Source organism: Alnus glutinosa, chromosome 12 (genome assembly GCF_958979055.1).
Source record: "Alnus glutinosa chromosome 12, dhAlnGlut1.1, whole genome shotgun sequence".
Lineage (NCBI taxonomy): Eukaryota > Viridiplantae > Streptophyta > Magnoliopsida > Fagales > Betulaceae > Alnus > Alnus glutinosa.
In genome coordinates, this window is record NC_084897.1 from 16690716 (window position 1) to 16752127 (window position 61412).

Genomic DNA, 61412 nt, shown 5'->3' on the forward strand with positions numbered 1-61412 from the left:
TGCATACGTGATAGTCCAAAAATTCAAAGGGTAGTTGAGATTGACATGTCCGCACTGTAGAATAGTTGTCGGATAAAAAAGTGATTTCTAATATTATTTATTCACCAATATTTGCAAGTGTACATCAACCCTCAAGCTTTAATTATTTCTCAATGTTTCATCACTTTTGCAATCGTACTCTTAAACTTTAAAAAGTTGTAATGTCATGTCTCAATGTTTGAAAATTTTGCAATGTCTCCTCTATGTTAGAATTTTTTTTCAAATCTTAAAATAGGACGCCAAAATATCAAAAATACCCCTATTTTTTAATGTCACGGTTGTCACCCATGACCAAGCTTAGGTGTGGGTGCAAGCTTTTTTTTAAAATTATTTAATTAGAACAATTTTGTAATTTTATAAAATTTACGAAGGACACTTCACTTGTAAATTGTTTGATTTAATTCTAAATCTTAATGGTTGGGGTTACATTTCAAAGTTTTCAAACACGATGACTCGACATTGCAACATTTTAAAGTTTGAGATTAAGATTGCAAAAATGATGGAATATCAGGAGGCAAGTGAAGTTTTCTAAAACATAATTGTTTTTTTTAAGTCATTCCAAAACTAATTGTTATTTTATTTAAAATTATATATATATATATATATAAAACCCCTACTCTTGCATCCTTGCAACTTGCAAGGGGGGAGGCCGTGGTGGCCCGCGTGGGGTGAGGGTTGGCTCACCCTTCCTTTTTCTTTTTATATATATTATTTTAGATTTTGATTTTTTTTTAATAAAATCAAAATTATTTTGCAAAAATGTTGACGTGATATTAACGAGCATTAATGCCATGTTATTAGCAGTTTGAGTTGATTTTTATGGAATGATTGAAATAAAAAATTGGGCTAAAAAGGGAATTGCCCACTGTGGTTTAACTCTTTTATTTTTTGTTTCCAGTGGTTTATTTTGTATTGCAAATGGTAGCTTAGCTTTAGCTAAAAACGGAGCTCGTACTTTCGTCCAAAAACTAACGGTTATTTACATCAGCGCTACTAAATACTCTTAAAAACTTTATACCTATTTCAGATATCGCGTAAGTCGTCACATAGCTACCCCCTTAGCCGTTCTGGGGGTGGCTAATTTGGCTTGGAGCCAACCTAGATCGGCCGGTCTGAGGGTGGCCGAACCACCCCTATGGTCATTGGGGTGGTTCGGCCCCCCCTAAAGGCCAAACTCCTTAAATTTTTATTTATTTATTTTTTCTCTTTGGCCCTTGAGGGTGGCCAAACCACCCCAAGGGCCAAACCCCCTATTTCTTCTTCTTTTTTTTTTTTTCTTTTTTTTTTTGCCCTTGGGGGTGGTCTGGCCACCCTCAGGACCGGCCAATGGGTTGGCTCAACCACCCCTTCAGGCCCTTCTTGTGTTCTTTTTTTCTTTTCTGTTCTTTTCTCTTTTTTTAAAAAAAAATAAAAATAAAAACAATGATATGGCGACTTACGTGGCATCTGAGATAGATGTCGAGTTTTTAAGAGTGTTTAGCAGCGTTGACGCGGACAACTTTTAGTTTTTGGACGGAGATACCATCTCCATCTTTAGTCAAAGCCAAGGTACCATCTACAATACAAAATGAACTACAATTGGCAAAAAATAAAAAAAAATTAAACCACATGGGCAAAAATGTGTTTATCCCTACAAAATTTGAAAAACTTAAAAGAGTTAAAAGTTGGATTGAGAAAATCCAAACAGTAAATTGAAATATCGTCATTACTGAAAGAGTACAATATATTTTCCTTATTTTTAAGATTTTGTTTTTAATTAAGTAAACATGAGTAGTTTTTTGTTAGTTACAGGACATAGATCGTCTCTATTTAAAAGGAAATGGTGAATATCAATTTTATAATTATGATTTAAAGTTAATGCTTTAACGGTTTACATGATTTTATATAATTTAAATTTGATAAAAAAAATATATATTAACATTGATTTTGTATATACAGTTAGATGCACTAATTTTAAATTCTAATCGTGAAACAGAATTTGCAGTTTCATTTTAGTTAGGCCCGTTTGTGTTTGCGATTTTAAAAAGTGAAATTTAGAAATAACGATTTTAAAATGTGCGAATTGAAAAAATTGATTTTTAAAATGTAGTTAAGTGCTTGTCAAAATCACAGTTTGTCCTTTAAAATTGCAGATTAGCCTTTAGAATTCTGTGTTTTAAAAAAAAATCAACTTGCATGCGATATAAAAAATCAGATTTCTGCATTTTCAAATCGTAATTTTTTAAAAACACAATTTCCAAACAATTTTGTTTTCTACGATTTGATTTATAATCACACTTTTTGTTTACAGAATCGCAATTCCAAACACACCTTTAGTTACATGGCTTATATAAAAAATTATTGAGACACATTAATAACTTTTTTTTTTTTTTTTTTTTTTTGAAATAATAGATCTGATTTCATTCATAAAACCAATAGATCAAAAATGCTTTACATAAAACAGAGTCTTAGACTCTGAGGATACAATTTCCTGGAAAACACGTCAGGAAACAAAACTAGCCATTTCTCTATGCTGGAAGTTTACAATAACTGCTTTATCCCTAAAACTCGGGAAGAAATTGCTCATGTATTACCACGTTTTCTGCAATTATGCCCGATCTTCCCAAGAAAGTTAGAGCAGTTTCCTTTGCCACATAACTGGTGCTGCCTCCTTTGCCTGCTGTCACGGGCTTGACCAGCCGGCCGTTGTCACTTCATGCCGCCATAGTAGGAATACCTCTCGGAGAAACCCTGGGATTACACCACATTGGAACAAAATCGATTTCACCTAGGATCATGAAAGCATTCTTCCCATATTGGTTTCCATTTTTGGATCAGGGTGGACTTTATGACAATCTTACCCACAATACGAACTGAAAACGTAAAAATAAATTCCAAAGGAGAAAAACCATAACAAAGACATAGATCTATTTCTCAATTTTAGAACATGACGAGAAAAAACCACAATAAAGATATAAATCTACTTCTCAATCCCAGAACAGGACGAGAAAAACTACAATAAAGATAGACATCTACTTTTCAATCCCATAACAGGACTAGAAAAAACTACCTTATATTCTAAGATGACGACGTCGCCTTAAGAGAGAAAAACTCCTACTAGAATCTAAAAGCAAGTACCAAAAACACCATGCGAGGAAGGAAGCATTGTGCTTCCCTCCTCCTCTAACCCGAGGCAGTTTTTTTTTTTGTTGTTTTAATTTTGTTGTTGTAAGGATGACTTGTGTAACTTTCTCAATATCAAAGACTAGACTAGACGTTGAATTTTTCAAAATTTTAAAAAAACATTTTGAGTGAAAATTTGGGCTTGTTTGAGTATTCAATTTTTTATTTATTATATTATACTATATTCAAAAGTGTGAATACCGAATAAATTTGTTTTAAAAAATTATATTTGGATGGTTTAGATAATTTGAGGCAAAATTGAAAAAATATGTTTGGGAGTGTAAATTGAATTGAATATAATTATAAAAATATTTATAAAAATGAATGTTTGGGTGTTGTTTTATATTTGAAAAATTTGTTTGGGTGGTTTCTTAAGGTAAAAATGTACCCGAATTTTACTCGACCCGCTTTAACTCAACTCAAAAATAATAATAATAAAAAATAAATAAAAAAAGAGGAGTGGCTCCAAAATTAATGGCTACCCCCAAAAGAGCGGTTGAAGGTGGCCGATTCACCTCTTAGGATGTGGCTCGGCCACCCTCAAGTGGTTAAGGAGTGGCTCAAAAATCATCCCAATTTTTTTTTTTTTTTTTTTTTTAAATTAGTTTTTTTGTTTTATAATAACAATAATAATATTAATAATAATAAATTGGTGATGTTTGGGTTTTCGATTTTTTGTTTTATTTTGTATTGTTTTTAATTTTTTTTTCAAAATTTCGAATACCCAAAAAAGAAAAGAGTAGAAAATATGTGTTGGTGGTTTAAAGAATAAATATACCTAAACATGAATTTACAAAAAAAAAAAATAAAAAAATAAAAAACAATTGAAAAGAGAAGGACACCAAAACCTCTTGAGAAAGAGTAACCAACGATCGCCCAAAGTATCATCCGCGCAATCCTTAGCAAACACAGTGTGCTTGAAACCCCTAATCCAAGCTCTTGTAACGCTAGCGGTCGGAGAAAGCTAGAAGATGAATGTGGTGGCGCTGGTAAGCGGCGGCAAGGACAGCTGTTACGCCATGATGAAGTGCATGCAATACGGCCACCAGGTTTATCCTCTTTCTTTCCTTTCCCCTCTATTTGGTTCCCGAGAAAACCCTGGAAAAGAAAAGAAAAGAAAAGAAGGGAAAAGAAAATAAACGGAATATTTGGTCGAATGGATGTAGCCCCGTCTTTTGTTTTTTTGGATTGTTTGTTCACAAGTTGGTGAGTTTTTTTTTTTTTTTTTTTGAAATCACAAGTTGATGAGTTAGATATGCCCATGTGGTTCTTTTGGTTGATGACAAGAAGGAATCCATAGAATGAAGTGCTTCTTTTGGTTGATGACAAGAAGGAATCCATAGAATGAAGTGCTTCTTTTGGTTGATGACAAGAAGTTCGGAAGTCTGACTCTTGGAGTTTATGCTATTCTATTTTGAACCCAAGATGGGTTTTTTGTCAAACTCAGGTCCCATTTATTTCGGTGTAAAATATTTTCTGCTGGGAAATGAAATTATTTTCTGGAAAATTGGCTATTTTTTGCTATTTGTTTGCAACCCTGAAAATGGTCTGAAAAATATTTCCGGCATTTGCTTGATAGGGAAAATCACCAAATATTTTTTTTTATATTTTCATATGATCATATTAACCTATAAATAACGACTTTTTTCATTCACAACATGAAATATTAATATAAAATAGGTAAAAAAAAAATCAACTTACAAATTATTTTTAATTAAAAAATGCATATATTAACTAATGATGATCAATAAAAGAAATCATAAATGTATAAACCTATAAATGGTATACTTTCAAGTTGTGGGAGCCATAAATAACATCCAATAACACATTCAAAGTACCATAAAAAATTCAACCACAACTATTGTCATTCAGGTCAACCATAAATATTACAATCACGTTTTGTCAAAATAGCCATTTGTTCTACCATACATATTACAATCCAAGTTCCACAAAAATACTACCATCCAGGGCACTGATCAAAATGAAAATGACATAATCAAAAAATTGACTAATCAAAACAAAATGTTGCCCACAACACACTAATTCTCATGGAGAATGGATGGGACAGCAGTATATTCCTGTTTCCAAACTCAGCCTTGCCATTAAAGTCACTCCTTAACACAGTTGTGTCTGAATGAATAACATAACAAGGAATAATGGAGGAAAACTCTTCCAACTTTACATAGTTGGAATTCCTTCTGTTAGACAGAGAGTTAGAACACATCCACAGGGTAACCTCTACAGCTGTCCCTAAGACAGCCTTGTATACAGGCTGTGCAACTGGACCAGTCTTTTGATGAAGTCTTGATATGATTTCGCCGACCTCTCAGGATGCATAACGCATTACAAAGGCATACATAACCTGAAATGAGTTTATCAATCAATAAGATATGAGGAAGATATAAAAGTAACTTATTAATAGATATTTTGACAGAACACTGGTAAGCATAGAGTTAAGAAATTCCAATCAAATCCTGATCAGGTGTTACCTTGTTTAAAGGACCACAATTTCAATATGTTTACGTAGGTAAATGAGTCAATGATAGTGCAGTGCAAATATTCATGTCCATCGACTTAAAAGTCAGTAAATATTACAAAACAAGCCAATTGAACTTGCCAATGAGCCGTAACTCAAAGGGCACCTCCTCTTCCACAAATAGGGTGGAGGATGATGTAATGGGTTCAAAACCCACAAGATGTGTACGTAGCTACCTTATCAATCAAGAAGGTACTTGCTGGTGTGCATCACAAATAGGGGAAGAGACATTCATTTCACCTAACATATTCTATACCAAGCAAAACAACATTCAAGGAATCACATACCTTATATTTTAGTATTTTCCAAGGAACATACGTGCACACATAGAGAGAGCAAAGCGACAATGAAAAAGGGGTTTTGCTACTTTATCTTCTTTTGCATGTCATAGTAACAAAGATTATCATATCCATGATTAGCTGATTCCATTTTCAGCTAACTCCCAATATTTTACCTCATGAGTATTATGATACAAGAAGCATTGGTACTTGGACACCACAATGCCTTTGTAATGGCTGCATAACAAAAGGACACATTATGCATACTAGACCAAATTATGGCACAAGTGTAGACAAGCACAAAAGGAGGAGAATATTAAAAAAAAAACAAATAAAATAGAAATATCACCAAATTGAGAGCAGAAAATTTACAACTCCCAAAGCACCTCCTAACATCACAAAATAGAAATACCCATATCTTAAATTTCACAAAAAGTGATATATAAAAGCTTTTTATGGTTCTTAGGGGCGCCTTATGCTTTCAATAAAATTTTATTTACTTATAAAAAGAAAAGCTTTTTATGGCATACTCAGATGATTATTCACTCTAATTCCTATAAATGAGCATCGAAATCAAACGCCATATAAGACCGAATCAAAGCAAGCGAATATCATATTGTTGTATAGAAGGAAAGATTGAATGAGAGAGAAGGGGAAGAATCGTACCTGCTGGAGAAGATTGGTGTGGAGCTGAAACAATCGCTCGTTTGCTTTCCTTTCATGGCTTCCTCTACCATGTTTTCTCTTCTTTATTATGTCTTTGGAAAACTTCTGTGCCCTATGTTTTTGCTATGTACACTACAATTGACTGACCGTTGGCGGTGTCAGTGCAGTTCAAAGGCCGAGCACAGAGCGGTTGGTCGCCAATAGCTATGAAAGAGAGGGGCAGGGAAGGAGAGATGTGAGAGTGAGAAAAAAACGAAAACAATTTTTTTTTTTTATAAGTAAATTTAGTCTTATTGAAACAAAACACGAAGACAAAAAGAGTTAGAGAGCATAGACATGGAAGCTGGAGGATGGTAGTTGCTGATAGCCATCTCTAAAGGCGGTGATCTATTGGCCAAACTTGGGAGCAAGCGGGAGTGCAAGAGTGAGAAAGTGTGGGTGAGGGAGTGGGCGGAAAATGGTTTATGAAAAAATAAGTGTAAACAGTTTTATGCCCGGTTAGCCTTATTTTTCTTGATCAACCGAAAATGTTTTCGGGTTTGACTAAAATTTTCAGTCTCCCCAGACACTGAAAAGTAGGGAAAAGATTTTATGGAAAAGATTTTACGCTGAAACAAACGAGGCCTTAAGTGTTGTGATAAATTAACACGTTTTGGTTGGATGCTGAGAGTGTATAGGATAGTAGAAGAAATGAGAACTAAGAGAAGTCTAAAGAAGTCATCAATTTTCTCTGCAACCAGACTACATTGGTTACTATGAAATCATGGAAATGAAGAAAAAGAAGTTTTGAACATCAGGGTTTGAAGCTAAGAGAAGCAGAAGCCTGATGAGCTGAACATGACTGTATGTTCCAAATGACATTTGAATGTCCCAAATTTAGAAATTAAACATTAAGAGAAAGTATGATACCTATGGTTTTTTTCCCTCTCCATGTCCATGCCCATTTCGTTTTTAGTTTCATTTTCAGAAACCTATTGTATTGTCTTATGTTTTTTATTGGTTCAGTTTGAAGATTGATCTTGGTTTGGTATGAGTAGATTGTTACTTATCCAAAAATGAAAAAAATAATAATAACAAAGATTGGTGTTTGATTGGTTTTTGTAGGTTGTTGCGTTGGCAAATTTGATGCCGGCTGATGATTCAGTGGATGAGCTTGATAGCTACATGTACCAAACTGTTAGTCTCTCTCAGTCTCTAGTTTAAGATTTTTTGACTCATTGAAGAAGAATAAAAAGGGAGACAATAATAATTTTATGATTGCATTAACCAATGGGAAGTATTATTGATTTACCTTATGCTGCTCTGAAGCTCGATGTTTTGTTTTATTCTTTTCTGCATGAATAGTTAAAAGATGTATTATTTTATGCTGTTCTGATGATGGCTTTGTTTCCCTAATTGCATCAGGCTCCTTGAACAAAGCAGGTCGATGCTATAATTTTCTTGATTCTTTTCTGATCCTATCTCTTCTTTTTATTTGTTCATACTATGTCTCTTATCATTTTTTATTTTTTTTTGAAAAGTAATTGAAATATCATTAAAAAGCGAAAGCGCAACCTAGGTACATATGAAAAAAATACAAGAGAAACATCTAACTAGAAGGAGAAAAAAGAACAAGAAAATCATGAAAATTAAGCACATTAGGAAAGCCATGCAGCTGTCCAAAGATAAAGAGTATTGAAGAACAAAGACTTAAGCTCCACCATTGTCCTTTCGCGATCCTCAAAGCTTCTATCATTTCTTTCGCTCCCAAGGCACCACAAAAGGCAAGGAGACAAAAAAACGAAGGTTAATACTGTCTGTTAGATACAGCATAAATAGCATATATAGAACGACTAAATTAGTGGGTTAAAAGACTCAAAAATCTAGTCTAGAGGAGTTGAAGGGTGTTAATAGCCAAGATTTAGAATATGATTCCCCTTTTCATTTCTTTGGTCTTTTCATATTCTATTTCTTCATTTCCTTCTATATGACTTTATAGAACCCATTTAAATGATGTGCGCGTTGCGTAGTTCATGATGCAGAACTCTTTAATTCATCTTATTGTATTGGTTTAGTTTATCTGAACTAAATATTCTCAAATTTTGAGAATCACAATAGATCTCTTATCTGAATGAATTGCATTATTATTTTTTTTAATTATATTGTTTTTTAATTTATATTAATATAAATTAGTAAATATATTTTTACTCTGTTTATTTTGTTTACCATTTATATTAATTTTAATCCTGTTGAAATTTAATTTATAGTTACGTATAATATAGGACAAGTGAGACTTCCATTACCCTCTTTGATATCTTGTGTTTCTTATTATTTAATTAGCATCATGTATTTCATAAAAGTTCGGGCAATATAATCCTTATGTAAAGGCCATCCTATCCAACTTTCCGGCATTAAGATACGTTTTAGATGTGGATGATTTCCAACATATCATAAGGTTCCATTTCTTGAAAATCTGCACTTTTCTAAACCCAGAAAACAAACGGAATTCTATGATTACTTCTTGGGGCAAATACTTTTATGTATATAGGGAGCTGCTCTATGAATTTACTTTGTAGTAAAAGAGCATGAAGAGGTCGGGTGATGCACGAAAGTCTATCTCTCTCTCTCTCTCTCTCTCTCTCTCTCTCTCTCTCACACACACACACACAAAAGAAAAAGAAAGAAAGAGTTGATTGCGGGCGAAATCTTGATAATCTTGTTCTTTGCGTGTGTCTATGTGTTTGTGTGTGGAAAGAGTTCCCATTTTTCATGTGGATATGGCGTATTGCCTATGTGCGGGTAACCGCTATATCTTAAGTGGATGTGTAGTAATTGCTTTTACATAGCTTTATATTTTTTTTATACCAGTATCTAAATTTTTACTATATCCAGATGTTTTAATTTTTTTGCTGGAGATATAGAGAGTCAGAATTTGTCAAGGAAAACAATTTGAGTTCTGTGCTTAGACTTTTCTATTTAATTTGAGTCAATCAATGACATCCATTTTTCCATTTATGGCTATAATCCATTTTTCTTGTAAACAGGAAATTAAAAATGTATAAAATTACTATGAGAGAGGAGGAAAGATTGAGAATGTGTTGCTTGGACTTGAGCAGTGTGGCACAATGGTGCTTAATAGCTCAGTTATATAATATATGCAAGTATTTCTCAATGATTGTATTTGAAATTTGCTTTTGTATCTTATGGTTTCATTGAGCTTCTGCAGTTTTCAGTCACCATATTCCTATCTTTCAAAATTCTACCCCTTGTTGAGGTAGTTTACTGGGTTTCAGAGAAAGCTGATCAGTATTGCTTTAATATGCCTCAATGATTTCAAAATTGTGTGAATGCCACTGCTTTGAAAACTATGTATAGAAGTAAGCATTGAGCCCACGACAAACTCTTGCTTCTCAATGCCAAATACATGTATGTGTATGCCACACATGTTTGTGTGTTTATGCCCCTTGCTGCAAGTGTTTCTTTGTTCTGTTCTATTTTTTTTTTTTGTAGTTATTGTAATGTATAAGAAAGACAAATTTCGTGTTGATCGAATGCACATTAACGTTTCTTCTTATTTTGGTTTGTTTACTGCTTGATTGGGACTGTTGAATGCTTTTCTCAGGTTGGGCACCAAATAATTGTCAGCTATGCAGAATGCATGGGAGTACCATTGTTCAGACGAAGAATACAAGGATCTCCAAGGCAAGCCTTTTAAGCAGGAAATCTTTGGTAAAATCAATTATCTGATGTTGGGGAACTTAAAACAATCTTTTCTTCTCACGGGATTTGGAAAATGATTTTTATTTGTAATGCCATAAATGCAAGGCTTTAGTGGCGGAGCCATGTATAAAATTGGGGTTGGGTGGTGGGCATGGCTGTTCTAGAGGTTTGAAAAATCTCGTAGTATGTATGCCTTTATAAGAAGAGTGTTTCAAAGAGGCTATACATATGGCCTACAAACCCCACTATGTAAATATATTTAGATAAATTACTGCTTTTCTTTAAGAAGTCTTAAATTACTCAAATTGAAGTAAAGTCAACAATCCTATCATTCATAAGCTATTACAGTGATTTTCTTATTTTAATTTCTCATTCATATAATTGCTATCACCAATGTGTCACCTTATATTGGCTCTATTTCATAACCACCATCCCCTTATTTTCACTTCTCCCAAAAAAAAGTTAAACTTTAAAACATTCAAACTTTTTTCACTTTTTATATCACATCAATCATTTAAACTTCTTATTAATATTAAAAAACAAAACTCACCTCAAAATCCTCTACCAAACACACCCATTATACTAAACTAAAAGTGGAAAACAACAGAACAGCTTAAGATTTCTCTCCATTGCTTTTTGTCTCTTCAAGGCTTATCGTCATGTAGCAACAAAATAATAGTTCTCCTCCAAACAGTTCGCTAAGTGTGAAGGTTCTACTAGGTTTGAAATATGTTTATAATTATTTTTATGTTATGTTATATATAGCATATATATCGTATACAAGGCTCTCCCAGCTTCATTCTGGCTCAGAAACTGAAGGCTCTAAAGTTCGATCTTATAAGGTGGAACACTCTAATATCGATTCCCTTAAACAAGCTCGCTTCGAGGAACTGCGCACTTTTGATAGACTGGAGACAAAAAGAGCCTTAGATCCCGAAGAGAAGCCGAGTAAAAGTCTGATTTCCAGTGACCCTGGAAAAAATTACTTCTCAAGAAGAAATTAGTTGGAGGCAAAAATCAAGGGTTCTTTGGCTTAAAGAAGGCGATAAATGCACAAAGCTCTTCCATCGGCTTGTTAACTCAAATCGGAGATTCAATTCTATTGAGTCGCTTTCTGTCAACGGCTCATTTACTTCCGATCCTTCAGTTATCAGAGATCACATTATTCCGTTTTATGACTCTTTATTCTCTGAACATCACAACTGGAGGCCTAGATTGGATAACCTTACTTTCGACTCTCTTGAGGTGGAGGAGGCCTCTCGGCTAGAGCTTCCGTTTGAGGAGAGGGAGGTTTTAGAGGTGGTGAAGGGTATGAATAGATAAGGTCCCAGGCCCTGATGACTTCTATATGGCTTTTGTTCAAGACTGTTGGGATGTTATCAAATCTGATCTCATGAAGGTTCTCCTAGATTTCCATGCTCACAGCTATTTCGAGAAAAGCCTTAATGCCTCCTTCATTGTTTTGGGAGAGGTCCGAGGAGTGGGAGGTGGATAGGAGTCACGACGAGGAGTTCATGGTTATCGTGGACGAGTTGATTAAGTGCCAGAAATCCAAAGGCAAGAGGGAGCTTTTGAATCTGCAAAACTCCGTCAATTATGGCGTGTTTAATGCTTCTTCTAGGTGTAGGAAAGGCAAGGCCCAATTGTTGTAGGGTTGTTTGCTTTGGTGGTTTTTGTGGGTTGTTTCTCGGGTCCCTAGGTGTTTTTCCTTTTGTTCTTGTTTGGGTTCTTTGGCGGGTGCTTTTGTATGGGTTTTTTTGTGGGTTGTTTTAGGGTGTCTTTTCGGGTTCTAGGATTTTTTGAGGTTTTTGTTGGGTTTCCTGAGGTTTGCTTTGGTTTCTTCTTTGTATAGTTCCTATGTACTTAGGGGCGCCTTACGCTTTTTTCAATAATATTTCTACTTATATAAAAAAAGAGGTAAACTTCTAATCAAACGGCACTGCTCCAATATTATTTTTGACATTTTTTCTATTTTCGTTTTCACTGAAAATAGTAAATTGTGTCCTACATTAGGGCCCATGCCATATTAGTATTTGAAGAAGATAATTGTCATGTGTACCCACACCAAATTTGAACAGCAGTTTCATCCTTGAATTGGAAAATTGTTCTTGTTTAACTTTGCAATTGTTGTTGAAGGTGTCATCATGAGCTTTTCTTCTTACTTGTTTTTGGCACTTGACTCATAAAACCAGCCAGTTGTAAAGATTTTATCCCTCGTAGTGAGCTTCCTCTCTTCTTGGCTAGTGTGACTTTTGTCTTATGTTCTGTTGGCATTTCTAGCCAAAGCAATGGCGATATTATCAAGGTCACATATTTTGTGTTCATGATTGAGTTGCTCAGGAGGTTGCATATGTTGCAACAAACAAATATTTGAATCTGGAATCTGGATTTGCCAAATTGTTTTTTAATTTTAATTTGTTTTAGGCTTTAACTACTGCAAACAATGTTTACAAGCAGTGTAAGATCACCAATGAGATTCTTGAGTCTTGGAATATAATGGTCTTGATTGGTGATGAAAAGTTAACTACATGTTTTCAAGTCACAAAGTAGTAGTGTGATTAGAGCTTTATTTCTGAGTCTTATTTGTGCAAGAATGCTGTGGAGGATGCGGTGCTGTTTGCAATTATCTCACCTTCATCGCCTGCCTAGACATTGATTGGGGCACAGCTGCATGAATCTGTTATTTAGTTTGCTTGAGCTTTGTCCTAAACCTTTTAAGCTTCCATAAAATTCCATAAATACTAAGCAAGCAAGACTGCAAAGTAGACTTTTAAACCTTTTATGCGTTAGCGTATATTTGATTTCAACTTCGTTACACTTTTATAGCATGGGAAAGCTAAATGTAAATTTTAGGTAGACTTTTGCTAAGGTCACCCATCATATTCCAAGTAGGCATAGGATGGGTGAATCTGAAAAGCAAAGGTTGTGCGTCCTAAGTCTAAAGGTAGGAGGGAGTTGTTGAATCTGAAAAACTCCATCAACGCTGGCGATGCAAGTGCGTCCTCTCGGTGATGGAAAGGCAAGGCTCATTTGATGTAGAGTTGAGTGCTTCATGTAGGGTTCGGGTTTGAGGGCTTTAGGTTCTTGCGGGTTTGTTGGTTTCTCTTTGGGCTGGTTTGGTTGTTCCTGTGTATATTGCCTGTGTATATAGGGGCTCCTTACACTTCTTTTTTTTTTTTTTTTTTTTAATTAATAAAATTTTATTACTTATAAATAAAAATTCCAAGGAGGCATGCTCATCCGAAAATACAAAAAACAGAAAGGAAAATGAAAAATAAAAGAGAGAAGAGACCCTGAGGAGGCACTCATTTATTAAAGAATGAACCAGATTTCTATGAAAGTCCTGTGTTGTAATATGACTTGGTTAAGTGGAGATTTTACCTGCATAGGCAGGAGTCTCTCTCATTGCTACTTGAAATTTCTATAATTAGTTGTATGCATTTGATGCGTAGTCTCACTTTCAATGATTTTATGGATCAATTAGGCATCAGAAGCTTGGCTACAAAATGACTCCGGGTGATGAAGTTGAAGATATGTTTGTTTTGTTAAGTGAAGTAAAAAGACAGATACCTTCTGTCACAGCAGTATCTTCTGGCGCTATTGCATCTGACTATCAAAGGCTGCGAGTGGAAAGTGTTTGTTCAAGGTTAGGGCTTGTTTCTCTGGCGTATTTGTGGAAACAAGATCAGTCATTGCTCCTTCAAGAAATGGTAAACTGTGTATTAACATTAAGAATGGCAACCAGTCAATACCTAAATAATTTTGTCTAATGAGCTGTATTTCTTTTGATCCCAACTAGATGACAAATGGGATTGTGGCTATCACAGTAAAGGTATGGTTTCTAGCTCGACTTGTTCTCTTGTTTTTGTTTGTTCTAATACAAATTTTGCTACTGATTTCTGTGTCCTCATCAAATGGATGTATTTTACTTGGACTTTCTGTAGTGAGGTGTTGTTAGTTTGATTTTTCCTTATGAGCACTTTATTCGAAACCTAATCATGGACAGGGTTTGACATTGATATTTTCAGATAACTATGCACATATTTCAATGCATTTTTTCTTCCTTTTATGTAATTAAGTCACCACTACTAAGCATATAACTTTTTTTCTTTTCATTTTAACAGTCCTATCATCTAATCATGGTTGGTATACTTCCACTTTGGATTGACTACCAACATGCATCGTCTTCTCTTTGATTGCGACCAGTTGTTAATTTCAGAAAGATAGATGATTAGGTTTATTTGATAATCAGTTTGAACCTATGTAACTGGCAACAATGACTGGGATTCTCACTAGTTGATTAATGCAGAGGCTAAAATTTTAGTGAGAATAGAAGCTCAAATTAAGTGATAGTTTCTCCTTTAATTTTTTTTCGCCTTCCAAGGTAGGAAAGCTTCTTTAATTTGTTTGTAAAGTTGAGAATGTGAGGCAAAGGATTTTAAGGCATGAAGCATGGGCCTTATAAATAGATGTAAGGATCTTGCAGTGCTTGTTAGATGGTTTTATTTTTAGTTTTATTTCGAGATTAAGTGAACACTAGAGTAGTAATAAAGTGTGAAGTGGGAGTGTTAAAGAATGGGTACCACATTGGTAGGGCATGGGCTTGGTTATGACCGTAGGGTTGTAATCGAGCCAACCTCGACCGTATCACCGAGCTAAATAATCTGTTCAAGCTTTGTTCATTTATTTTTTGAATGAGCTCGAGCTGGTTCACGAGCTACTCAATTAATTTATTTATTCCATATATAAAGTAAATGTCGTGATTGTTGATTTTTTTTTTTTTTTGTAAATTCGTAGTAATTATTAATTATTGTTAAGATTTATTATCTGAGTAATTAGATAAATTAACTTGAATCTTACACAATCTAATCTCGAGTTTGTGTATATATATATATTGATAAGTAATTGAATTATCATTAAAAGTAAAGCTGTAAACAAGCCGGTTCGAGCCGAGTTTTAGCATTCCCGGACCGGCTCGTTTTACTGGGCCTCTAAACAAGCCGAGCTCAAGCCGGGCTGAGAAACCCTCGTTCGAACTCGGCTCATTGATTACATACGCCAGCTCGGGCTTGAGCTCGAGCTCAAGCTTGCTAAGAATGCAATTTCGAGTCGAACCGAGTACTTGAATGGCTCGAGTCGACTCAAACTCGAGCTACACAAAATTTTTGGGATGTTTTTGACACAAGCCCGAACTCGAGCTCCAGCTCGTTTAAGAAGCCTTTCGAGCCCTAATTAGGCAGCTCGGCCCAATTAGGGCTTGTTTAGTGTGATTTTAAATTGTTATAAAAGAGAAATTGATAAACACAAACTTGATTCTAAAGATTCAATTATCAAATAAGTAATTTCGGGTATTTACAAGCAAATTCGAAAAAGAAAGAAAAAAAAAACTTGAATTATAGATGAGAAAAAAAAACTACACAAATGAAAGAAATACAAATGGAAAAAGAGATAAAATTTACATAAATGACTAAAATACAACATTAAACAATGTAATCTTATCTGCCCAGATTCAGATGTAGTCAAAACCAAAATTTACATAGAAAAAGAAAAAAAGCATCCACCCATATTTAGATACAGTCAAATGAGGCCACAAAGACCATCGAATCCCACAAATTGACCCAAAATCAAAACACCCAATACACTAAAAACACAAAAGAAGCAAATACCTTGTCCATGGGCCTCAACGGATGTGACTTAATGTTGTTCACCTTGCCCCTGCTGCTGATTGGTGGAAGCCTCTTGTTTCTTTGCTGCGATTATTTTCACTGCGAGAGAAAAGAACAAGAAAATTATGAAAACTTAGTTCCCAAGGAGCTACAAATGTAGCTGTCCAAGTAAAAGGAGTAAAAAGGAAAAAAGATTCAAGCTCCGCAGACGATCTCTCATGGTCCTCAAAACTTATGTTATTTCTTTCACTCTAAAGACAGTATAAGAGACAGGAAGACAGCATCTTCCACACAATAGCACTCCAAGTTTTCTTACCAATTCACCAACAAGCAAACAAGTCAACAACACTACTAGACATCACCCAAGACAACCCAAATCGACTGAAAAAGGCATTCCATAAGGCGCAAGCGACCTCGCAATGGAGGAGAAGATGATCCACAGACTCTCCCTTCCTCTTGCGCATACAATACCTATCAATCACAATGACATGCTGCTTCCTAAGATTGTACACCCCAGTCTGAATTGTAACAACCATGGCATACATTTCAAAAGCAGATCCACTTCATTGTATTGTTGACTGGAAATTTTAGCACTCCCTCTCACCTTTTGGATCCTCAATGGAGCTTTTACTTTTTGATCTTTTCCCCCCCCTCTTTTGATAAGTTAGTTCCGTTTTATTTTTTGAATCTAATATCCCTTTTATAAAACAAGAAACTACTATTTTTTAGTTTAAACGTAGTTTTTGTGACCTATTGTACCTTGTGGTTGAACATCAGCCATGCGTGGGGGATTTTGATGAGAAGATATTAGCAACTTTCACCCTGTTGGAAGTTACTTATGCTTAGATTGGCACATTTGCTAATAATTGAAGTGATGGTGTCTAATTTGTATGACATTTGCTAAAATCTGAAGTCATGGTCTCAATGTAACATCTAAGCAAAGATTAGGTCAATGTTTTAGTTTTACGAATAGTAAGCATATATTATAATACTAATCATCTATTCTTTGTTAGATTTCACTATATAGTGTAAGATACAGAATTAGTAAAAACCATTTGTCACCATATGCTGTTGACTCGATGCATATAAAGTGAATTATCTATTCATATTCACTGGATGGCTTGTAGATTGGAGTCCAATGCTCTTTCAATTTCATAGGTTGCAGCGATGGGGTTGGACCCTAGAAAGCACTTGGGCAAAGATATAGGGTTCTTGATGTCCTATCTACATAAGTTGAAAGAGTACGTCAACTTTCTTTTTTCCTTTTTTTTTTCAGTTGCTTTTTTATTAGCTTTGTTTTGAGTGAAGTGTAAAGTTGTTTGTTCATTCTGCCATCATTCACAGGTTGTATGGGATTAATGTATGTGGTGAAGGAGGGGAATATGAGTCATTGACACTTGATTGCCCACTTTTTCTAGTAAGTTTGACTCCTTGACTCTTTTTGGTTTAAGAATTTTAATTTAGCTACCCGTGCGATGTTGCCTTTTGACATCCATTCCCCCCACTGTTTATAACAGGGCTTTTAGTTTGTCAAGAATAAGTTAGTTTTTCAATTATCTTTTATTCATTATTACTCTTCTTGTAATGTTGTTATTGCCAAGGTCACCTGTAGTGTTTTACAAAATTTATGGTTATTGTTTTTCTTTCAAAATTATTAATTTGATTATGTTATTGTACTGTGTTCTTTTTCATGACCATATACCATTATGAATTCACAGAATGCCCGAATTGTGCTTGATGGATTTAAAATTGTAATGCACTCTTCTGAGGCCATAGCTCCAGTCGGAATTCTTCATCCCTTGGCTTTTCATCTAGAAAATAAGGCAGAGTCTCGTTCTTCAAGTGGCATTGACAAAACCACTGAGATTTGTAAGGAGAAAGTGGGTTTTGTATTTGAAGTGCAAGGAGATTGTCTACATAGGTGTGAAGCCACATGCCAGCCTGCTGCTGAAGTCACCAAGTTAGATGAAGTTGCAGAACGTAGAGTTCACATCTCAAGAACAAAAAATCATAATACATTTTCTATTTGTTGCTGGTTGCAAGATTCCTGTGAAACTTCGGCAGGTAGAATGATGATTTTGCAGTAGTTATTCCCTGAAATTGTATTCCCCCCCCCCCCCCCCCCCCCACAAAAAAAAAAAAAATTAATAATAATCATTGCATCTTTTGCAATTGTTTCAGTTCATACTATTACTATGTTCAACTGTTTTATTTTCGATTGGTAGGTTTGCAAGAGGATTTGGAGGCTGTTTTAAGGAAGATTGAACTAAAGCTTGTGGGATATGGTTTTGGTTGGGAGAATGTCCTCTATATTCATTTATATATAGCTGATATGGATAAGTTTAGTATAGCAAACGAGACATATGTGAGATATATAACACAGGAGAAATGCCCCTTTGGTGTTCCATCCCGCAGTACCATTGAACTACCATTGTTGCAAGTGGGTTTAGGAAGTGCGTACATTGAAGTTTTGGTGGCCAATGACCAGAGTAAAAGGGTTCTGCATGTTCAAAGCATTTCCTGCTGGGCACCTAGTTGCATTGGACCATATAGTCAGGTAAGTTATATACAATTATCATTTTTCATTAATAAATTATTTATCAGCATAAGCTAACCATCTCATGTGTGCTAGGTTCAGCTTGCCAAGTAGTTCTTTTGAACTTCTTGTTTATATATTTGGTTAGGTGATTGATGCAGGCAGCAAGGAGATGGTTTTATTTTAATTAAATGTTATACAATTTGAGTAGTCAAGAGTATTTCTGTAATTTGTAGACTTCTTAAATGAGCCATGGTTTTGGTCCATTAGGTCTTATTATTTTTGGGTTTTTTTGTTGTTGGTGTAATAATATTAATTTTTGATTTAGTAGCCAAAACGCGTTGGTTGGAAGGATTGCGAAGGTGTTATATGGGTGTTAAATCCCATATTAGTTTTTTACTAGGTGAAATTGGAAGTAGGGGTTTGTGGGCTGGTTTTGTAGGGATTTCTGGGTTTCCTCATATTTTTGGGGTTTTCGGGTGTTTTTTTCTCTTTCCCCTCTCTTTCCTGTAATGGTGTCATTTTTGTATACTTTCTGTATGTTTAGGGGCGCCTTTATGCTTTAATAAAATTCTATACTTATCAAAAAAAATTGGACTGTATAAGGAATTCCAATTGTAACTCTGATTTATTCTTTTGGAGTATAGTGCAGATGTGACTAATATTATCGTTAGGTCATGACAAATGGTATCAGAGGCAACCTAGTAATATCATGTGACAATAGACACTACCATATGTCGTTGATCTTGATGAGAACGTCAAGGGCTTAAGTTGGGGAGATTGTAATACCCCAGAAAGTTAAGTCTCATATTGGGTGGGATGATTGTGAAGGTGGTACATGGTTGCTAAGTCTCACAATAGTTCCTTACTAAGTAAAATTGGACTATATAAGTAACTTCAATTGTAACTTAGACTATTCTTTTTTGGAGTATAGTGCAGATGTGTCTAGTGCTTTTCTTGAGTTGTGGCAAATGATATCAAAGCCAACCTTGTAACATCATGTGGCGCTATGGCATTGTAGTGTGACGTGAGCCTTGGTGAGTACGTTTGGAATTTTAGTGGGAGAGATTGTGACACTCTAGAAAGTTAAGTCCTACATTGATGGGTGGATTGTGAAGGTGTTACATGGATGCTAAATTCTACATTGGTTTCTTATTAGTTAAGTTTGGGCTATATAAGTGACTCTTGGGAACTTCAGTTATAACTTTGATTATTCCTTTGCAGTAAATGCGTAAATGTGACCAGCACTTTTCTTGAGTCATGACAGATGAGAACTGTTGATGGAGGTAAAGAAATTGAGTTGAAAGGATGTAAGGCAAAAGCAACGAATATAAGGGACGAGGAGGAATCTCATTCCTGATTTATGTTGCCTACCATCAAAAGGCCATATTTTGTACATCAAGATTTCACAATATTGATTTTGGCATACCTAAAAAATGATTCAATTGGAGGGATGGATGTATTACTATTGTCATTGCTGGCTCAAACGAAGAAGTGTATGAAAATTTATATTCAATATTTTATCTAACGATGAGGATGCAATTCAAGAAATCGAGGATTTTAGGACTCTAAACCCATGCAAAAACAGATCAAAGTTTTGGTTTTTACCTTGTTGAATTCAGAATCTTATAAAAAAAAGTTGCTTTCTTGCAAGAAATCTTGAAAAGATCATCCCTTTGATAGCTAGTTACGAGGATGATGCTAGGTTTTCTTGATGCAAAGTTTTCTGCTATGGTGTTTCATGAAAAGATAAGGATTTTCAATGAAGAATAATCAAGGAGTCTGACAAAGATTCAGCCGGAGATTTCGTCGGGGACAGAATCTAGGGTGGCTCTGGGGCTGTCATCTTCCAGGAGTGTGTCGAGCCATCTGCCTCTCGTTCCAGTGGCTGAATCCGTCACGCTGCTTCTATCCTTCTGTCTAGCAACTCAGTTGGTGTTGGTGCTGGGTTGACTCAACCTTTCTTCCCTTTTCCTTCTCTCTCAAGGGCAGCTGAGTTGGGTGAGAAGATTCACTCTTCTCTCCCCGCGCTACAGTCTACTAAACCTTGCCAGAGATATTACCGGAAGGCTAGGGATCTTAGAGAAGGTCACTCAGTGAAGTGGAATGAGGGGCTGTTAGCAGATTCCCTGGCTACTTTGAAGACGCCTATCTGTTCTGCTAAAAAGGAAGTAGTTGCAGTGCCTCTAGTGAAGAATTTTGCGGGTTTTGCGAAGAAGGGTTTCCTTCGAAAGGGGTTCCTCAACCCTTGCCTGGCTGCGATAGCCCCTACCGTGTCTTGGGAGGCCAAGGATGTTGGGATGATAGGGCTTCACTCCCCCTTGGGATGTCACATTATTCCTTCATCCGTAGAGGGCAATGGTTTTTCTCAATCTCAGGAATGGCCTGTCGGGTTTGATCTTAATGGGGAGCTAGTTGTTTGGGAGAAGGATAATTTTTGGGATGGGTTGCCCTTAGATTGGACGTTGGACGGGGTTCATGGTGAGGAGTCTTTGGAAATCCATGATGCCATGGAAGTTGAATTCCATCGGGACGAGATGATAGCACACCAAAAAACCAAAGGAAAGAGAGAGCTTTTGAATTTGAAAAGATCCATTAATTACGGCGATGCAAGCGCTCCCTCTAGGTGCGGGAAAGGCAAGGCTCTCATGTAGTAGGGTTTTGTGCCTTCGTGGGTTTAGTGGTTTTTGGGTTTTCAGGTTTTAGGGCTTACCTCCTTGTGGGTTTTGTTGGGTTCTTTTGTGGGCTGTTCACGAGTGCTCCTTTTGGGCTTTAGGGTTTTGTTGGGTGCTTTTTGTGGGTTGGCTTTGGTTGTTCTTGTGTATACTCCCTGTGTACTTAGGGACGCCTTACGCTTTTTCTAATAAAACTTTTCTTACTTATAAAAAAAAAATGAATAATCAAGGAAATTCGGCCATAGGGTGTTTGAAGAGAAAAGAAAAGAAAACCTCACATTTCTTGAAGAACAAAGGGGTGGGTAGCAAGATTTGTCAAGAGTTTTCTCTTTAGGGTGGGCGGCTACTTGTGGTCATGAAAGAATGCCTTGCACGTGTTTATATAGGTAATATGCTAGGGTTTTAAGGAGGGAAAAGAGTTCATGCACCAATAGGATTTGGAGTGGCCAGCCGTAGGGGAAATCCCTAGGGTTTCCTTATCCTCCTAGGACTCATCTCGTCACAAATAAGTTTTCCAACTTCCAGCCTGCGTTTGACCCCCGAAATATCTGAATCTAAAAAATCTTGGGAGATATCAATTTGTAGGCCTTGAAGTTAGCTTTTTAATGCATCTAAAAAAATCACATCAATCTAAGATATGAGGAGAAAGTTATGAATGAAATACCAAACTGATGTAGGTTTTCCTTTTCACATATGCTCTTTAGGACTCCTACTTTGACTAGGAAACCACGAATGGGTCAAAAGGTTTTCAAATTTATTTTTTATTTTCTTGAAATTATCTTCACTTTAAGTTGATCTAGGTACTATAAATCATTTTCTAAGATTTCATCAAAATCCCTCTCCTTCAATTCAATCGTTCTAGGTTTGACCCAAACCCAAATTGAGTCAAACTTGATCCAAACCTTTCGTTTCACTTCCTAAACTAAACTTTCTTACTCCGACTTTAACTTCCATATTTGAAACCTCTCTTGGGACTAATTTCCTAATTCGGGACTTTCCTATTTAGGTCTTCATTCCTTAACCCTAACCTTTTTTTTTCTTGGATAAGTAATTAAGAAAATATCATTAAAAAGCGTAAGGCGCCCCTACGTACACAGGAAGTATACACAAAGAACACAAAAAAAGACTAACAAAAAGAAAAACCCAACAAAGGAAAAACAACAAGGCACCCACGAAATAAACCCTAACCGCCAAAGAAGCCCTAAGCCCGCAAACTAGCTTGCCTTTACCCCGGCTAGAACCGTTGCCTCTAGCATCAAAGTTAATAGAGCATTCCAAATTTTTCTGCTTCCTGCACCCCTTCGGTTTCGAGATAGAACCCTCATCCTCCCTATGCTGCCCCTCTTAAGCCTATCTTTTCTAAACGGGTATCAAACCCTAGTTTGGGTTTTTTATGCCTCATCTAGTCATGCACAAGTGTGGAGTTTTACAGGTAGGGAGTGGGGAGTGCAGAGGGTTAGAGTATGAAAAATGTATTCAGGAACATTTTGGAGGAATACGTCAAGAATCTTGGCTATGAGTTCAAGAAGTCATTCCAACCAGTTCCTTTACTAGTAAGCCTCTATAGGCCTCTATCTCGAATTTCTCGCTTTAATAGGTCGCAACTTTTGCATCTGTAAATTGGAAATGTTACATAACTATAGCTTTAATAGGTCGCAACTCTTGCATCAGTAAATTGGAAATCATACATAGCTACAGCTTCATTTTCTAGATTCGACATTTATAGGAAAATAGTTATTACTTATGTTACTAGAAATCATTTGTTGAAGTTTGCAATAAGAATACCCTTTCCTTTCTCCTATACTATTATCTATTCCACTAATTAAAAATTTTAGTTTCTCGAGAGAATCTTTTTCTTCTTAGGTAGTTAGAGATTTTGATCATTTGAGGTGTGCAATCTTGTCACAAGATGGACTGCAAGTTTTACCAGCTAAGAAGTGGGCATCTAGAATTATTGCTTAGGTTAGGAGTGTGACCTAGTACAGGAGGTTCCTGACATTAAGCTTCTGACACCTACCTTCCATTGAGTTCCCATTTAAATCTTTTTGAAATTGCGCTGAAATAAGGACGAATGAGCTTGGCTTGTGGAGTAAAAGAACAAACAAACCGGGTTCTTATACCATGTCAAAAGAATCCAACCCAAAAGCTTAAGCTAGTAGGTGGAGAGGTCAAACTATTACATAAACCTATATAAAGCCCCATATCCAATTGATGTTGGATTTCCTAACAATAACGCATTTTATTTGTTGCCCAGGGGTAGAATTTCCTACTGTTTTGAGTGTCAAAGATTAGGGCAGCAGTATTGATTTTGGCGGTGCTTGCTTTTGAATGAGATGGCTTGTTGCTAGTATAGGAACAAAATCTGTAATACTGGGATATTAATGAATATAATCTTTTACATTTCCTATTACCACCATGCATGACAATCATTGACCATATGTTCTTCACATGTTTTAATTGCTATTTGGCCAATTTTTAATTTTGTTTTTAGGCGACCTTGCATAAAGAGATACTTCACATGGCTGGGCAGTTGGGTCTTGACCCTCCAACAATGACTCTCTGCAATGGAGGCGCCACTGCTGAGCTGGAACAAGCACTGGAAAACAGTGAAGCAGTAGCAAAATGCTTTAACTGTTCAATATCGACCTCTGCCCTTCTCTTTGTTGTTTACTGTTCGACTTATGTACCATCATCCGAGAGGCACAGAATTCAGGACAAGCAGGACACTTTCCTGAAGCAAATGAGGCTCTTTCAGTCAGACAAAGGAAGCATTATTAAAGTTCCTGATCCTATTTTTCTTTATGTCCTTGTGCCTGATCTGCCAAAGAGGTATTTATTGTATATGACCCTAGCATTTGCCTAGAAAGCATAGGTATGCATGTGGATATGGACTACATATACATTGATCATATGACAATTGTCAAAAGTGTAGGACACTGTGTGGTGGGGTTACCCTTTTAGATCTTTTTATCTGATATTGTCATTTACAATTATATCCCTATTCTTTTTTTTGACAAGTAATAATGCAACTTTATTGAAAAAGCGTAAGGCGCCCCTACGTACACATGCAGTATACAATAGAGTTCTTACAAACCCAGAAATGCAAAACGACCTGTCAAACCTCCCCGGCTAGAAAGCACTCACAACACTCAAAACTCACTTGAAACCCAAATCCCAAAAAATTGTTGAAGCCCCCATCAAACACCCAAACCTGCCCCGAAAGCACTCCAACCCAACAAACCCCCAAAATCCACTAGAATTCTTGAACAACCCTCCAAAAAAAAACCCACAAACCTAAAACCCCCGTGAGGCACCCAAAAAATGAGCGGACGGAAGCCGGAAAAAAAAACCCCCAAAATACAAAGGAAAAGCCAGAGCGATGGTGGCAGAAAACTTGGTTGTTCAAAATAGAGTTATTCAGTGGAATGTTATTTTTACATGTCGAGTTCAGGATTGGGAGATGGAGATGGTACTTTCTTTCTTCGCTCGGCTTTATTCTATTTCAGATTTCAGTTCAACATGGAGAGGACGACAAGTTAATTTGGAACCTCTCCAAAAGGGGTTTATTTGAAGTGAAGTCCTATTATGAAGTGCTAAATAGGAAAGATGGCCCTTCATTTCTGTGGAAGAGTATCTGACGTGTTAAGGCTTCGGCAAGAGTGGCTTTCTTCTCGTTGTGCAGTTGGGGTTTGAGTTCTGTTTTTCTAGTTCTTGGGTCTCTTTTGTATTGCGCGTAGGGGCATCAACCGGCGGTTTCTCTTTGTGGGTTCCTCTTCCCCAGCAAATATGTAACTTTCTCTGGGTTGGCCGTTCTGTGTTTTGGGGGTGTTTTGAGATGGGAAAAGTTTTCTCGTGGAGTCTAAGATATTTGCCTTCTCGGTTCTGGATGGGGCGTCGAGGTTGAGGGTGGGGGAGAAGAGAAAAGGTTTTTCCGGCGAAATCGTCATCAGTTCTTAGTGCTCGGAGTGGCTTGCATCGACGCTGGAGGTTCTATTGGGTTACCCGGAAGATCAAGAGTTCATCAAATTGTTCAGGGAAGGGTCAAAAATCTTGATTGCTCGAAGAGGTAGTAACTAAGCTGGCCATTTCTTAGAGGCAGCAGTATTCGGGTTGGGTGGCCGGAAAGGGCTCATTTTGATCCTTGAAGGCCGTGGTGAGTGGGGTTGGCTCAAATTCTTAGACGAGCTGAGAAAGGCCGCAGCTTTCCTTTCTGCCAAAGTGGGTTGCGGATCTGGGTCCCCATATGTGTCGGTCAATATTGATAGGGGTTGGCAAATTATCCGCCTATCGCCTACCGACCGCTTACCGAACCGAACTGAACCGCCATCGACTGCCTACCGACTAATTTTCGGTTCGGTAATCGGTATAAAATTTTATTCCGAAAGCTGGTTTGGTAACTGAGCCGAACCGAACCGCCTTTTAAGCGGTAACCAAACCGAACCGAACCGAACCGCCGTTTAAGCGGTAATCAAATCGAACCGAACCGCCTTTGATTTCGAACCGACATAAAACTAAACAACGTCGTTTTAGTAAAAACGAAACGTTTGATCCTATTTTTTTCCTTTAAAAAAATTAAAACAACGTCGTTTCATTACCCATGTTAACTGAATATTAACAGATTTAACCGACTTAACCGACCACCTATTAACCGCTTTACCGACTTAATCGACCGCCTATTAACCGCTTTACCGACTTAACCGACCGCCTATTAACCGCCTTAAACCAACCGCTTATTAACCGCTTAACCGACTTAACAGAAATAAATTCACCGACTGCATTCCGACAAAAGTCGGTTAACCGACCGAATTAACCGCCTACCGAACCGATGCCCACCCCTAAATATTGAGGGGAAGGTAGAAGAGGCAAAGCAGGGATTGGTTCCCTACTGGACGGGTCCCTCCTTTGTGGAGGTGTTGAGTTCAAGTATGGTGCATTTGGCGGGGGGTAGTCGCTTCAGGTTGAGCGTTGCGTCGGCGGAGCCGTGTGTTTTGGATCTTCTCCCGTCGGTGAGGCATGCAAAGGAAGATATGAGAATGGCGGTGGGCTGCTTCTCTTTGGAATCACCTCCGCTTGAACTGTTGGACATAGACTGGCCTTTCTATCCACTGGGTAAGAAGCTTCACGCATATTCAAATTTGAAATTCGAAATTTCAAAAAGACGCACGTGGAGCAAGCTGGGCAACGGGTCTAACTTGGCTCTGGGCTGGGCTGTAAGAAAATTTTTGGACCGTTTTGTCGGGACTGGTCTAGGTCGTAAATGCTCGGGTTTTTGCTTGGCCCGACTTATCCCGAAACCTTTAGCTTCCCATCGGTCAAGAATTTTGCCGGAGACCTCATTGAATCCTTTTCTGCCGGAACCGGAGCTGCTGCTTCCGGTGGCTCAGGCAGCTTCTCCGGGTTTTGTCCCCTTGCAGGTTGGGTCTGGGTTGGATTCTTCCGTTCCGGTAGAAAAGGAGCCTGTCCAACCCCCTGCAGTTCTAGTAGAAAAGAAGTCTGTTGAAGGTTTGGAGGTTCCTAGTCGGGTACTAGGGCCTGGTGTTGCCCCTCTGTTATCCACTGGTACGACTTAATTGGGCAAGAAGATCTCTTCGGAGAAGAAGGGTCCGCCTATTGTTTCCGACCAGAATTGGGAGAAGGAATGTTGGAGGAAGGAGGCAGAGCTTTGGGGGAGGATTTCCGCGATGTATCCGTTGGTGACTGAGGAACAGAGACATAAGCATCTTGAAAATCTAGGGCGAGATGATTGAGCGCAAGAAATGCGAAAGTAAGAGGGAGCTTCGGAATCTACAAAGTTCCGTCCCTGTGATGTCGGAGTCTGGCGCGCCTATTTACCCATCGAAATCCAAGTCGGTGCTTTCATACTCTCGGAAGAACAAGGTTGGCAAATTGGATAAGCATCTGGTTGCAGAGGCTCTTGAGACTTTCAGTGCTCCTAAGGAGCTTTCCAAGCCAGTTTGTGGGGTTGTCTCCAAGCCCTTGTCAACTCGTGCAAAATCTATGGCTGCTCAAGACGAGGGCTATCAGCCTATCCTTCGGCGTGGCTTCCTTCTCCCAAGCGGCGCGGCTCTTCCTCCGTCAGTAGTGGGAGTAGTTCCACTCTCTTAGGTCCAGTCTGTGCTTGGGTGCCCGCCCTTATTCTCAGAGGTGGGCAAATCTTCGTGGGGATGTGGTTTTGAAGAGATTGGTGATCCTCCCGGGGCAGCGATTGATCTTAGCTTCTGTGTTAATACTTTAGGGGTCTCCCACGAAGGGAATGTGAAGGGCTTTGTAGACTTCATGACTCTAATTGATGTGGAGCATCGTCTAGAGGCTTCAGTTTCCTCTTCTAAGTTTAAAGGGAGTCGTGAAGTGAAGAATTTAGAGTGCTCGATTAATTATGATGCTAGAGGTTTTGGTTCCAGTAGGGGCAAGGCTAAGCGGCCTAATGTGATGTATTAGTCTCGGGGTTTTGTGGGCTGGTTTTGTAGGGGTTTTCTGGGTTTCCTTCTGTTTGGGTTTTTCGGGTGTTTTTCCCCTTCCCCTCTCTTTCCTATTTTGGTGTCCTTTTGTATACTTCTTGAATCCTTAGGGGCGCCTTTACGCTTTTTGTAAAATTCTCTACTTATAAAAAAAAGCTTCTTCAAGGTGTAGGAAAGACAAGGTCAATAGGTCATAGGGTTGTATGCCTTGGGGGTTTTTGTGGGTTGTGTTTTGGGTGTTAGTTCGTGGTTTTTTTGGGTGCATTGGTTGGGTTCTTTTGTGAGATGTCTTTTGGGTTTATTTCAGTTTTGTCTTTGGGGCCTCTTGCTAGGTTTTTGTTCGGGTTTTTTCAGGTCAGTTGTGGCTCTCCTGTGTATACTTCTTGTGTACGTGGGGGCGCTTTACGCTTTTATTTCAATAAACTTTTAATTACTTATCAAAAAGGGTGGCTTTCTTTGTATGGACAACAACTTTAGGTTAAATTTTGACGCATGATAATTTGCGAAAGCAAAATGTCGTGGTGATCGAGTGGTGTTGTATGTTTAAAAAGAGTAGGGAGTCAATAGAATATCTGTTACTTCATTGCGAAGTTGTCCGCGATCTATGGAGTTACATTCTTACTTTATTTGGGGTAGAATGGGTTATGCCACGAAGGGTGCTGAAGTTGTTGACTAGTTGGGGCACATCGTTTGGGTGTGGTCCAGCTAAGGAAGTTTGGCTGTTAGTTCCTCTGTGTTTAATGTGGCGTATTTGGCGGGAGCAGAATGCGCGGCACTTTGAAGATGTAGAGACATCGATGGTAGATCTAAGGAAGCGTTTGCTTAACACGTTATATATTTGGATATATTTGGATAGCATCTCATCATAGCTTGAATGTTTTTACTTATGCAGATTTTTTAAATTTATTTTTTGTTCGTTCCTATTAGGAGCACTCTTGTATACTAACTGTGTATTAGGGTTGCGCCCCTTTGCGCTTTATTAATGAATTGACATTATTTATAAAAATAAAAAAAGAAAAAAAGAAAAAAAAAAAGAAGAAGAAGAAGAAGCCAGATCTACAAGGAAAAAAAATGGCGGTGCCGCGTGGCACCACGCGCACCAAAGCGGCGCGGAATCTACCGGAGAAGACATCGAAGAGGTGCATGCGCTGTGAAAAGATCCCAAACACCGTAGATCTAACTCACAAGCTTAAGAAATTCCCTAGGTCATGCGCGCTAGAATGGCACGTGGCGGCCACCCGCAGCTGCGCCAACAGCGGGGTAGAGGCATGACAGAGAGTCCCCTAGTGAGGCACGTGCAGGGGGAGGTGTTTAGGACGTCCTAAACACCGTAAATCTACATCCCAAGATGCAAAATAACCAATTAGCCACGCACACCGACGCGGCGGCCATCAACAGAATCGACGTCGACGGTTAAGATCAGAACAAGCTGGCGAGGCCTCGGGCGTGGCGCGTGTGCGCGAAAGATGACCCAACCACCGTAGATCTACTCCCAAGATGTAGAGAAACCCAAAACTAAAATACCAAAAAGAAGAAGAAAAAACACTAGAGGACCTAGACTGGATGGGAACCGGATGAGGAGGTAGGGAGGAGAGCCTCTCCTCCCTCCTCACTAGACGTTATCAGAGAAGAGACCTAAGGGTTTTTTGTTGAGAGGGAGACGAGAGAGACTGGTGGTGTATATCCCTATTCTATACTAAAGAAAGGCGTACTCTAATATTCAAGGTGTATCCATTACTTTTATCCAAGAGGCTTTTGATATGTTCCAAAAGATTGAAATACTATTTAAAAATGTTGGATGAATTTATGCAATATTGAGAAGAATCCAAGAAGTTTTATATTTGATACTGTAGTTGTTTGATTTTTCCATATTCTTTATAGGCAATTTGAGGGAGTCTATATGCTTCTTACCTTGGTTGATGTCATTTCCTCTATGGCCATGAGGGATCCTGTTCGATCAATGCATGCAGATATCTGAATTTTGAAGTTTGATCTAGAATTCAAATGACTTCAATGGACCTTGAGTCGATCAAAGTTTCACAAAGTTAGATTTGATCAAATTGTCATAAAATGCTAATCAGTAATGCTTTAGAGTGAAGCTATTGTGTCTCAAAAATGTAGTGGACCAACTTCTTTAAAGCCAAACAAAGATAGTCCAGCCAACAAGGGAAAAGAAAATCGTTGAAAGAATGGTTAAAGCCATAAGCGTCGGTAATACTTGCAATGGTTGTAAACCTACTTGATATGAAGCCTTTGCAATGTCCTGGGTAAGTTAGGAGTTTCAATGGGTTGTTTGAAAAAGTCTAATATGGTTTAGCTAGTTAATTTATATCTGCCGGTCCTTCCTATTAGGAATCTTGTCTATACAACTTTAATGGGTTAAACTGGGTTCCTAATTATCTGCATCAGTTCCAAACATGGTTCTTGCGACACGGATAAAATGATCTTTGTGGAACTTGATTTATCAGTTTGGGGTTTGATGACGTATTGCGGTCTTGTACATTAATGCGGTCCGTTTAAGAGGGAACCATGTTTGTGCCCTTTATTTCATTGAAGTTAAGGTCACCCCTAAATTTTGCCTAACATCCATGTTTACGGTATTCATCTTTGACAGTTGGACAAGATTGAATCAGTTGACTTAATATGTTGGTTTCAGTATCAGCTGTTGGTTGTAAACCTGCATAAGTGAATTGTGGGCTTTTTTGAGTGGGTTGGGTTGTGGTTTTTTTTTTTTTTGCTTTTTTGGGGTTTTGGGCTTGTGGGAGCTCCCCTGTCTATATGGATTATGTACTTAGGGGCGCCTTATACTTTCTATAGAGTTCTACATTTCTTATCAAAAAAGAAAAAAAAAAATTTAGCCTGTGAAAGCACCTAAACGAACTTGGGCAACCTGCCTATTCTGTGGCTGGGCAAGAGGGGCCAAGGTAGTACTAGACTGGATGATGCTTAGAGTCCTAATTTTTTACGTTATTCAACTTTTTGCTAAGCAATAGCTACTCAATGTTCTTTAGTTGATTAGGCCTATGGCAATAAATAAATGAGTTGATATAACTAATTTATTCAACAAGTTTACTGGCAACATGAATAAAATACTTCAATTTTGATAGTATTATTATGAGCCTTTTATGATGAATTGTTAATCCTGTTTACCTCATGGCTTAGGTTTGCCTCCTGGCCAAAAGGTTGGCTTTGGTAATTAAGATCTATTTATTGCGTGTTGGTACTTTGTATGGTGGCAGTTACTGACATACACATTGGATAGTATTTATTCTACTTTCAGGTTTTCATTGTTAGAATATATGGAAAATATATTATATTTTCCGTATATTCCTTATTTGGTTGACATTGTAATATTCTCTATTTACGGTGAATTGTAATCAAATCATGGGGATTTGATTACCATATTAGTATTTACTCTGAACCCTATAAATAGGGACTTTTGTATTGTAGACAGGACAAGTTAATAAGATCACAATGTAGCCCTTTGGGCTTTACCCTGTGGACGTAGGTCATAGACCGAACCACGTAAATCCCCTATCTCTTTTCTCTGTCTTGCTTCCGTTATTATTCCAATTATTATTCAGTCCAATTTGACATGGTATCAGAGCCACGAATCATCTAAATTAGATTTTCTTAGTTTTTCAATTCCCTGGGTTTGTGGGTATCGACGTGTTTCTTTCGTGCTCTGTTTAATTACGTCCCTGGTGGTTCGGTGTCTTTTTCTGGTGGTTCGGTCCCTGGTGTTTGGTCAGCCGTTCCTGGGTAGCAGCAAGTCGGCTGTTTCTGTGAATTTCTTGACCGCCGCCTCTTTTTGGTTTCTTGGCGTCCCTTGGGTGTTTCTCAGAAATTCTGTTTCTGGGTGTTTCTCGGAGGTTCTGTTCTAGGGTGATTTCCGGTGGGTTCTAAAACTTTTCTTCGACAGTTTCTGTGGAGTTGGGACTGAGCTATTGGTCCTGTTCGGCGTGATTCCGATCCTGTTCGGCGAGTTGTACCGTTCATTGAGAAATCTTGTGGGGTGCGTTCTTTGGGTGGTGTTTGATTGGTGCGGTGAGCGTGGTTCCGGTGATCTTGTTCTGGGCGATTCCGTCCAGTTGGTGATGTATTTGTGCGATTTCCGGTCTAGTGATTTTTCCGGTGATCCGATCTGGTTTTCTCCGGCGATCTGTGGTGGACAGGAGCGTTTCCGGTGATCTGGCCTGCTGGGGTCAGCGGTCTGGTAGTTTCCGGTGATCTGGGCTGGTAGCTATCGGTGTTCTGGTTCTGTTATTCTTTTCGATGCTTTGATGCTGGTTCTGTTACTCTTTCCGGTAATTTGGTGCTATCGGCGTTTGGTGATTTGTTGGTTGGTCTGTGCAACCTTTGAAGTATTTTCCCAAAATTTTCGGTGGTATGAAGGCTCAAAAAAAAAAAAAAAAAAAAAAAAAAAAAAAAAAAAGAAGTCAGGTTTTGTGTTTCTTTGAAGGAGTTTGTCGTGAATTTCTGTTTGGCGTACAACATGTGGTGTGACGCAATTTTTTTGAAGGGTGCGATTCAGGATTCTGTGCGTTGAAATTTTTTTTCTAGGTAATTTTTCTGTGGTGACGGTGAACGTGGATTTGGTACAGTCTGGTGCGGTGCAGTGTACATGGTTGATTATTAGGTGAACATGGGCTACGTGTGGTGCGGTGCTTTCTCCAGGAGTTGCTTAAAAAAAAAAAAAAAAAAAAAAGAAGAAAAGAAAAAGAAGTTCTGAAGCAGTAGTTTGGGTGAATCAGCGGCCGGTTCATGCGGTCCCTTGGTGTGGTGTCATTCCACGATGAGCGTGGAATCCTTGGTGTGGTATCATTCCACGGTCGTGGAATTCTTTGGTGTGGACAGGTTCCGAATGAGGAAGTCCCCTTCGATTTTGGTAGTAGCCGATTCCTATCGGTGATTTTGGTAGTAGCCGATTCTGATCGGTGATTTCGGGCGTTTATCTGTTGTTCAACCGTTGCCCGACGGTTCTCGGTAGTAGTCGATTCCAATCGGCGATTTTGGTAGTAGCCGATTCTGATCGGTGATTTCGGGCGTTTATCTGTTGTTCAGCCGTTGCCCGACGGTTCTCGGTAGTAGTCGATTCCAATCGGCGATTCTGGGTATGATCTGATTCTGATCGGTGATTCCAAGTTTTTCAGGGGGAGTATTCCCGTTCAAGGTTTTCAGGGGAAGTAGTTCATGTTCAAGGTTTCTGTTGCCCTTGGTCGTTCAGGGGGAGTAGTTCCCGTTCAGAGAAAGAAGAAGAATCAAACTCAAGATTTCAGAATCTTCCATCTTGAGTTTGAGGGGGGATGTTAGAATATATGGAAAATATATTATATTTTCCGTATATTCCTTATTTGGTTGACATTGTAATATTCTCTATTTACGGTGAATTGTAATCAAATCATGGGGATTTGATTACCATATTAGTATTTACTCTGAACCCTATAAATAGGGACTTTTGTATTGTAGACAGGACAAGTTAATAAGATCACAATGTAGCCCTTTGGGCTTTACCCTGTGGACGTAGGTCATAGACCGAACCACGTAAATCCCCTATCTCTTTTCTCTGTCTTGCTTCCGTTATTATTCCAATTATTATTCAGTCCAATTTGACATTCATAAGTACTCTTAAAACATCATTTGCTAGGTGATGAACATGCCAATAGCATAGGTGGTACATTGACATAGTAAAACTTCAATGTCTAGATTAGAGACCTCGGTTTGAATCCTCGTGGAACTAACTAATATGTAACCATAACCTTCCCCAAAAGGGGGAAGGGATGTTTTCTTTTGGGGGAGGGGGTTGAAAGATTTTATCACTACACTTTAAATTGCTAGAAATACATATACGGTGACTAATTAAAACATATCTCATGTAGGATGCGTTAAGACCACTTAAAAGTTCAAGCTAGCACTTAAAGGCCGTTACTATTAAATCACTACTTCTAAAAGCTTAAGGTGATAATAAAATATAAATCTAATCATTTAATTAATATTATAGCATTTCTCTTTATATGTGGGTTCAAATTCCTTAACAAGTGAGGCAGAACACGTGGAATATTTAACTGTAATGGGAGGTAAATTATAGAGTCGGTTCAAATTCAAGACTACTGTTTTGATCTCACGTTAAATTACCATTTTTCCTAAAAGCTTAAGCTGATTGGAAATGGTGAATTTAATCGTTCACTTAATATTCTAGCAGCCTAGAAGAGTTGGTTTATACGGTATTAATTTGTATCAAGATTTTGGATCTTGTGCTCTGAAGGTTCTGGTCTACATAAGCACGTATATGTGATTGTAATTTATGCATGGAACATTGCAACCTTCTTTGCTTCTCTGTAATTTGGGGAGCACTTATAGTGGGTCGATATTAGAATATTGCCTGTGATATTAGAAGACAGTTGAATTGTGGTGACCTCTTTTTATTTTTATTATTGCAGGGCACTTGTAGAAGTAAAGCCCATTCTTTATGTCCCAGAGGATGCAGATGTGTCAACTGGAACTGTGCAAGAACTTTCTTGCGTAAGCATGCCTAGTTATTGGGGTTTTCAGCATGCGCACTGGCATGATTCTTGCTTCCAGAAATGTGTTGTTCATGGAAAGATCTGTGCAGTTATTTTGTGTATCACAAGTGAAGTTGTTGTGAAGATATGTTCTGAGTCTCTAGATGGTGATCAGGGCAGCCGGGATTATCAAAATTCACTCCAAGAGAGGCAAATGGAAAGAGTATCAAGATTTTGCATTTATCTTCTTGATAAAATTTATATGCAGAACAATTTCTCTTGGGAAGACACAGAGGTCAGTTTTTATGCAGAAACCTAACATTCCATTTTAAGTTGGTCCTTAGATTCTGATTACATTTGATTTATAAAATCCAGCTTCAGTTTCTGAAACTGTTCTTGACCCTAATGAGGCCACGACCTTCTGTTCAGGCTTTTCTTTTTCTTTTTCTCTTTTCCTTCAAACCATGAGCAATCTGAAACTGCTTTTACAATATCAGAATCATATACAGAACCTGGAATCCCTGTAACCCCTTTGCTCAAATTGCTGATGGCAAATGAGAAGTTCTTATTACTCCAAAAAATCCCGCATGCCATTAATTAATTTTAATGCACATGCATTTTCTGTAACTTTTTGCAATTTTCATTTTACATTTCTGACATTTGGGCCTTGGCTATTTCAAAATGTTGGTGTTGTAACAAAAATGGGTGAGGTCATAAAACATTTCATGTTCATCACACTTTCAATATGAAGACTGGTGAGGAATGCCGTTGCATAAAAAGTAATCCTCACATATATATTGACCGACTCCAATTTTTCTAGGGTTAGACATAACCACACCAGATTTCTTTTTAAAGATTTTATAGTTCACTCATCCTAGATTTCCATAACTCATTTTATAATTGACATTTTGCTTATAGATTAGATGTTGAAAAGTCTGTCTACTTAATAGAATTCCAAAAAGAGCTTGTATTTATCTTAAATTTAGTCATAAGGGGATCCTGTAAGGTATGTGGGTTTAATATTCTTTCAAAACTATGCACATGTATCATCAGCAACCTCCTACGATCTGGATATGTGTATCGAACTCTTCTCATATATAACATCGAAGGTAGGCATAGGTGCTTAGATGGATGTTTCTTTGTTTGACGAGGCTGTGATGGCGATCAGTGCTCTGACTGTGCCGTCTTTGGGTGCTTCTTCTCAGGCCTTGGTCGGGATTGTGGTCTAGTCCTCGCCGAAGCCAAGTGGGGGAGTGGTCGGAAAGTCTCCTCCGTCTAGCCTTCTTCAAAGAGGCTTTCTTCTCCCAAGCGCTCATGGGGTAGCTCCTCATCTCTTGCCTAAAGATGGTGTGGAAGGGGTTCCTTTTTGGGTGGTTGCGTTACTCGAACCATTGAAAAGGGTGTGGATGTCAGGTTGAATGGTTTGATCCAATCTCAAAAGTGGCTGGTAGGTTCTAGTCCATCTAGGGAGATTATTGTGCGGGATTAGGGCGACAAGGTTTGGGTTGGGGAGGATGGAGACTCCTCTCACCCTTTGGGTGTTTATCCTCCTGACATGCCTTTGGATTGGGTGTTGGATGGTGATGAGGACGAGGACCCGTCCTTGGCGATTTTGGATTCCATTGAAGAGGATTTTCTTCAAGTAAAGGTTGCGCATCTAAAGACCAAAGGTCAGAGGGAGCTGTTGAATCCGAAAAGCTCCATTAACTATGGTGATGCAAGCACGTCCTCTCGGCGAGGGAAAGGCAAGACTCATGTGTTGTAGCATTGAGTGATCCATGTAGGTTTAGGTTTTAGGGTTTTAGGTCCTTGCGGGTTTTTTGGGTTTCTTTTTGTGGGCTGGTTTAGTTGTTCTTGTGTATACTCCCAGTGTATTTAGGAGCGTCTTATGGTTTCTTTAATAAAACTATTATTACTTATTAAAAAAAAAAAAAATTAATAACATGGACTGTTTTGAAAATATATCTGGGTACACACGTTTCCAGTATTTGTTTTTACACACGTTTCTAGTATTTGTTTTTTCAAACCCCGCTCTCTTTTTCCTCCCTCCTGCTAGTGGTGGCGCGTGTAGGCGCGTCCCACTAGAGTTTGGTTCTGGTTCTTTTTGATGGGTGCGTCAAACTGGTTTTCTCTGGTTTCTCCCTTTCCGAACTCGCTTGGGGCTGGTTTTTGGCTGGTGGTGTTGAGGGGCTGTTCGTGGGAGTTTCGTGCTGGGGTGTATGCCGATGGGCTTTGCGTCTGGGTGGTCTTCCTCGCCGGTCATTATGCTTTCTTTCTCTGGGTTGGTCTTATAAGTTCGGGTATTTCTGCGATGGAAAGGAACTTTACGGTGGAGTCGAAGTCCTTTTCTCTCTCGGTTTTGGAGGGGGCTTCGTTGGTGCGGGTGGAGGAGAAGAGAAAAAGCTTCTTCGGGGCGATCGTCCTGAGCACTCAGTGTTCAGATTGGCTTGCGTCGACGTTGGAGACTCTCTTGGGTTTCTCTGGTGATCATGACTTCGTCAATCCTTCAGGGAAGGGTCTAAACTTCTGATTGCCCGTAGAGGTGAAAATAAAGCTGGCCGGTTCTTAGAGGCGGCGGCCTATGGGTTGGGTGGTCGGAGAGGGCTCATTCTGATCCCTGAGGGGAGCGGTGGATGGGGTTGGCGTTAAGTTTTCCGGTGAGTTGAGAATTGTTTATGTTTCTCTCTGTGGGTTGCGGGCTTGGTTTGTCTACGTCGGACAAGAAGGATGGGAAAGTAGAAGGGGCAAAGTTGAGCACAGGTCTGGATTCTCTTGGAGCCACAGAAGGGTCTTCGTTTTCTGGTGGTTTTCCGACGGGTGTTAAGTTAGGAAAGGGAACTGGCCCTCTGTCGTTCGCGGAGGTGGTGCGCTCGGGAGCAATCGACTCTGCCTTGGGTTGCCGGTCTCCGGCTCATAAGTCGGGTTCATGGGATGCGGCAAAGGTCGTTGATGTTAGGTCAGTGGCGGGATGGTGTGATTTGAAGAAGTAGCCGCCAGTGGATTGCTCCGCCATGGAGAAGCAAGCGCCCGATCCCCTGGGTAAGGACCTTCGTGTTGATGAGCGTCTTAGTTCCAGAGTTTGCGTCAGTTGTTCGGCTTGCGTGTCTGGGGTAGCCGTTGTTGAGGGTGACACTTCACTGCAAAAGGATAGCTTGTCTGGAGTGTTCGGGCAGATTCTAGAGATCCTTGGGCGCCTATCCAGTGCTTTGATTTGGGCTTGTGGGTCTTCGAAGAGAATGGGCTTTAAGTCCTTTGTTGGGCTTAAACGCAGGTTGGGTTTTGTGGTGGGCCGGATGCTTAAGAGGTGTAAGGCAGCTATTAAAGGGTCCCGGTTTCGGGATGGGACTAAGGTGCTTAAGCCCTTTGCCAAGAGGGCTGCTGTTTCGGCTCCTGAGTCGGTTTCGGGGTGGGTTTCGGCTCCGGAATTGGGTTGTCCAGCACCAGAAGCGGTAGGCGTTTCGACTGCTACTTTTCCGGCGTTTGTTGAGCATTCCTCTTCCATTCCTTAGGTGGTTTCTGCCCCGGAGGTTTGTCTCGAAGAAGTCTTCGTTCTCTTCTGAGGATTCTATGACTTTGGGGTCTGCGTCTTTAGGATCAGCGTCGCCGGTGGCTGGGTTGTCTTTTCCCCCTGTAGCTTCTTCCAGGTTGGAGGGGATCTCTCCGGTAGTTTTGGGTTTCTCTTCAGCGCCCCTGGTAGCTCCTACCAGATCTGATGGGACACCTCCGGTTCCTTCTTTTTCAGGGGCAGCTGAGTTGGGGAAGAGGTTGCGTTTATCTTCTCCTCCTATGCTGTCGGATTCTAAGCCGTTTCGGAAGTATTTTCGGAAGGCTAGGGAAGCCAGAAAAATGCACTTGGACGGTTTATCCGTTGCCGATGCTTTGGAAGCTTTAAGGCCAGGTGCTATAGTGCCTGGGTCAATTTCTCGGGTTCCTCCTGCTAGAGAGTCAGTCGAGACAGTGGCTCTTGCGCTTCCAGTGCAGGATTCTGCCGTTCTGGCAGTGTCCGTGAAGGATAAGGGTAGTTCTCCCGCGCAGATGAGGGGTTTTCTTCGGCGGGGGTTTCTCAATCCGAGCCCTGCGTCGATTCCGATTGTTAAAGAAAGTACGGCGGCTTCGAGTTCTTCTATCACCATTAAGGGAGAGGATAGTTTGACCCAATCTCAAAAGTGGCCAGTGGGTTTTGGTTCGTCAAGGGAGGTGGTTGCTCAGGAGCAGGGCGATGAGTTATGGGATGGGGAGGATGACGATTTCCCTCTCCCTTTGGGTGTCTTTCCTCCCAATTGGGCTGTAGATTGGGAGTTGGAAAGTGATGAGGGTTTGGACCCGTCCTTTGCGATTTTGGATGCCATTGAAGAGAACTTCCATCGGGGAGTTAAGGCCGCGCGCCCAAAGTCCAAGGGTAGGAGGGAAGTTTTGAATTTGGCAAGCTCCATCAACTACGGGGATTCTTGTGCTTCCTCTCGACGCAGGAAAGGCAAGGCGCACATGGTGTAGGGCTAGGTGGATTGATCGGGTTTTCTTGTGGGTTTTGAGGGTTTTGTTGGGTTGGGGTGCTTGTGGGGCTGGTTTGGGTGTTTGTTGGGAAATTCTTTGGGTTTTAGGGTTGTTCCTTGTGGATTTGTTTGGTTTTTCTTTTTGTGGGTTGGCTTCGGTTATTCCTATGTATACTCTTGGTATACTTAGGGGTGCCTTACGCTTTTTATAAAATTTTCTTACTTATCAAAAAAAAAAATATCTGGACTTAAAAAGTTTTTAAAAAGTAGAATATGCAAAAAAAAATGTACTTAGTTGTTTTTTAAATAAAGTTATGCAAACTTGCAATAAATTTTGTTGTTTTAATGAGTAAGCTTACACAACAACAAAAAGAAAATGAAATGTTGTCTGTACTTAGTTGTTTATTAAATAGATAAACTCTTCAAACTCATAAGCTAGCAGTGAACTCTCTCCTCTCTCTCTATCGGTGGCGCGTGAGAGCGTGTTCCGACACCCCTCCCTAGTCCCTTCTGGTTTTTAGTATTTTCTTCTCAGATGGGTCGGATGGGGTTGTTTAGGTGGTGTTCTGTGGAGTCGAAAGTTTTTGAGTTCGCTGTGGTGGATAGTTCTACTGGATTGAGGATTCGTGAGAAATGTAGTGGATTCATTCGGTCCATTTATTTTTGAAAAACTGATAGTTATTGGCTGTTAGACATTGTTGAGGAGTTGCTGATAGTGAAGAGTTCTTCGACCTTTTGGAAACGCTCCTGGGCTAGCTTCCTCGGTATCATTGCTAAACATTGTTCTAATATGCACAAACGCTCCTTGGTTGTGGAGGAATATGGTGGAGGTCAAAGGAGGGGTTTTATCCTAGTGTTGGAAGGGTGAACAGCAAAGGCTGGAGGTTGTCTACCGCGGAGCTGCAAGTGGTCATCAAATACTCCCAGTCGATTTACGTTGGTGGCAATAGTAAATCGTCATCTCCGACGGACATGGGAGGGGAGATAAGTTTTGCAGTGGTGTTGTCTACGATAAAGGCTCCTCCAAGGATGGGCGGCTTTGGAAACCCATCAATGTCTCTGGCGGAGTTGAAGCCTTCGGTGAAGGAGCCGAAGTCTCCAGCGAAGTCCCTTGCGTTGAAGAGTGGTTCCGTGATCCTTATAATGCCTGCACCGAAGAAGCTGATGTTGACAGAACGAACCGACTTTGACGTTGCGCTTGGGGATGGACAACCTGATGGCGAAGAAACCTCGTGAGGAACAGAGCCTATTCTGGTGAAACACTCGAAGTGTGTTCCGTCAGAAACACCTTAACTCATATCGAAAGGGATGTGGTGAGGTGTTTACAGCGGATGGACTTGGCCTTGAGTCCTTGTGCGTGTGGACTGTTGGGTCCTGCGCCTAAGCCAAGTGCAATTGAAGTCCCACGTGTGCCAAGACCGAGTTCAGCTTAAGTGCTGGTCTGAGGCTTAAAGCTTGTGACCCAAAAGGAAAGGGCCTGATGGGCTATGAGGGATCCCGGCCCAAATTTGCCTTTAAACCCAAGTTGCAGTTATTGGGTTAGCTCGGGGGTTCATTCAAGGGGCAAGGTTCGCATCTAAAGAAGGGTTTGGGCCTGAAGAAGATCATAGGTTTGGGTCAGCCCAGTGACCTGACAACGTCGACCTCAGCTGGTGGCTCAACCGCCGCCTTGCAACCTCGGTTAGCCACTCCGGCTTCCTCTCCGGGTGGCTCTGCCCCTGCTAGTGTTGACCTTCAACCTAGGCCAGAGGGGGAGGGAAGGTCGGATGCCAGTGGTTATGGTCCTACGGTAGCAATAGTGATGACACTCAACCATCTGCTTGTTTCAAAGCCCGCTGATACACACACTCCAACCTTAGCAATTGCCAACGATGTTAGTAGTCGGTTTTCTTTGTGCGACAAGCTCCCTGTGATACAAGTTGGTTCATCAGCATTGTATGAACTCCAGCTTGTATCAGAGCCCATTGGCCCAATCTTTCCACCACTCTCAGCAACTAGCGCCTTCGTCCCAGGGCTAGTTGGGGGTTGTCAGCTTGGTGCCTTTTCTCCCTCTATCCCTTTCTATTCTTCGAGTTCAGTTCAGGGGATGTTTCTGGGGGTTATGGTTTTGCTTTGGCTGGGATGGATTTGAGGTGTGATGGGGGAAATAAAGCTATGGAGTTATTCAATGGGGTGGAAGCCTCTCTTTGCACCCTTCTAAGCTCATATCCCCTTGCTGTGTAGGGGAATACAGCTGGCTCATGTTTTGAGTGCTCATATTGGGTGGTGTAAAGAGTGAAGGAAATCCATCGGGTTGTGGGGGTCTCGTGTGTAGGTTTTGTGGAACAATTTTTGGCTATTTTGACAGCTATTGAAGTTGAAGCTCGCCATAGTCAGCAGGGCTCGGCCTCTAGTTCTAAACAAGGGAACAAGGGTAGTAGGGAGTTGAGAATGATGAAGTGTTCCATCAATTACGATTCAAAAGGCGAGCTCAAGCCGTATGAAGGTATGGAAAGGGGGTTATCGGTTTTTTATGAAGCCTAAACTATTATCCTGGAATGTTAGAGGGGTGAATGAGGGGATAAATGTTAGAGAGCGAGGAACTTACTCAGATAGTGGAAGGTTGACAATGTTTGTTTCCAATTAACCAAGCTTGAAGTCATTTCTCGTAATGTTGTGCATAGTTTGTGCATGTGGATTGGTGTTGTTTGGACTCCAGAGGGGCTTTAGGTGGTGTTTTGATTATGTGGGATAGGAGGGTGGTGGTGAAGATCGATGAGTGTGAGGAGGGGAATTCTCCTTGGCTGTCACCTTTAGAAATGTTGAGGATCATTTCATTTAGGCTTTTGCAGGTGCCTATGGCCAAAGGCTGCTTTGGGATGAGTTAGCTGGTATGCTTAGCTAGTGGAATTTGCCTTGATGCATTGGGGGTGATTTCAATGTTACCAAATTCCCTAGTAGAGACTGGGTGAAGCTTGTTTATGCCCAGCTATGGTTGAGTTTTCTGATTTCATTTTTTATCAGTGCCTAATGGACCTCCTTAATGTTGGCATAACTTTTACCTAGTCAAATAGTTGGAAATCCCCATTTTGGTTCAGAATTGATAGATTGTTGGTTTTTTGGGAGTGGGAAGCCCAGTTTCCTGGCGTGTCCTAGAGGAGGCTTCCTAGATTTTGCTCGGAACATTTCCTGATCCTCCACGACTGTGATGATTTTCACAGGGGTAGTAGGCCCTTCAAATTTGAAAATATGTGGCTAAAGTCTGAAGGTTTTTTGGACAAGGTAAAATAGTGCTGGGACTCTTATCTCTTCCAAGGCTCTTTGAGCTTCATTTTGCTAGCAAGCTCAAGGCTTTAAAAGTTGATTTAAAGAGATGGAATGAGGAGGTGTTAGGCAATGTAGAGAGGAAGAAGACATTTTGGAAGAGCTACGCGTTTTTGGTATCTTTGAAGAAGAGAGGGCCTTAGAGCATCTCTAGCAATAATAGCCAAAGTAGCAATTGAAAAAGTACAACTCTCTACTTTAGCCACTGTTTTTTCTATACTCTCTCCAATAGATTCTCTATTCTACTCTCTATTTTTTTTAAATATTATTTTGTATGGAAGAGAGTGTGAAGGAAAAAGGGAGAGAGAATGTGTAAGAATGAAAGAAAGAGATAGAAAACAATAAAAAATTATTTGTAGTGTGAATAGTGAATATGCTCTTTTTGCCTATTTACTATTCACACCAGAAAGAAAAATTTTATTCTGCTAGAGACGGAAAATGGCTCATAATAGTCAAATTTGACTATTATGAGCCATTTGCCTATTCTGTTGGAGGTGCTCTTAGGTGTTGAGAGAGTATGAAGAGGCATAAATTGTTAGCAAATTAGAAAGAGCCACTCTCATGGAGGAAGTGTGTTGGAGGCAAAAATCTAGGATCTTGTAGCTCAGGGAGGGTGATAAGTGCACGAAGTTTTTTCACATAATGGCTTAACTCCAACAAAAGAATGAACTCCATTGACTCCTTGTTGATTGATGGTACAATTTCTACCAACTGGTTGGAGATCAGCAAATACATTGTCAAGTTTTATAAAAAGTTGTACATTGAGCAACTCAGTTGGAGGTGTCAGTGATGGACAATCTTTCTTTTGATTCTATTGGTGAGGCTGAGGCTAGTTGGTTGGAGAGAGATTTTGAGGAAAGGGAGGTATGTGAGGTAGTGAAAGCTATGAATGGTGACAAGGCATCGGGGCCCTAACGGTTTCTTTATGGCATTCTTCCAAGTGTGTTGGGTTGTTTTGAAAGAGGATATCATGAAGGTCTTTCGTGACTTCCATGCTAGTGGGAAGTTCAAGAGAAGTCTAATTGCTATGTTCATAGCCCTCATTTTGAAGATTTCAGGGGCGGTCAACCCCAATGATTTTCGCCCGATCAGTCTAGCGGGTAGCATTTATTAAATTATTGCTAAGATTCTAGCGAACAAGATGGTGTTGGAGAAGATTATTTCAAAGTCACATAATGCATTCATTTGAGGTAGGGAGATCCTAGATCATGTTCTTATTGCCAACGAATGCCTTGATAGTAGAATGATATCTAGAGTTTCGGGGATTATTTGTAAAATGGACCTAGAAAAAGAATTGATCATGTTAATTGAGATTTTCTGTTGTATATGTTGAGAAGGTGCGGGTTTGGGGGGAAATGGTGCTTTTGGATAGCTCGCCGTATTTCCTCTGTGTGTTTCTCGGTTTTGGTGAATAGCTCTTCCACAAGTTTTTTTTTTTTTTTTTGCAGCTCCTATAGCTTGAGGCAAGGGGATCCCCTGTCTTTTTTGTTGTAGGTCATTGTGACGGAGGCGTTGGATATGATGATTTCTGCTGCGGCAAGTGGAGTTTTGTTGTCTAGCTTCTCTGTGGGGATAGGGACTGACATCTTTCACCTTCTGTTTGCTGATGATACTTTGATCTTCTTTCGAGCTGACCCAAATATTCTATGTAATCTATGGTGCTTATTCTTATATTTTGAAGATGAACTTAGCCAAGTTGGAATTGGTTCCTTTGAGAAATGTTGATAATGTGGTTGAGTTGGCGGGGATTCTAGGTTGTGGGGTTGCGTCTCTGCCATTGAAGTATCTTGTTCTTCCGTTGGGGGCTACCTATAAGGCCTAATAATTTTTTTTTTTTTTTTTTACAAATAATTCATTTCATTGATAAGCGCAGAGGGTTGCGACCCTAGTATAGATGAAGTGTACAAAGAAAGTCCCCCTTACATGCTAAAAGAAGAACAAAAATTCACAAATTCAGAAAAGTTAGAAGATTGAGAGATATTATACGCCCCAGTTCAACTAAAATGCGATTTGGCCAGTATGTTCTTGAGCTCTTCCATCGTCTTCTCACGATCTTCAAAACATCTAGCATTCCGCTCTCTCCATATACTCCACATTAAGCACAACGGGGCTATCCTCCACATATCTAGAACTGGGCGACTACTCACCTTACCTTGCCAACAAGCTAATTATTGTACCACCCTTGCAGGCATAACCTAATGGACTCTGAATTGGGTAAAGATCGCACTCCATAATTCTCTTGCCACTTTGCAATGGAGTAAAAAATGATTAATAGATTCCCCACTTCTACACATGCAACACCATGCCACCACTATTACTCTTCTCTTTCTTAGATGATCCAATGTCAAAATCTTCTCATACTTTAACTTTCCAAGCACTCCTCCAAGGAAAAGAAGAACCCCTCAAAGTAGATAACTCATGAAAAAACGACCGCACCTCAAATTTATTCCTCTTTGAAGGAATCCACCGAATACAATCCTCACTATCTTGTCCGTCTCTATTTGAGTGAATATAGCACCAGAAAATGCAAGCACCAAATCTACCTTCCAATCTTGTACAGCTCTGATAAAAGACACATTCCACTAAATAACACCATTGGAGAACATGTTGTCCACAACCCACGCCTCCTTACAACGAGCAATACTAATAACTCCGGAAAAGCTTCCTTCAATAGCTGATCCCCACACCAAGCATCATGCCAAAAACGAATCTTAGATCCATCGCCCACTTCATATCTAATATATCTCGAGAAGACTCGCCACCCCCTTCTAATATGTTTCCACACTCCAACACCAAAAGGTCCCGCTACCTCCTTAGAACACCAACCACCACTCAAACTATCATAATTTGCTTCTACAACTAAACGCTATAAGGCCTCCCTCTCCATAGCATAACGCCATAACCATTTACCCAATAAAGCTTGATTAAACTTAATCAAATTTTTTACTCCCAAACCACCATATAAGGCCAAGCATATATGTGACGGTGTTATTGAGAAGATAGAACGCCGGTTGGCTAGTTAGAAAAAGTTGTATTTGTCAAAGGGTGGTAAGGTTGCCATTATCAAGAGCACCTTATCCAATTTACTTACGGACTTCCATGTCCCTCATTCCTCTCCTTACGGGTGTTGCAAGTTGTATTGAGAAGCTTTAACGTGATTTCTTATAGGTTGGGCTAGGCGAAGAATTCAAATATCACCTGGTGAGTTGGTCCAAGGTTAGTACACTGATCTTTGAGGAAGGGTTGGGGATTAGGAACTTGTTGAGGTTCAATTATACTCTCTTAGGTAAATGGCTTTGGCGCTACGAGCTTGAGAGAGAGGTTTGGTGGAGAGTGTAGGTGGTTGCTAAATATGGAAGTTCATCGGGAGGGTGGTGCTCTAGTGAGGTTGTTGGGGCGTATGGAGTGGGGTTATGGAAGAATATTATGAGGGGTTCGGGGAAGTTTTTAAGTTATACGAGATTTGAGGTGAGAGATGGCTCAAAAGTTAGATTCTGGGATGATCTTTAGTGTGGGCATATGGCTCTTAAGGAAGCCTTTCCAAGTTTATTTGGTATTGCTTGCGCAAATGATGCTTCTATTGCTGATCACGTGGAACCTCTTGGAGGTTCCATTTAGTGGAGCATGAGCTTTGCTAGAGCTGCTCATGATTGGGAAGTGAATGCCTTTGCCTCGTTTTTCTGGGTGTTGTATTTAGTGAGAGAGAGAGGGGAAGGTGAGGACAAGGTGTGGTGGGTCCCATACAAAAGAGGGTTGTTTGGTGTTAAATCCTTTTACTATGTCATGAGTTGCAATGATGGCTTTCGCTTCCCTTGGAAGAGTGTTTGGTAGACCAAGGTTCCATTGAGGTTGGCCTTTTTTGCTTGGTCGGTGGCGGCCCTAGAAAAGATCCTTACCGTGGATAATATCCGAAAGCGGCACGCCATTGTGGTCGATTGGTATTGTATGTGTAAAAGAAATGGGGAGTCCGTGAACCATCTTCTTGATTGTGAGGTTGCTTATGTGATTTCAAATGTTTTCTTCAATTAGTTTGGGATGTCTTGGGTTATGCCTAGACGAGTAGTCGACTTGTATGCTTCTTGATAGAGTGCCGGTAGCACTCGGAGTGCTGCTGTGTGGAAGATAGTACCTTCGTGTTTTTGTGGTGTCTATGGAAGGAAACGAATGACAGGAGTTTTGAGAACCATGAGAGAACTTTGGAGGAGATTAAGTCTTTATTTTTCAACACCTTGTATCTTTGAACAGCTGCTTTTATTTCTTCTTTGATAATTAGTTATCATGATTTTCTTGTTCTTTTCCTCTTACTAATTAGGTGGCTTTTCTTGTATACTCTCTGTATGCCTAGGGTCTCTTATGCTTTTAATGATATCTCGATTATTTATTTAAAAAAAAAGTTGTTTCTTTAATAAATTTATGTGAACCTGCAATATGTAATGAACTATAGGAATAAGCTTACACAACAACAAAAAATAAAATTAAAATGTCGTATGACTTTCGTTTAATGTTCCTAGTTCAAATAAACAATCATTTTTGCCGTCTAGTTACTTGATACTATATTACACAAATTGTTTTTAATGGTATTACAATTGCATGTGTTAGGGATTCCTTCAAACATTATCCAAAGTGATAGATAATGTAGGTGCTTGTCGGTGGGGGGCACCGGGTGCTCTGATTTTGGCATTTCTACCTTAAATTTTCCGTGGTCTCAGGTCTGATAAAGCTAAGTAAATGGAATTCTCTAGGCCCCTGGTCCTTGACCTCAGTGGTAAAATGATGTGGTGGGTTTAGGGTAGTTTAAGTCCAAATCTTTTCATGTAGCATAGATGTCAGAACTTTGTGGTTCTAAGTTGAAGTGATGTGTGCAAACCATTTTAAGGGTTGATCACTGACACTATTGTCAATTTTTTGCATTTTGTAATGCATGAACCGACAGTAATGGTTGTAGGGAACCGCCCGCTGAACTAAACCAAGTGGTGAATGGAAACTGAACTTCACTAGCACCACTTTTGTTGGGTTGGCTGGTTGGTTTGGCTTTCGTTCAGCCAATTTGGATCCATTGTGTTTCTAGCCTAAAATATTTGGTTTTGGCTTGCCCTATTTGCATTTCAATCTTTTGTGGCCCGCTTGAACTTTATGGTTTCAATAATTTGGCCCGTCGGAGATGGAGGGTTACATTGAGACTTGATTGGCAAGATCTAGAGAGCAGAAAAAGTTGAGCAGCCAACTGGCTAAGGCCAAGACTCGAGCGGCAACAAGCAAGGGACAACGAGAGAGGCGAGAGACAAGAGGGACAGATGAGAGAGAATTTGAATCATACAAATTAATAGGATATTTATATGCTGTTGGCTTGGTCAATTTTTGTCAGGTCAGTGATACCCAAAGCTGACAACCAACCTGTACCCTAAAGCGGAAACCGAACCGCAAGATGGGATTGTCAGAAACAACCGATTTCAGTTGGTTTTTGGTTTGGTTTGGTTTGGTCCTGTCAGTCGGTTGGATCCAATGCTCACGTCTAATTACTTTTCTCTTCGGACCTCAAAGTTCCGTCTCTCTAACCCACAGGAGTTCTGGTGGAGGGTCCGGACCCAGATAGAGAGGGACCTATAATCAAGTGTTTTGGCCATTCGTATTAATGATTTGCAATTGACTAGGGCTTGTAAATGTCGGCTGATCCAAGGCCTTGGTTCTTGATTACTGAAGTGAGATATGTTTCCTGCCGTTTGATTTTTTCTAATTCTTACTGCTTAACTTTCCTTCCACCCTTCCTCTTCTTCTCTCTCTTCCTTCAAAAAAATGTACATGTTTTAAAGTTTCATACGCATTTGGTAAAAGATTGGTTCTTTCTGGTTGAGTAGAGGTGACCCAGAAACTTTGTGGGATTCTGTTATGAAATGGCTGTCCGGTAGATATGCGTCATCCTTAGTTATACACATTGCTAGGTTTTCTTCTCTATTGGATAATCATTTGAGGTTTTGCTTTACCATGTGGATTCCTGCTATATTCCTTGGCTTTGACATTGTTATTATTTTTCGATCTTGTTTTCATTACAATTGTTTTGGCCTGGTTTATTTTCTTTTGCAGAATTTGAGGTTCTACTTCCCAACAAGCGTTGGCGTGCCTATGGAGGCACTTTCCCTCATGTTAACCAATGCATTCAATGAATTAGCTGAAATGGGTCAGAGAGTAAAAATTGGTGAAGAGCCCATCTTTAACCTTGTTCCTGTCTTAGGTGCTGGGAGATCTGCCACATCCATGGATGATATAATAACCTGTGAACTATTTGCCCTGAAATCGTGAGCCTGCTTTTTTTGGGCAGTTACCAATTCATGAGGAATATGGTTGAAATTCCTCTTTAATGTAAGTTCATATTATGTAGGGAATGCTTGAAGTTATGATTCATTTGTTACATTATAGATTCACAGTAATGGATTTGGAAATGCTCTATAGCGGCCACAACTCTATGCTGTGAAATTTGAGATTTTTTTTTTTTTTCTTTTCTTCCCTGAGAAAACAGCAGATATAATCAAAAATAAGAATTTTTGAACAGAATAAACTGAAAATAAATCGAAATTACACTGAAGATATTGTTTAAAAAAAAAAAAAAAAAAAAAAAGGGATTATTTCAGTTTGTATTCTGATGGAGTCCATTTGGAGATTTGTGGCCATTTGTTCATAGTCGGATGATCAGGATTATACCATGAATGATGTATCAAAAAAATAAACACAAAATTCTGCTGAATAAGAACTCAACAAACTCCAAATGACTTGGAGCAAAAAGTATGGACAAGGATTCTCTCCATTTCAAATAAAATGGATAGTATTTATTTTAGAGAATAATTTTTATATGTACTTGACATAAACGGCCATTTGTGTCCTCTAGTAAGAAAGGGATACATCAACATATCACGCCAAATAACATAAAGATAAAAACAGAAGATCAAAAACCCCATTCCCCATTCAATCAACAACCCCTATTTTCTCATTCAATCGGCAACAAGAACCCCATTGAGCAATTGCGCAGATGCTCTCCGAGAACACTGGTTTCTTGTTTGGAGAGCGAGAAAGTGAGGGAAAATTAGAGAAAGTTGAGAGAGAGAGAGAGATGCGAATATGCCTAGTTATCAAAAAATTTGGACCAGATTGTTGAAAACTACAAAATCCTGCCTTGTATTTTTATTTCTCGTGGGAAATGGTGTATGACTAGTTATTTTTTATTGGAAGACACAAAGAACCTAGTTTATGCTAAGTCCTTATAGAAGTTATTTTCTTTATCTTATGGTCAATACTTAAAATTGGTACATTTAATGGTGTACATAATGTCACATCATAAATCCAAGCCTTGGCGGCATGCTAACCCACCAAAATAATATCCAGTGATTCGTCTAGGCCTAGCTTAGCCCATTTTAAAAAGGGCTTAGCTCAACAAATTTTTTGACTATCAATTCAAACTATTCTATTTTCTCTTTTGTCCCAAGAGATAAAGAGCATCTTTCTTTTCTTTTCTTTTTTCTAAATAAATAGGAAAAATGGTTATAAATGATGATCCTTACCACTCCTAATCCAAAAGGAATAAAGAGTGGGGAACCAAAAACCGAAAAATGGGTGGGCTTCTTAACAATAGATCAAAATCGAAAGAAAACGGTGTACAAGTACGAACAAATGTCAAACAAATGATCTGGTCATCTCAAAAGGTCCACGAAGCAGTTACAGAAGCAGAAGGGACAAAAATTAAGGCGAACATATCTACGCTTCCACTAAAAAATAGCAACAACCACCGGAAGGAGGCTGAAGCAGTAAATGCATTGTCTAAGTCCGAAATAGGGATCGAAGAAGAGAGAGGGATCAACATATAGATCGAATCAGAAGTCTCCACAATTAAATAAGACAATATATATATATAAAGAGACAAACCCAAAACAAGTGAATAAAGAGCATCATTCATTGAGAAATGTAACCTGCGATCTTGCCAATATTTATATGATGGCTAAATAAGTAAATATCCCGTTGTACTTCATTTATCTTTGACTACCTGAGACAAAAAAGAACAATAATAATAGTCATTGACTAAGACCAATGTTCTGAAGGTAATATGCAAATCACATCCTGTGAAGCACTAATGCAGATAGTGGTAGTTATATGTAATTTTCATAGGGCCAATGTCTTGCAATTGACAAAAATGTGCTTTCCCTGCAAACTAATCATAGGGTCAAGATTAGATCCACTTGTCTTACACTCCCTTTTCGGCTAGTAAAAAATTGCCCAAAATTTAGTGGAGGAGTTCCGCCGAGCACTAGTTTCTGAAAATAATACGGTGGAAATTACTAGACAAAAAAGACAGAGATGAAAGAAACATCCCGAGGGATGGTCAAAATAAATTGAAACGCAGCTATTGATACTCTGAACAAGAAGATTGGTGTGGGGGTGATAGCTAGAGATGATGAGGGGTGCGTTTTGTACCACAATGTTGTTGGAGTTGATACAGGTTCGGGCCCTACATCACATTTCTTAAATAAAAATAAGGGAAAATTATATCATTGGTCTATGTGATTGGCCTAAATTACAAATCACTTACTGTGGTATACAAAATAATTGTAAGGTCCTTGTGGTAGACGAAATTAGAAATTACAAATTACTCCATGAAGTTTTCCGTCCACAAACTCAACAGATTCCGTTAGGTTGCCACGTTAGTTCCAATAAAAACACGACACATGTCACTCTTAATTAAAAAAAATTAATATTTTGAAAATTAAAAACTTCAAATATTATTATTATTTTAAAAAAAAATAAAAAAAAAATAAAAAGTTAGGTGGTTGGGACTTGGGAGGGGTGATTGTCGATGGCTTGCAGCCACCCCAATCAGACGGGGGTGGCCATGCGCCACCCAAAGTAGGGGGTGGGCTTCAAGCCACCCCAAGGGTGGCACTGGCCACCTTTGAGGTGGTTTGCGTGTCACCCCGTGGGCTGGGGTGACTTGCAGGACACCCCTTTCCAAGTCTCAAATCTTTTTTTTTTCTTTTTTCTTTTTAAACAAGATATTTTAAGTTTTTAATTTTTAAGTTTTTAATATATTAATATTTTTTTATTAGGAGTGACACATGTCACGTTTTTATTGAAACTGTCGTGGCAACTTAATGGACTTTGTTAAGTTTGTGGACAGAAAACAACTTAGGGGAGTAATTTGTAATTTTCGCCTACCACAAAGACTGTACAATTATTTTTTATACCATAGGGAGTAATTTGTAATTTAGGCCAACTACAAGAACCAATGGTTTATGGTGCATTTGGGATTGCGATTTCGTAGACAATAAGTGCGATTTTAAACCAAATCGCAGAACATAAATCATTTGGGAGCTGCGTTTTTAAAAATTGCGATTTGAAAACGCAGAAAATCTGTTTTTTCAAATCGCAGGTAAGATGATGTTTTTTTAAAAACGCAGGATTTTAAAGGCTAATTTGCGATTTTAAATGCTAAACTGCGATTTTATCAAATGCTTAACTGCGTTTTTAAAAATCATTTTTTTTCAAATCGCACATTTTAAATCGCACTTTTTGAAATCGCAAACCCAAACGAACCCTTAATTTTTCCTAAAAACTAATAAATTTTTTTATTTTTTTTTTTTTTTTTTAAAAAAAAGTCATGATAGTACATTTTACTTTTGACATCAAGGGATGCAAGTGCAAAAAGTGGAGACACCAACTCACCAAGTGATAGTGTATATTGTTTTGAGAATCTACCAATTTGTTCCCTCATGTACAAGGATAGCCATCACTTCATATCAATAATCAATCCTAATTTTATGATCAATGGTGACAGTTGCCTTTGTATCTGTCTATATATATATATATATATGATTAGCTTCACTTATTTGATAATGACACTGTACTAGAAGAAATTACAAAAAGACAAGCCTTGTGGGGGAAGAGATGGAGACCTAAGAGCCAAGGTTTTAGATTTTAATTGTTCCTTTTTTTCTTATTCATTTTATTTTCTTGCAAGCCAAGTGTTGGGGCTTTCATTCTGAGAAGGCAAAAACAAAAGGTTGTGACTTTTGTGAGCCATGGCCACGTGGGGGAGAGGACCATAGACAGTGGAAGAGGGGCAATGGATGTCTGAGGTAATCAAAAGGGGCAGCCCACATAGGAATGGTAGTTTTGAGGCAAAAAGGGACAGATCATCTGCATGTACTCAAATCTCAATAGCAACCAAATCATATGGGCCTCATCAATGGTCCACAAAGCTTTACAAAATCCATTAAATAGTCAAGAAAAATGAAGGATTTTTTTTCAAAAAAAAAAAAAATGTAAAAGAAGAAAAAGAGGGGAGTTGTTTGGTTCTTAATGGCAATCTTTTAATTCAACATGCAACATTCTGCGAATAGAATTCTGAAGACTCTTGCTTGTACTCCTTAATTTTGATTAGTCTATACTTCCAAGTGGATTCCTTTTGTTAGGGATAGCCAAATTGAAGGTTGTTGGTGATCGATTTTAATGCGGGCCGACCGACTAATAGGAGTTGGTCATCGAACTAAACCGACCCCCTTTTCGATGCACGTAGGTCATTTTCAAGTAGAGAATACAAAAAATGGCTAACGAATGGAAAAACATCGACAATTTTATAAATTTAGTGAGTATATATTGCTATTTTTTAATCATCGGAGACAAAAATAAAAAAGTTGTCAAATAGCTCTTTAGAGTTTAAAAACTAACTAAGCACTCATTTGGATAAGAATAAAATAATAAGAATAAAAAAAAAAAAAATAGGTTCATGCCGTTCGAAAAATTAAAACAGAATCTATTTAAGGTGTTACATCAACCCAAATTATATTATGACACGTGTCACTTATAATTAAAAAAAATAAAAATAAAAAAGTTGTCAAATAGCTCTGTAGAGTTTAAAAACTAACTAAACACTCATTCGGATAAGAAAAAGAAAAGGGTAAATTACAGTTTAGCCCCCCAAATTACCACCCGATTTGCGGATAGCCCCCTAAACTGCCAACACTCCGACTCTGGCCCCCCAAACTGCCAACGACTCCCAAAATGGCCACTCCGTTAGCTCTTCCCGTCAGAATGGATGGAAAACACATCATGTGCACGGCACGTGATATTTTAGGACTCAAACCACCGAAAATGCCCCTGTCCTCAGAGTTTGAATCCAAACTTAAATCGTCCGACATCTCTTCTTTACTTTACTTCAGCTTGACTAGTATTGGGTATACCTTCCACGCAGGTCGCGATCGGAAGCCAGGGAAAGATTTTGTGTCGCACTGTTGGAGACGAAAAAAACTTCGGCGTCGCCGACCCCAAAATCTTTTCTGCCCAGCCATCAACAGCTTCGGCGTCAAGGACCCAAAGTCATTCGGCCATTTTTCCACTCTGAAAATTTCCCCAACACCCAGCTGCGTTGACACCAGCACCGCCATTGTAAGTTGCCGCCATTGTCCTATTGTGGCTTTATACCAATTTTTTCATACATTAAAGTGGTTTTTGTTTTTAGGGTTTTTAACACTTTTATGGTCTGTTAGGGGATAGCAAAATGACTTTTGAGAGCTGAGTTTTGATTTTTAAGGAATGGTTGACTGGTTGCATTTGAATTAATTGGAAGATGTTTCGGGCATGTTATGGTATTGAAATTTATGGTTGCTGATGGGCGGTAATCTATGGTTGATTTTTGCTTGTTGGATTGATTGTCATAGGCTCTGGGTCGTTATTGTTGATGGGTGGTAATCTATTTCAAATAATTTTGTTTTTTGTTCCATTTGTACAAATCGAGTCTTATTGTTGCTGGTTAATTTCCATGTTTGACAGTGAGTAAATGTATTCTCAATTGTCAATTTTGTTAGAGCATTACAATCCACAGCTAATCATCATGAATTATGTTAAGGAAATCTCTGTCACATATGTTTCACATTGGATCAATTGGTGTGGTCATCAAGGTTTCTTGGAATAAGGTTTCTTGGAATCACTTTGATCATTGTTTTGAAAACATTGAAGATAGATAATTATGATTAGATCAAAATAATTATGTTATGAGATGCTTGCTTGTTTGACATGCTTGGTTGGTTGGATGATTAGTTATGGGGTACAAAATGTTATGTGGTTCGTTGGATGAGGTACAAAATGAGATTTTTGCTTTTGTGGGTGGGTTGGTTGGTTGGATTCTATGTTATGAGGTGCAAAATGTCTTTTGCGTAGGCACGACTAAATGTCGACAAATAGTGATGCGACAACTGTACGTCGATTATGTTATTGTGGAGTACCTGCACGTGTAAGGTACGCTTGGACTACGTCTAATAGCGCTAGGAAGTGGTATGGGTGTGAAAACTACAAGGTAATTTTTGAAATTAAGATTGTGTTATACTTTGTTCGCTTGTCTTATGCTCAATAATTTTTTGCCTTTTTTCATGTAGAGAGATGGTGATTGTGATTTTTTCGCATGGGCTAATAACGAGATGTCGCCATATGAGGTGAAAGTAATGGAACATTTCAAACGCATGGAGGATAGACACCAAGCAGATATTGATAGACTTGAGCAGTTGATTGAAACAAAATGTAATGATCAATATGTCAGACTTAGGCAGGAGCTGGGGCTGCATCAATCTAATTGGAAGATGTCTCGAGCAGTGATAGTAGTAGTCATTTTGCTTTTAGTTTTTTATCTTAGTGGCTATGGTCAACCTAGAGGTACTTACTTGATGTTAAATTGAAAGTGGTTGAATTTAATGTTTTGTAATTTTGTTGTGGCCATTAGTGGCTATGGTCAACCTAGAGGTACTTACTTGATGTTAAACTGAAAGTGGTTGAATTTGATGTTTGTAATTTTGTTGTAGACATTAGTGTGATTTTAAAGATGGTCACACTTGTAAGGTTGAATTTGATGTTTGTAATTTTGTTGAGACATTAGTGTGATTTTAAAGATGGTCACACTTGTAATTGGGAGTTATGCACATTTTAGTGTGATTTTTGATATGGACTTGTAAGGGATGCATAAAATTTACAATCCAAATACAAACACAAACACAAACTCAAACTCAAACTCAAACAATTCAAATACTAAAAATAGTTGACATCAAATACCATAGCCATTCCACTTGCAATCCCGAAAATAGTTGTTCGTGAACAAAACATATCCAAAACATACTTGCCCTACACCATAGCCATTCCGCTTACAATCCCCAAAATAGTTGTACCATAGCCATTCCAATTACAATCCCTAAAATAGCTATTTGTCAGCAAAACATATCCAAAACATACTTACACAAAAAACATGTTGTGTCATCCAACAACATATAAATCACACCGTAACCCAACAAACTATTCCATATAAGTTAACAGTTGCATATGTAACACCACATAAGTTAAAAACAAAACAACATTGATGCTCAATCACTTCCAATCCGGCCTCTTTCTCTTGTTCTTCTTAGCCTCAATCATTTCCATTGCTTTCTCTACTGTTGGAACAATATTTCTAGCTCTGGTCACCGGCCTTGATGAAGACCCCACCGGCTGAGAAGAACCCGATGCCTGAGAACAACCTAATGTTTGAGAAGAGCCATGTTGTACTGTATTGACAGTACCCTGGGACTGTAAATTCAAAAGAAAATTAGTGCTCACAATGAGTAAAAAATAAATCAAAATCCAACACATAACATGGGGATTTTGAATGCTTACAATAGCATTAGTATGAGGCAGAGGCTGTGACTGATATTGGCTCCTTGTCTGCGGAGGTCCATAAAGTCTTACTGTATTAACAGTACCTTGAGACTATAATTTAAATTTAAACCATTAATTAGGGTACTGATTTCTATAATTTAAAAATGCAGTAACAAACTGAGTGCATCTAAAAAAAAATGTAGATGCATGTTTTTGAGTGCTTACAATCACAGTTGTTTGAGGATGAGGCTGTGACCAAGGCTGACCGATCGTTTGGGGTCCATACCATCTTACTTTGTTCACATAACCTTCAGGCTATAATTTATTTCAAAACAAAATCAATAGTTTGAATAAGAAATAATTAGAAATCAACACATAAGAGAGGAGTGTAGATAGATGAGTGCTTACAATGAAATTGGTTCGAGTCTGATTCTGTGACGCATACTGACTTCTTGTTCGTACAGATGGCATCCCTTGTGGGGTAGGTTGACCCCTACCCCTACCCCTACCCCTACCAATACTCCTATCCTTACCCCTACCTCTACTCTGACCCATACCTCTAGATGAAGCAATAGTAGTAGGTTGGGTATTATGGGGAATTGATGGCTGCAAAATGTGCACATGTTTTCAACATTAGTGTAAATTGCAATGTAAATGGTGGGTCAAACTGTGTGTTTTGAAACTCACTGGTTCAGCGTCAATTGTAGACTGGAGATCAGATGTTTGACAGAGGGAGCTTTGACCACCATCATCAACTTGTGCCTATCACAATAAAAATTGTCAATTTTAAGGGGGTGATATGCTCTTAAGCAGCCCACAAAACTGAAGAAGTAGTAACAAAGTATAAATCAAACATGATATAATTTCACCTGAGATGCACTCATGCCGCCTCCTCTGTAGTTCACTGCTTCTCTTCTTATCCGGGGACATGTCCTTGCATTGTGTCCAACCCCCCTGCATCTGGAGCATCTCATAGTAACCCCACCCTTCCTCATCCTGTACTGATTTTTAGGCTCGTCTGGACCCCTTGTCCTTACTTTTCTCGGCCTCCCAGGTTGTATTCTAGCCATTGGTGGGTCTACATGCTCGCCGTTTGTCTTTGTCCACTGATCTTCTCCAGGCATTGGATAAACAATCTCATTATATGCCTTCTTAAGCATGTCCACAGTATACCAATCATCAACATAATCAAGAGGGTCAGCATCATCACTCCAAATTGCACAGATTGCATGTGCACATGGGATACCGGTCATGTCCCATTGTCTGCAACCACATGTTCTCCTCACTAGGTTCACCACATATTGTTTCTCCATGTGTGTGACTTCAAACAATCCATCCCCAGCGTATGTGCAGTAGCAGTGACCAGCATCCTGCCCGCATTCATCTAACCGTGCCATTATTTTTGGACAAATCCGACCTTCCATGGTACTGATGCCTTCTCTCTTCTTCTGGTATCTTTTCATCAATTTCTTCCTCAACATCTCCATCATCGATATGATTGGCAAATCACGCGACTTCAAAATCCAGGCATTGAAGCACTCTGATAGATTGTTCACAATCAAATCACATTTGGTGAATGTGCTAAACCAAGCTCTAGACCACGTACTTGGATCTACCTTCGACAAGTAATCGTACGCATCCGAACTTATCCCCTTTAATTCATCCATTTCCCTCAAAAAATCAGCCTCAGTGTAGGCTGCAGCCGCGCTCCATAGCTTGTCCTTCAACGCCAAACCACGATGTCCTGAGTCTCTGTAGTTTGCGTACAAATGTCTTACGCAAATCCGATGTTCAACACCAGGAGCAACCAAATCCAAACTCGGAACTAGACCCTGCATACAATGAAATTAAAATGTCAAACATTCACAACTATGATTCAATGAATGAAAAAGTAATTGAAGTGTTACCTTCTGACGATCAGAAATGAACGTCCATCCTTCTGCAGGACCATTGCCAAGGTCCGATAACAAAGCCTCTAGAAACCAAGTCCAACTGTCTTTTACCTCAGCTTCTACAACTGCGAAGGCCACTGGATACATCTGATTGTTGGCGTCCCTCGAAACTGCAGTCAACAGTTGCCCCTTGTATGGACCTTTTAGGAAACATCCATCTAATCCAATGATTGGCCGACAACCAGACATAAAACCGATTTTCATGGCAGACAATGAGAAATACAATCTCTGGAATTTTGCAGGTAGATCAGGTATAGGTCTCTCCAACTTCATCATTATACAACTACCAATGTTAGTTCTCCTTATTGTTTCACAGTAATCCCAAAGCTTCTGGTATTGAAGATTTACTTTCCCACGAATCTTCTCTTTTGCAAGTACTCTCGCTCTATACAATCTGTTTTTTTTTACATCCACACCCCAACGATCCTTCACCTCCCCTAGGATTGCCTTTACAGGCATGTTAGGTTGTGCCCTGAACTTGTCAATCAGTTTATCTGCAATCCATGACGATTTCACAATCGAATTCTTATGATTCCTCCGGCAAGAGTGTTTAGGCTGGAATGATCGTATTTCAAACGATTCTTCCTCCTTGCATTTGCGACCATACAACCTATACTTACATTTTGGATCCCTACATACAACTATACACTTCGCAAGGTAATTCTTCTTGAATTTAATATCCTTCCCCATATTTAAATTACATTCCCTAACAGCCGTTCTAAAAATTTTAATGGATGAGAATTTCTGACCCACCACGAACTCTGGGTGCCCCAAGTCAGCCATCTGGAACTCAGATGACTTTGTAACATACTTACTCTGAGGTGCTACCTCTTCCTCCTCGTCACTGTTGGGAGGAGATATTAGAATATCACTGCGCGCCATGTCTGAGTTGGCATCATCGTCATCATCATTATCCTCAACACCATCTTCACTCTCCTCACTCTCCTCACCTTCCTCACCATCCTCATTGTCTACACTGCCCTCCCCCGGGACATCTTCACCTTCACCCTCTCTCATGCCCCCCCCACTAACATGTTGACCAGCTCCCATGCCACCCCCCATGGAAGTCTCAGGAATATCATTATTTTCAACAAAAAGATCCGGTTCATATACCTCATCCCAATACGGATCATCTCTCTCGATCCTAGAATACCCCCCATCATCACCATCATCATCATCGTATTCATACTCACTGTTGGGTAAAGGCTCATCAAATGAAACAATGTACAACTCTACAATTGACAGACCTTGGTGGAGTTTAACCATTTCAATTACATCATGGTTTGATGTAATTAATGTCAAACCATTTCGAATAGTACTACCCGGCAGTAAGTAGTACATTAAATCCCCTGATTTATATCCATAAGTTTTAGCAATATTTTCAACCACTGAATATGACATCTTATCCTCCGCAATGACTTCCTTGAACACATCAACATCCCCACCCACATATGAATCCATAAGCCGCCTATCTATATGACCACCAAAATGCACCTCGAAAACAAGTTCTTGTACAACCATCTTCACAACAAAACATAATAAATAAATTAGCATTAGACAAATCTAAAATTTAGCATTAAGGCAAATATATAAGTAAAAGACTCATATATTTAGCATTAAGGCAAATATTTACATATCGGACGAGTGCATGCATGGTGTGCATTATTAATATGCACAAGGACTCACCATGGCCCCCATATTTACATTGACAAATCTAAAAGTGCATTGCCAGAGCTGGACCACACACAATTCAACAGATATTCAATTATTAGTGGACCACATGAAATACACACTCACTCGATTAGGGGACCACCGAACACAGACTTAGTACTGTTAGTGGACCACATGAAATATACACTCACACGGTCAGAGGACCACCCAACACAGATTTTTCAACTTTATTTTAGTCACAATGCCTACCACAAAGTAAACAAAGCACCAGACAAATAACAGATTAAACATTGTCCCTACATAAGGAATCCGTCCCTACCCCCAAAAGGAGTTGTCGGGTAGGCCGACATGCAGACACAAATCATAAAAAACAACAAAACAAAAAAAAGAATCAAGTCTGGACATTATATAAGAATTGGTCATTGTTACCTTTGGTGACGGAAAAACCACCTTCTTCTCCAACCAAGCACTGCAGCGGAAATCCAGCAAAGTAGGGGAACTTACTTCGACAAGGCGACCCAAGGTAGCTCCGGCAAGGCGATTCAACTTCGGCGAGGCGACGCAACCCACACGATTTTGGGTATTTCACGAAAGAGGGCTAAAATCACACCACAACAAGTACACGATTTTGGGTTTTTACCAGAGACAATTTTCGGCTAGCACAACAGCACTCACACTCCGACGGAGACCCACACTCCGGCGAAGATTTTAGGTTGGTTTTTTCACGAAAGAGGGCTAAAATCACTGCGCGCCATGTCCACGATTTTGGGTTTTTACCGGAGACGATTTCGGCTAGCACAACAGCACCCACACTCCGACGAATACCCACACTCCGGCGAATATTTCGGCCGAACCCTAAACACCCACACTCGAACAGCAGCTCCGGATACTTCTAGGGTAAAATGGTTCTAGGTTAAAAACGAAATGCCCATCTATTTACCTGAATGGCATTTTCGTAAAATCATTTTACCGGGTAAGCGCTTGTTTTGTTTACAAGGATAATTTCGTAATTCAAACTCTGAGGACAGGGGCATTTTCGATGGTTCGAGTCCTAAAATATCACATGCCGTGCACGTGATGTGTTTTCCATCCATTCTGACGGGAAGAGCTAACGGAGTGGCCATTTTGGGAGTCGTTGGCAGTTTGGGGGGCCAGAGTCGGAGTGTTGGCAGTTTAGGGGGCTATCCGCAAATCGGGTGGTAATTTGGGGGGCTAAACTGTAATTTACCCAAAAGAAAAACAAATAGGTTCATGCCGTTAGAAAAATTAACATAATCCGTTAATGTGTTACATCAACACAAATTATATTATGATATGTGTCACTTACGATTAAAAAATAATAATAATAATAAATTATTAAAAAACCAAATTCAAATGACATTATATATATATATATATATGGCATGGCATTTTCCATCATTAGGGTCAACAAAATAGAAAATTCGCAGCGCACTTATTGACCGTTTAAAGTCAAAGTGGGTGTCCTCCTGTTGTCAATTCACTGTCACAATCGTGACTGTTGATTGCTTAGTCTTATAAGAAGACTAGATCAACTTCTTTTTTTTTTTTTTTTTTTTAAACGTAAATCAGGATACTCCTAATTATTGTGAGCAATTCATATTCGCGTATGGAATTCGATTCGTGTCGAAATATGAGTATAAGATTATATAGGTCAATCTTAATTCGATTTATTTAATTAAATGGGTCAGACTCTTCAATTCTAATTCCTTATTTTCGTATTGAATTCTTATCGAATTTATGGATAGTGTCATAAATTATATATTCGCGTATGGAATTCGATTCGTGTCGAAATATGGGTATAAAATTATATAGGTCAATCTTAATTCGATTTATTTAATTAAATGGGTCAGACTCTTCAATTCTAATTCTTTATTTTCGTATTGAATTCTTATCGAATTTATGGATAGTGTCATAAATTGTTAGAGTACTAGTAACAGCTTCCCTATAACCTCTTCCCTTCCTTAAATATAAGAAAAATGTTTTTTAAGGAAGAAAAAACACATACACACAAAGTCACCTATTGCTGCTTCCTTAATTATTGCTTCTCTAAACATTGTGAATAATACAATAACACTTTAGCTTCTTTATACATTATTTTAAC

The 61412-nt window shown here is 39.1% G+C and overlaps 3 protein-coding genes across 4 annotated transcripts; 2 read left to right on the forward strand and 1 right to left on the reverse strand.

The window, feature by feature from the left end:
• Nucleotides 1-4111: 4111 nt before the first annotated feature.
• LOC133851443 (diphthine--ammonia ligase) lies at nucleotides 4112-48470 on the forward strand. Of its 2 annotated transcripts, XM_062287878.1 has the most exons (12): nucleotides 4112-4250; nucleotides 7786-7857; nucleotides 10283-10362; nucleotides 13865-14090; nucleotides 14180-14212; nucleotides 17205-17287; nucleotides 17391-17463; nucleotides 17765-18110; nucleotides 18272-18603; nucleotides 23749-24086; nucleotides 34156-34513; nucleotides 48096-48470. In XM_062287878.1, exons 1-12 carry the CDS (start codon nucleotides 4173-4175, stop codon nucleotides 48309-48311), a joined length of 2235 nt encoding a protein of 744 aa, XP_062143862.1. In that variant the 5' UTR covers nucleotides 4112-4172; the 3' UTR covers nucleotides 48312-48470. The 2 variants fall into 2 exon arrangements, with proteins under 2 accessions (XP_062143862.1, XP_062143863.1); XM_062287879.1 differs by lacking the exons at nucleotides 4112-4250; nucleotides 7786-7857 and having other exon boundaries at nucleotides 10283-10389.
• Nucleotides 48471-53263: 4793 nt separating this feature from the next.
• LOC133851065 (uncharacterized) lies at nucleotides 53264-54858 on the forward strand. The gene is made up of 3 exons (XM_062287369.1): nucleotides 53264-53438; nucleotides 54210-54345; nucleotides 54425-54858. The coding sequence occupies exons 2-3, from the start codon at nucleotides 54220-54222 to the stop codon at nucleotides 54719-54721; spliced, it is 423 nt and encodes a 140-aa protein (XP_062143353.1). The 5' UTR covers nucleotides 53264-53438; nucleotides 54210-54219; the 3' UTR covers nucleotides 54722-54858.
• A 470-nt stretch (nucleotides 54859-55328) lies between these two features.
• Nucleotides 55329-57373, reverse strand: LOC133883125 (uncharacterized). The gene is made up of 5 exons (XM_062322342.1): nucleotides 56537-57373; nucleotides 56355-56429; nucleotides 56076-56273; nucleotides 55893-55982; nucleotides 55329-55598 (listed from the first exon to the last, which is right to left on the reverse strand). The coding sequence occupies exons 1-5, from the start codon at nucleotides 57332-57334 to the stop codon at nucleotides 55401-55403; spliced, it is 1359 nt and encodes a 452-aa protein (XP_062178326.1). The 5' UTR covers nucleotides 57335-57373; the 3' UTR covers nucleotides 55329-55400.
• Between the last annotated feature and the right edge of the window lie 4039 nt (nucleotides 57374-61412).

Coding starts and splice junctions, on each gene's coding strand:
- LOC133851443 (XM_062287878.1), top strand. CDS start 4,173: ATGAATGTGGTGGCGCTGGTAAGCGGCGGCAAGGACAGCTGTTACGCC. Junction 14,091..14,179: donor CATTGCTCCTTCAAGAAATG/GTAAACTGTGTA, acceptor GATCCCAACTAG/ATGACAAATGGGATTGTGGC. Junction 14,213..17,204: donor TTGTGGCTATCACAGTAAAG/GTATGGTTTCTA, acceptor TCAATTTCATAG/GTTGCAGCGATGGGGTTGGA.
- LOC133851065 (XM_062287369.1), top strand. CDS start 54,220: ATGTCGACAAATAGTGATGCGACAACTGTACGTCGATTATGTTATTGT. Junction 54,346..54,424: donor ATGGGTGTGAAAACTACAAG/GTAATTTTTGAA, acceptor TTTTTCATGTAG/AGAGATGGTGATTGTGATTT.
- LOC133883125 (XM_062322342.1), bottom strand. CDS start 57,334: ATGGATGAATTAAAGGGGATAAGTTCGGATGCGTACGATTACTTGTCG. Junction 56,430..56,536: donor GCGGCATGAGTGCATCTCAG/GTGAAATTATAT, acceptor TTATTGTGATAG/GCACAAGTTGATGATGGTGG. Junction 55,983..56,075: donor AGACTCGAACCAATTTCATT/GTAAGCACTCAT, acceptor AATAAATTATAG/CCTGAAGGTTATGTGAACAA.